The following is a 60,308-nucleotide window of genomic DNA, read 5'->3' as shown; positions in this document are numbered from 1 at the left end:
AATCCCAGCACTTGGGAGGCAGAGGCAGGTGAATCTCTGAGTTGGAGGCCAGCCTGGTCTACAGCGTGAGTTCCAGAACAGGATCCAAAGCTACAGAGAAACCCCACCTCGAAAAACAAAAACAAAATGAAAACAAAACACAAAAATAAAGTCAAGACTATTCCCTAGCCCCCTTCTCCATCTGGATGATGAGCAACAAGCAAGAGCATTTTCCTGCCCTATGGTGGTGGTGTTCGCCTTTAATCCCAGCACTCAGGAGTCAGAAGCTGACAGATCTCTGTGAGTTTGAGGTCAGGCTGGGCCTGGTCTACAAAGCAAGTTCCAGGACAGCCAGAGCTACACAGGGAAATCCTGTCCTAAAAAACAACAATAAAAAAAAAAAGCAAACAAAAAGAAAAGAAAAGAAAAGAAAAGAAAAGAAAAAGAGTAAGGTTACCAGAGTGAGGCTCTCGTTATGTCTTCCTGCCCCTGAGTCAGACATTGACAGCTCCTGTAGCTCCTTGGCTGCTCAGTCACCTGGGGCTCTGAAAGCACCTACCAGAGCCAAGATGATTTTGAGTCCTGGTCTCACAGTCTCGTGCAGGAGAGCGAAGTCAGATCTAAACCCGGCTGTGGCAATTCCATGTCACTCAGCAACGTGGGTCTCAGCTGGGGCTGGGACCTGGGCTCATCCTCGGTCCAGGCTGTCTTCTGATGCAGACTTATCCCCAGGTCCCTTCAGCCACCACTCCCCCTCCTCCTGCTAATCTGTTCCCCCCCCCCCCCCCCCCCGTTTCCTCCCTCCACCTCTGTCCATCTTCCTGGTTTATTCAGCCAACCAGCCAGACCTTTACAAGCAGGCAGGGCTGCCCTAAGTGTAGCCTCCCTGGAGAACTGCTGTGTGAACTGTGCTCATAAGCAAACAAATGTGTCTCCAGACCTCTCAGCAAAGCAACCTTCAGGCTACCATTAACCCATTTTACAGATGAGAGCATGGAGGTCAAGAAAGGCTATAAAACAGAAATGGGATTCAAAACCGCATCCTCAGTCCCTTCCCCCACCAGGCTCTGTTGTCCAGAAACCTTGTCCTGTGGCAATCGATCCATTACAATGGTCAACACTTCAGCAACCCCAAGCTGGAGTCACTGCATTCCTGTGGACCAGGAGAGCCTCTTGGAATTGCTTCCAGCAGAGACAAGTCCAGGCAAAAAGTTGAAGAGGCCAAAGCAAACCTAGTGAGTTAGGTATCTGGAAGGGTGACTGGGGACAGATCAGATAAAGCTTGGCTGAGTCAGGGAGGGGTCACCAAGGAAACCAGCAGCACAGTCCCACTAGGGACCTCAGTGGCAAAGCCATGTCCCCAGGGCCATCTAGTTCCACCCCAACTCCAGTCCCTGTCAATGAAAGAGACACCTCCCTTTCTCTCTCTGACCACGTAATTTGGCCTTTTACTGCCCCCAGATGTAAGAAACAGGAGAAAGGGCCCCAGAATGCCAGCAAGGACTTCTGGGCTATTCGTTCATCAAGGTGGGACATGGATGCAGAGAAGTGGTTTACCCACAGCTAACCAGCTAGTACAGTGGTTTACCCACAGCTAACCAGCTACTATAGTGGTTTACCCACAGCTAACCAGCTACTACAGCAGACAGGCAGACTCACAGCGGACAGCCAGCCTCTTCACCCACTGGTGCTGAGCCACAGGCTGAGATGGATAAGCGGGTGGTGGCTGGATCCTGGTATCATTGCTGGCATCATTCCTTCACTCACAGACCTTTGTTAGGCCCTAACCCCAACTCACTGTACTCCCAGCCTGAGGCCAGGCCACTGGACCAGCAGGATCCCCTGAACACAAGCTAATCCCAAGGCCCCAGACAGACATGTCAAGAGGCCGGGGATACACATACCCCTAAGGATTAGACCGCTTGCCTGCCATGCCAGTGGCCTGGGTCAGCTCTCAGGCAGTTAGAGTTTGGGTAGTGTCACAGACATGTACAAAAGGTGACCACCTCTGTGCTGGACAAGGGGCAGACTGCAACCTGAGGTAGAGTGGTCAGAGAGGCCTTCCAGATGGCACTGGGGTACCCTGCAGGGAAGTAGGCACCAGTTGGGGAGGCAAGTGGGACTGGCAGGTGCCAAGGCCTGGACACACAGAGAATGGCTTCCTTGGGAAACTAAAGGGGGCTTGGCATGGGGAGACCTGGGAACAGAGGAAGCATGGCCTCTGAGCCCAGACACTCGGGACAGGAGATGTTGGGCACTGAGCTGAGGACACTCTGCAGAGGAGGAAGATGAAGGTCAGGGAGTTTCCATGGTCCTTCCTGGACCAGACATCTAACAGCTGGCACATTCAGGCTCAGAGACAGGGCAGCTTCCTGATCCGGTGGTATGCGTGAGTGTCTCCGTATGCAGCCGGGCAGAGGCTGTCTGGAGTCGGAATATAGTGATGATGGCCGTGGGGCAACGAGCCCACTGTGAGCATAACAAGACCTTGCCATGCCTTCTGCAGTACACAGGGATGGCAAAGAGCCATTTAATTTGAGGCCAGGGTTTGTGGTCCCCTGACTGTCTGAAAAACGCTTCTGACCCGTCTCCCCCCATTTCTGAGCACATACATTGTGCATTCATCCAGTGTACCCAGAGTGCCCTGGGCTTGGGAGGGGGGTATAGCGAGCAACACGGCCAGGCAATGCATCTCGAGGAATTGTATACGCAACTGGGTGACTGACATCAGAGTCACTGAGGAAACGTGGTCAATGAAGAAGAGCGCGGTTTCCTGAGAACAGAGGATGTAGATCTGAGTGCTTCAAAGAGGCCTTCCTGGGAAGAAATGACCTCCAGGGTGAGCGGCAGGAAGAAAGGTTATACTCAGGCAGAAAAGAGCAGTCAGCAGCTGTACTTCCTCTGACTGCTCAGTCCTGAGCCTCAGTTTACCGTCTGCACAGGAGAACTTAGACTGAAGGGCTACGTTGACTCATACGTCCGCTGAGCCATGAAATCGGTCATCTTCCCTGCTGTCTCAGGATTCTCTGCTCCTCTGACCTCAAAGTCCCTGCCGTCACCTTGCAACCCTGCCCTCCCCCCGCGAATCTGCCTGGATTGCAAAAACCACTGCCCAGTTCCTGAAATGCCACCAACTTACTCAGGTTCCCCTAAGGCCGATGGCTGGCCCCTCTGCTCAGGAAATGTCAGCTAAGGGGCACACTGACCTGGGGTCAAGGCTTTCAGACAGTTTTCCACAGAAAAACTGGCTTTGGTGACATCAAGACTGGGCAACTGTCATCATCGCTACCCTGTCACATCGCAATTTTATCAGGCTTGGAAGTGTTTATCCTTCTAACGAAAGTGTGCAGAGTCACACACTGATCACAGGCCAAGCGGAGCTGTGAGCCCTAGGGTACCTCTGCCCTTGGGGTGCTTACATCCTGCCGAAACAAGGAGTGTGGGCAAATGACCAGGCAGGTGCTACCACACCTGCTCACACCTGCTCACACTTCAACAGCGAGAGGACTGAGGACAGAAGCTGGAGGAGGGCTGAAGAGATGGCTCAGTCAGCAAAGAACTTGCTGTGTGAGGGTGAGGGCCCGAGTTCGGGTCCCCAGCACTCCCATAAAAGCTGAGACTGGCAGTGTGTGTCTGCCATCTCGACTGGGAAGAGACAAGTTCACTGGCCAGCAAGCTGGCCTGATTCGGATACAGAAAGATTGGGGTATCTTTGAGAATGATGAGGCTTTCTCAGAAGCTAGGATCCCAGAAACTCTAAAGTTGCCCAAGCTGGCCTGAGCAAATGACTTTGGTGTTCTTGTATCAAGATTTGAAAAAAAAAAAAAAAAAAGTCAGGCGGTGGTGGTACACACCTTTAATCCCAGCTCTCGGGAGGCAGAGGCAGGCGAATCTCTGTGAGTTCAAGGCCAGCCTGGTATACAAGGGCTAGTTCCAGGACAGCCAGGACTGTTTCACAGAGGAAACCCTGTCTCGAAAAGCCAAAAAAAAAAAAAAAATTGAAAAATTGAAAAAAAAATCAGTGGGCCATAGAGAAGAAATTTTAGAGTGATATTTATTATAGATTCATAACTGGGAGCCTAAGAGAGAGGGACAGAACTCCTGGATAGCAGGAGGGATCTCAGGAAATAGGCTACCATTGTGTTGCTAGTTAGGGGCTTTTTAAAGGACATATCAGGAACTGGGGTGAGCTATGGGAGAGGTGCGCTGTCAACCCGCTGGCCCACCAAGTGTCCTCTGCCTCTCCTGTTTCAGTCACCTCATGGGGTGACTTTTCAACCAACCTCCAGGCAGGAGTGTTCATTTAGGAGCTGACACAACAGGAACCAGACCCTCCTGGTACTCTTGCTTTCAACAAGGACATTCTGGCAATGGCTGCTTCTGAGTCCTCACCTTACCGGACGGCTTTCAAAGGCCTGTTCATCAGTCCCGTGAGCTCAAGATTCAGAGAGAGGCCGTGCTTCAACATCAGCCTCTGGCCTCCATATGAGTATTCACGCGCCTACCCCAACACACAGGCGTGAAGTGAGAAAGTTACAGAAGACCTTCCTCAAGAGGCTACCAGAGGGCCTGGAGAGATGGTTCAGTGGTTAAGAGCACTGCCTGCTCTTCCAGAGGGACCTGGGTTCAACTCCCAGCAGCTCACAACTATAACTCCGGTTCCAAGTGATCTGATGGACACATGCACAGGCAAAACACCAATGCACATGAAATAAAAATAGATTATTTTAAATCAAAAACAAAATTTTAAATTAAAAACAAAATAATAATAGATTATTTTAAATTAAAAACAAAAAGGCGATCGGCGCTCCCTCAGCGGGTATCTCTTGCAGAGGACCCAGGTTCATCTCCCAGCACCCATATGGTGGAACACAACTCTCTGTAAACACAGTTCTAGGTGTCACCATGCCCTCTTCTGGTTTCCATGGGCACCAGGCACACACACACACATGTATAGCCAAACACTCAAATATATAAAATATGTAAATCTTAAAACGTTTAAAGAAAGAACCAAAGGAAACAAGAAAGCTGTGTGATCTGGGGAGCAGGCACCAAGCTTGGGGTGTGTGTGGGAATGTAAGCATAAAAGACTAAGGCAGGCAAGCACTGTGAGCTGTGAGTGTGTGTGTCTGTCTGTCTTGAGTTAAACAGGGTTGCATACCACAATGTATTCTTTGAGACTAAGGCTTCCTATGTAGCCCAGGCTATCCTCACAGCTGGGCCCCTCCTATCTCAGTCTCTTAAAGTCCTAGAATATGGGTATGTGCCACCATGCCCAAGGATATTTTTTGTTATGTATTCTATATGTGTGTGTGTGTGAGAGAGACAGACAGACGACAGAGACAGAGAGAGAGACTCAGAGAGAGACTCAGAGAGAGACTCAGAGAGAAGCACTATCCCCCTTTGCTTCCCTTACCTCCTTCCTGGCACCATCAAGATAAAGAGGGGGAAATCACAGATGATTAGAGGATTCTAAAGTGCAAGTAAAATAGCGCCTCAGCGAGCGCATTATGCAAATAAGTGAGCACATTATGCAAATCTATGCAATTAACATCACCAATGAGGTGAAGCCTGGGGCCAAGAACCTAACTTCTGGGGGGCAGGTTCAGTTCCACACTTGCTGGCCTCCCAGTGCCAGACGCTTCTCAGGATGGAAGAGACAGAGTGGACTGGGCTCCGGTGTGACTCAGACAGAGCTGTACATTTTATTATATGGAGAAGGGTTGGACATTGTTGCATTTTCTGGGCAAGCGTGGAAGCATTTGGCATGTGTGGTCCCTTTGTGCAGGGCTCTAGGCAGAACTCCCTCTCAATAAGAAGTCGAGTTTTGTTACCGAGTGTGGTACAGTGAGCTACAGAGGGAGGTGCATGGTCTGTCCTAAGTCAGGCCTGCAGTGACTGGTTTTCAGGGTCTGTGAGTCCTGGGTCTGATCTTCTACACGCGTATCCTGTGAAGGGCAGTTATTAGCACCTGTCTTTTACTTGTTCTGCACCCATGTTGTTTTTTTTTTTTGTTTTGTTTTGTTTTTAAAAAAAATTCTTGTTTATTATGTATACAATATTCTGTTTATGTGTATGTCTGCAGGCCAGAAGAGGGCTCCAGACCTCATTACAGATGGTTGTGAGCCACCATGTGGTTGCTGGGAATTGAACTCAGGACCTTTGGAAGAGCAGGCAATGCTCTTAACCACTGAGCCATCTCTCCAGCCCTGCACCCATGTTGTTAGCTGGGTGACTCAGTCATTGGATACAGGGCCCTCATCACCCGCAGGCATGGGCCAGAAACACTTCCCTGTGGCCCTCAGCGTGGCCTCTTTGTGTGGGGATTAGGTCAAGCTTCCTTATAGCTTGGTGGCCAGGCTCCAAGACAGTCAAACAGAAGGCATTTTTTATAGCCTAGCTTTGAAGTCACTAGTGTCACACTGTGGCAAAGCTCTTCTCAAAGCAGTCACGAAGGGAAGAGACACAGACCCCCACCTGCACAGCCACGGAGCCAGTGTCAAAAGGCTGCATGGAAAGAGAGGTGCCACAATCCTGGGCAGCTTGGGACAATGCCATCCACCTTACCTAGAGAGTGAGGACCCTGAAGTGGGGTCTGGGTCAGAGTCTTGCTTCTGAGACTCCAGGCCACATTAGTTCTGTCAGTGATTGCCCGAGATCCTCACAGGCCTGTGAGACCCTTTCGTGGGCCAAGTCTGTCCAGCACAACCCTGGACTTTCTTGCACAGTGAACTCAGAGCTGTGTGCCTTGGCCACTGGCCCTGAGGAGCCTTTCCTTGCAAACAATGGAGTAAAAGCCCCCGCCTACACATCTTCCTGTGACCCAGCAGCTGGCGCAGCCTTGGCGAAGGAAATTCGGAAACGGTGAGGCAGACAGCTAGGAAAGCCTCCCTGGCCACAGGGTGTGCCGGGCGATGAGGGTGAGAGGGTGGAGCAGGGACCTTTGGAGTACAACAAGGGAAACTAGACTTCAGGGAGATGCTGGGGCACACGGGTCATTGCTGAATCCTGAGATTCCGGCTGTCGGGCCTCCAGGAAAATGGGAACCCCTGCCTAGGCCCGTGGTAAGTGGGCTGGGGCTCCCTGTTGCAACCAGTTGCCGAACTCTGGCTGCAGAGGGCTTGCCGGAGCTTTCTAATGACCCTGGACTCGGGGGGGGGGGGGGGGCTTACCTGGAGGGCTGGGGGGTGGTGTGGGGGCAGGTGGGTGGAGAGGATGATATTGCCGGCCTGGGGGAATGAGACTGGCCTGGCAGTGTGCTGGCCTGGGGGAGTGGTGCTGGTCTGGTGGGCAGGGCTGACCTGGTAGGTGGGGCTGGCAGGGGAGGGGGTGCTGGCCTGGTGGGTGTGCCTAGGGCAGGACACAAACCCATTGTGCTGGTTCAGCAGAGGATATGGTTCCGGATTTTTTAGAAATGGCTCTGTCATGCTTCCTGCCTCTCCAAGCATCCTCCGCGCTGCCTTATCCAAGCCGCAAACCATGATTTATAGTCTCTGTTTTCAGTGGAAGAAGTGTGACTTACAGAGAGAAGGAAAAGTTGAGCTGGATGGGAACCCCGAAGTATGGCTGTCACACTCAGGGGCATGTTTGTGGGAGGCCCTCCCTCGGGGATACTGGAGCGATGGGATGTTCCCAAACTTTGTTTAGCATGCTGGAGTTTCCAGGCCACTGAACACTAGTGCTCCCAATAGACCCGCCTGGATGTGGCTTCCTCTGCGGGGCTTCTGGGACACTGTGAGTTGTACTGGCCCTCTACCTCCAGCCATCCTGGCCTGAGTAACTGCCCCTTTAACAGAAGGGTAAACCGAGGCTGACAGGAAATCAATTTTCCCTTAAGGATTGGGGGAAGCTGCAGCTGGGATGTGTTGACTTTCTGCCCACGCCTCCTTCTCCATAGTGGCTAGATGCGTGGGAATCACAGAAAGCCAGGCCAGTCAGCAGCTGTTCCTTGCAGATCAGCTGGTCAGTCTCTGACTCATCTTGCATCCCAGTGGCCCTGTCCTCATCACCCTACACAGCTTTGTTCCTCAGGCATGAGAATGGCACCAAGCCTGTCCCCCTGCTTCTCCCAAGAACCCAGGGAGACACTGTTCCCAGTCTACACACACCAGATGGGCTGGGCATCCATGCAATTTGCTGGCCAAATTGGAATACTTTAGGGAGTCACTGATAATTACATAGGGATTGGGCATGCAATAGTGTCTGCCACCCTGCCAGATAGTCATTGCTTAACTCACATATCAGAATTCGGGTCTTGGCCACAGAACAGAGCCAGAGAGCACAGGGGCAGAAGTGGACTTGAGAACCCCGCCTCCTGAGGGGAATCCAAGTCTATGAGAGACTGTGGAGGACTGTGTGAGATGAACCTGGTTCACAGCCTGCTTCTGCCACCTGTGGGCTGTGTGAGCTCAAGCATGTTATTTAACCTCTCTGACCCTTGCTTTCCCCATTCGTAAAATTACCACAGGACAGTAGTAGCTGCTATGAGATGGGATAATATAAATAAATTGACCACAGTCGCATGTACTAAGTAAATAAGAAGCCATTATTATTTTGTGAGAATTTAAGATTATTGATTGGTGTGTCCTAAGAAAATGGAACATTAAAATCTCAGCTACAGCCTTGACTTAGGTACAGAACCGTGGGAATGAAGGCCAGGTGAAGGAAGTTGGAGAGCTGGGCATAAAGGACAGAGGCTTACACACTACGGGTTCAGAGTGGACTTCCCCAGGGCAAGGACATCAGGGTGGGATTCCAGAAGAAGGCAGCCTCTGGGCAGGGACACAGTCAGGCCTCTTTGGAATGTTAAGCCATAAGTCAGGAGGGTCACCCATCATAATCCACAGAAGGAAAACCCGCTGCATTCTGCTTCTTGTTGAGACAAAGTCTTGCTCTGCAACCCAGGCTGGCTTTGAACTCCTGCCACAGCCTCCAGAGTGCTTGATTACTGGCCAGCACCACCATGCTCTGCTGAAGTTCTACTTTTTATCCCCATGTAAAACCTCAGTGCTGGGTCTGAAGAGATGGCTCAGCCGTTAAGAGTTCTTGGTGCTCTTGCAGAGAGAGTACCAGGGTTTGATCCCCAGAACCTACACAAGGGCTCACAACTGCCTGTAATTTCAGTTCCAGGGGTTATATTGCCCTCTTCTGGTCTCTCTGGTCATTGCATACACACAGGCACTTAACACCAGTGGCCTTGGCCTCAGCTCCCGACCTGCTTCATTCCTCAGGAATGAGAACGGCACCAGGCTATGCTGGCAAAACACTCATAATAAAATACAGACCAATAAATCTTAAAAGAAATGCTCTTTTTGAGATGTCACATGCCATTCTTCCCCCCATTAGTTTTTCTTGGGGTCCTTGGGATCATTTTTCATCTGCACCCTATTTAGTTCAGGTTTGAAAAGAATGGAGGGAGTTCAGAGCAGGGTGTGGATTGGCAGAGCCTGGGGGGGGGGTTCAGAGCAGGGTGTGGATTGGCAGAGCCTGGGGGGCGGTTCAGAGCAGGGTGTGGATTGGCAGAGCCTGGGGGGGAGGTTCAAAGCAGGGTGTGGATTGGCAGAGCCTGGGGGGGGGGGGTTCAAAGCAGGGTGGGGATTGGCAGAGCCTGGGAGCTTGGGGGGTCAGTATTCTGCCTCCAGGCCTCTCAAATCTACCTCTAAGCCTGTCAGGTTGTTTTTCTGTTTTGTTTTGTTTTTTTCTGGTTTTTTTTTTTTTTTTTTTTTTTTTCAAGACAGGGTTTCCCTGTGTAGTCCTGGCCAAACTGAAACTCACTCTGTAAACCAGGCTGGCCTCACACTCACAGAGATCCGCCTGCCTCTGCCTCCCGAGTGCTGGGATTAAAGGCGTGCGCCACCACCACCTGGCCTAGTCTGTCCGTCTGTCCGTTTTAGTCTCTCCTCAGTGAAGCCTGCTCTGGTTTCTATGAACACATGGCCCTCTGTATACATGCTTGGCTCAACAATCACTGAACATCTTTGACCAGTTAAAATCCTGAGAAAGGAGTCTTTCTGGCTGCTCGACCCCGCCCCCTCCTCTCTCTCTCTCTTCAGGTACCAATCTCTGATGAAGAGGTAGAGGCGTAGGCTAAGCAGAGGACTATGAAAAGAATTCAGTAAGAAAGAAGTCTATGATCAATTAGTGATGTCTGGCTTTGTATAGGAAACACATGTGTTGCAAAGCTGAGAACACAGAAGTAGATAGGGCCATGATGAATGGACCCAGTGGCAGATTCTATTGTGACATGAGACAGTGAGACTTCTGGAGGGCACAGCCTCAGCACAGGGTTAGAAGTGGGTATCAACCGGCCTCAGTGCACAGCATGCTGGGTGGCTCAGCCCTTCTGTGGCTGCTTCAAGGGCAGCTCCCTCAACCACATCCCTATCCCTGTCCCTGGTGTCACAGCCCCAGCCCGGGAAAGTCACAAGTCAATCTGCAGCTGAGCCCACACTCAAACTCTGTTTCCTTCTCCAGCCCAGCCCGTGTGCTATGGCAGAGGAGGGGGTAGAGGCAGGGGAGCAGGGAATGAAATCAAGAAATAACAGGCTTCATAGAAGGAGTAATGACATTTTAACTTGAAAATTGCAAGAAGACGGGGCTGTGGAAGCATATGCAAATTTCACACAAACGAGATGCAAATGAACCTGTCTCTGCCTGCCTCTTGCACCTGGATGTGGCTCAATGACAAACCCTAATGGGCACAGCGTGGCTGTGTGATTGATCAGCAAGGCCAGCTGGGATGACAACTGTGCTCTTTTTCTGGGAGCTGGGGGAGAGATGTAACTGCTCCTAGGAGGCCCTGAGCACTGTCTGGAAGGAGACCCCAAGTCACGGCCTTATCAAGCCCAAGGTTAGCGAATATAGGGCCCATCTACTACCTATATTCCTGCCAGCACCCATGGCAGGCATCATTAATCAATCAGAGTTCTTACTGAGCTCTGGGCAGCCCTAACTAACAGAAAAGAGTTGTTGTTAATTCATCTATTCATTCATGCACCTGACGGCCGTGAATTCCAAAGGTCACAGAACAGGTAGGCTCAGTTTTTGCTCTCACAAAACAGTCTAGGGCAGAACATTAGCATTAATAAAATATTGCAAAATGGCAATTTGGATACATGATCTCAGGGAAAATTTCAGGTTCATTGTGAGGGGTGTGAGCGTGTAAACGTGCACGTTATTTTAAGGATCGAATTCAGGTCCTCTCTCTGCTGCTGAGCTACACCCCCAGCCCTAAAAAAATTTTACACCTACAAGGTGTCCAGGAAAGGCTGACCCTGTCAATCAGAAGGCTAAGGAAGTCTTACTAGCTAAAAGGAGGCAGAAAGAAGTCTCTAAGTTCTGGGGGAAAAAAGAGCCTGTGTTGGATACTGTCAGTATTTATCTAGATTCCCATGGTCACTTTTTTTTTTTTGCTTTCATATTTTTGTTGTTGTTGATATTTTTTGTTCATTTGTTTGTTTCTGTTCTTCCCTCTGTTTTTTTTTGCTTCTGTCTGTCTGTGTTTTGTGCGTATGTTTTAAATAACTGTATAGAGCTAAGTCTCACATGCCACAAAATCCACCCACTTAAAGTATACAACACAGCGTCTTTTTAATATATTCACAGGTATATCCTGCTATTACCACAGTTAACTATAGAACGGTTTCATCTCAAGAAGAAGAAGAAGAAGATGATGATGATGATATCTGGTGTGTCGGAGAGATCGATCAGTAGTTAAGAGTGTTTGCTCTCGAGCAGAACCCAGGTTTGAATCCCAGCACCTATGGGGGTTCACAACCATCCATAACTGCAGTTCCAGGGGATCTGATGCCTCTTTCTGACCTCCACAGGCACCAAGCACTCAAATGGTGGGTGCACAGACATACAATCAGGCAAAATACTCACCCATAAAATAAATTTAACAAACGACTCACTGGTTGTGGGGGTGGGGCAAACGCTGGGTTCTGTAGGCATCACCACTAGGCCTGGTGCTTTCTCTGTGGTCTTAGGCACTACCAACTCTTCATTGTGTTCGGCATGAATGCAGTCACTGTAACCGCAGCCTCCTGTGACTAATTTCTTTCAAGTAGCATGAAGTCTGTAAGACCATCCATGTTGCTACATGAATCACTATTTCTCTCCAAAACTTTCGCTGTGGGAAAATGCACAGCATAGCACGGGCTGTTTAACAACTTTCAGATGCACGCTTCGCTGGTCGTCTCTGAAATGTGTGGGCACCAGCACTGTTTCCAAACATTTTTCATGTGTCCAAACCAAAATTCCCCCACCCACTAACAATTCCCATCCCCTCTGCCTCCCAGCCCCCAGACTCTTCACCCACTGTCGTCTCTGTGAACCTTTGGCCATTTCCCCTGATGGAACCGCAGACAGTGTCTGCCGAGTCCATTCCGTTTCGCCTAGCGTAAGGTTTGCCCCAGGTGCAGTGCAGCCTGCACCAGAACTTCGCTCCTCTTTGAGTGGAGTGCAGCTCAGTAGGTAGAATGTTGGTCTAGCCTGCACTTAGGAAGTTCTGGGTGTGGTGATGCACGCCTATAATTCCGGGGAGGCAAGGAGATCAGAAATGCAAAGTCATCCTTGGCCACACAGTAAGTTCAAGGCTAGCCTGGGATTCTTGAGATCCAGTTTCAAAACAAACAAGGACATAATTCCTTTCACTATAAATGGATGTGTGTGTGATTTATCCACTCATATTTTTTGGACATTTGTGTTGTTTTTGCCTTTAGCTATTGTGAATAATGCTGCCGAGCTTGTATACAATGTTTCTTTTGTTCCCATTTGTTTTCAGTTCCTGGGGTTTTTATCCAGGAATGTATCCCTTGGGCTAATGTAAGGCACAGCAGCTGCTCCATCATGTGTGTGAGGGTTCTGCTTTGTGACCTCCCACACCAGGAGTCTTCTGCACTGTTGTTGTCGGGGTGAGACCTCCCCACATCAGGAGTCTTCTGCACTGTTGCTGTCCGGGTGAGAGGTAGCTCACGGTGTTTTTCGTCTGGATTCCCCCATGGCAAAGGATGCATCTTTCCATGTGCTTCTCGGCTATGTATGTGTCCTCTCTAAAGATGCCTGTTCGGGTTCTGTGTGTGTGTGTGTGTGTATGTGTTGTGACACACATGAGTAGAAGTCAGAATATAGCTTCATAGAGTTGGTTCTCTCCTTCTACCTTTACATGAATTCCAGAAATTGAGCCTCGGCTGCCAGACTTGTGCACTAGGCACCTATCAGAGTGGGCCCCAGCTGAACGACATACCACATATGTGATCAAATATTGTTTCCTGTTCTACACGCTGTCTTTTCATTCTCCTTTATATTTTAGATCTTTTTAAACGTGCATGTGTTTTGTGGGCCCGTGTGTGTGTGTGTGTGTGCATCTGGTGCTCATGGAGAGCAGAAGTGGACATCAAATGGAGTTATTGATAGTAGTGAACCACCATGTGTGTGCTGGGAACTGAACCTGGGTCCTCTGCGAGGGCAATAGGTGTAGGTGCTCTTAACCTCCCAGCCATCTCTCCAATCCCCTTTTTACTTTCTTAATAAGTCCTTTGATGCACACAGTTTTGTGGTTTTTTTTTTTTTTTTGGTTTTTCGAGACAGGGTTTCTCTGTAGTTTTGGAGCCTGTCCTGGAACTAGCTCTTGTAGACCAGGCTGGTCTCGAACTCACAGAGATCCGCCTGCCTCTGCCTCCCGAGTGCTGGGATTAAAGGCATGTGCCACCACTGCCCGGCTGATTGCACACAGTTTTAAACTGGGGAGAAAGTGTCTCTTTTCACAGCCTAGGCTGACCTTGAATGTCCATGCCTCCTGCCTTCACTTTCTGACAGCTAGGATGGAGGTGTGTGTCACCACACCAGCCTACCAATTTTTAATTTTGGTAAAGTCTAACTTACATATTTTTGCATGTTTTTTTACTTGTGATGTAAGAGTCTGAGAATCCACTGTCAAATTCAAGCTCAGGCTTTCTTCTAAGGGTTTCTTAGGTTTATTTCTTTCCTTTAGGTCTGTGATCCATACCCTTCAGAACATGGAATGAAAGGGTCCGACTTCATTCTTTATGTGTGGAAACCAGGTAGTATCAGAGCCATTTGCTGAAGAGACAATTCTATTTTTAAACTTTTGTATTATTTAGTATTGTTATGTGTATATTATATATGCGCTTGGGTACACATGTGTCATAACAAGCTTGTGAAGGTCAGAGGACAACTTCACAGAGTCAGTTCTCTCCTGGGATAGAACTCAGGTCATTGGGCTTGAGCAGCAAGCCCCTTACCCGCTGAACCATTTGTTGGACCTGAAGAGACAACTCTTTTTTCTTTTTTCTTTTTTTTGGTTTTTCGAGACAGGGTTTCTCTGTAGCTTTTGGTGCCTGTCCTGGAACTAGCTCTTGTAGACCAGGCTGGCCTCGAACTCACAGAGATCCGCCTGCCTCTGCCTTCCGAGTGCTGGGATTAAAGGCGTGCGCCACCACCGCCCAGCCGAGACAACTCTTTTTTCGTTGATAGACTTGGCATCTTGGTCAAATCAGGTCATAGACACGTGATTTCCCTTCTGCCTTTCCACTCTGTTCCACATGTCTGTCCGTCTGGCAATACGGCACTGTTTTGGTCTTTATAGTAAGCCTTTAAATTTATAGTAAGATTTATAGTAAGCCTTTAAACTGGCAACTTGGAGTTCTCAGCTTTTTTTCCCCTAGGTTGTTTGCCTGTCTGTGGCTTTTTGAAGTTTGATGTAAATTTGAAGATTGGCTTTATTATTTGTGCAGTAAAGCCTGCAGGAGTTGTGCGAGGCTTACCCTGCATCTGCAGATTCCTTCTGTGAGGCCTATGCTCTTAGCAGTGTAGAGTGTTCCTGCTACCAGAGATTTCAGGCTCAAACTTGGGCCCTGGCAGCTCTACCAAGCTAGACTCAGCCACCCATCCTCAAGGGGCCAATTGAGGAGGCAAGTGAAAAGCTGAGAAGGGAGATTTATTCAATGTGGCCACATTGGGGAGAAAAGCAAACAAAGAACCAATGCCACCCAAGTCTATGGGGGGTTCTGATGGGAGGTGTTTGGGTTTAAGTGGAGGATGAGGGCCATGCGTAAGTAAGTAGTCCTGGTCCAGGTGTGGCTCTGCCTGTCAGTGACCCATCACTGTCTCTGTCCCAGTCTATCCCACAAGATGGCCTGGGGAAATTATCTGAACTGTGTGGAATCTCTTCCTGGGAGACAAGCTCCTCATCTCTGACTGCACCGGGCCTTTAATTCTTTGGGGCCCATGACTTCAGTATCTGGCACACGTGCAAGTGCCCTTTTAGGATACTGTCTCTCCCGCCAGGACCAATATAGCGCCTTTCTCTGTGTTTGTAGATTTCAGCCTTGAGGGACTTGGTGCGATATGCTGCAGCTGATATGAACATTTCTGAAACATGCCTGTGTCGGGAACAAACATCAGAAACAGACTACGAGCAGCCACCCAGGCTAGAAGACGTCAGTTAGTGTCAGCTCACCGTGGGTGAAAACGGTTCTCTTCCTCTCTGCTCTGTAACTAGGAAGGGCAGGCCCAGGTGGTTTCTGTTTGCTGCTGGTTCGAGACAAGGGTTTAAACAGCCGGCCTGCCCACGAGGTCAGCTTGTCATCCGAACAGCACTGATTTAATAATGGCAGAAACACCAGGAGAATTTCCTTGGCCATTTTATGTGTTAAAAATCCAGATGTAAAACATCGTATAAAAGAGAGCACTTACTGGTCATTTTGCGCACATCAGATTTACATGCTTTTAGCTTTGTAAGTTTTGTGTAACATAGAGAAAAAGGGCTGCCAACAGGCCTCAGAAATAAGGTACTTGCCGCCAAGCCTGATGACCAGACTTTGATTCCTGGAGCCCGCGTGGCAAAAGGAGAAGTGACCCCTGTAAGTTGTCATGTGACGTCCATACATGGGCTGTGGCATGTCACATGCACAAGACCACACGCGTGGACGAGCACACATAATAAACCAATGTCATAAAGTTTAGACACAGCGTTCCAAATGCATTTATAATCACCAGTTATACAAGAATAAATGAGCCAAAATCACTTTGAAATAGTTGCATATCAACTATTTCATTTTATGTGTTATTCAAAAGCAGTAATTCAAAAAAATTTTAACACAAATAGATACTTAAATGAACCTTGACTTTGTTGAGACTCCGTTTCCCAAGTGATGAAAAACCTGGCAAAATCAGCAGAAAACATGAGCAACCTTAACAAAACGTAAGATCTTGATGGTTTTATAGTGTACGCACACACTGAGTTAGATATTAAAATATCCAGTTTCATAACATTATTTATAACAAAATATATCATCTACTCACAACCAATTAATGCTGAGCAGCAACCTTATTATTCCAACTGCAAAATTAGCCCATATTTCAATACTAACAAAATATATGCCCGTTCCACACGGAACAAAACCCAGAAACCTTGCAGAAGCTGTCTCTAAATATGGGTCAATACAAAAATTTGTCTTTGAAATTTACAGTTTTAACTTTGCCTGGCAAAAACCAACTTGGAGAACTTCGAGCACTTAGCCGAAGCACACTTTAACACTTGAATCACCCTCAAATGCAAGACTTTAGCCTGGTAGGACTTAATAATAAGCCCCGTTTCCATCACCTTCAGGGTAAGCTTACCAATTCTGGAAAGCTACTGTTTGTAGGGACTGAATTCTCCTGGAAATTCCATTATGAAAAGATTTAACAGAAAAATATAGATATATATTTCCATATATATGTGATAACCTTAATAAAAACTTACACTGGATTTCTAGAGACTATCAATCACATATTAAGAATATCTAAGCCGGGCGGTGATGGTGCACACCTTTAATCCCAGCACTTGGGAGGCAGAGGCAGGTGGATATCTGTGAGTTCGAGGTCAGCCTGGTCTACAAGAGCTAGTTCCAGGACAGGCTCCAAAGAAACCCTGTCTCGAAAAACAAAAAAAAAAATAAAAAAAGTTATCTGGCAGATGCCCCCCTTGTCTGCCATGTGGTGGTGAGGGCGAGGGAAAGATGCCTTCTCCCCTTCATCCCTGCCATCTGTGGTATGGGAGGGAGCTGGCCCTCCCCCTTACCAGCTGCAGCACTCAGGAAAGTGGGCCCTGCACTTCACCCGGGCAGCAGAGTAGAGCTGACCCTGTTGACAGGGGCGCTGGTGAACCACTGGCCGGAAATGTGAGCTTGGGAGATCTGGCCCCGCCCCCATCTGCCATAGGATGGTACGGATGAGGAAGAAATACCTCTCCCCGCCCAAGCCCTCAGCCTGTGACAGTTGGGAGGAGAGTTGTCCCTGCCCCTCACCAGCTGCAGCACTCGGGAGAGTGGCCCTTGCGTCTTGCCTGGGCAACACAGTCCAGCTGGCCCTGATGAGGGTGTGAAAGCGGGAGAACTGGTCCCACCCCTTGCTCTTTGACACATAAGGCAAACTGGCTGGGGCAGTGCTGGAGAGCGCACCCTGGTGGTGAGGATGGGGAAGAGCTGGCGAGCTGACTAACCCTGCGACTACCCGGCCCAGACCCAGGCTTATGAGTTGGCCCACCCCAACATCCACCTCATCTATCAGCTGCTGAGCATGCAGGTCCAAAGCTGCAGGATCTCCACGACACAGGGCAACAACAGGATGTCCAAGAAGAGTCCCAGTGAGGGCCCAGGACCAAAGGTGTAGCAGAAACCAGAGGCCTCGAACAAGACCATTGGCTCTTTGCAATGAACACTTAAGGATATACTGTGTGACTAGCGGTGTCATACTGCTGCCTCCATGATGAGGTTTTTCTCTTCGCTTTTATTTTATCTTAAATTTTATTTTGAGGGGGAGGGTGCAAGGACGGAGGGCGGATATGAAGGGACAGAGATGAATGGGATTGAGCTACATGCTGTGAAAGACACAAAGAATAAATAAAAAGAAAGTTAAAAGAAATATCTGGGGGCTGGAGAGATGGCTCAGTGGTTAAGAGCATTGCCTGCTCTTCCAAAGGTCCTGAGTTCAATTCCCAGCAACCACATGGTGGCTCACAACCATCTGTAATGAGGTCTGGTGCCTTCTTCTGGCCTGCAGACATGCACACAGACAGAATATTGTATACATACATACATACATACATTAATTAATTAATTAAAAAAAAGAAGTATCTGGCCAGCAAGATGGCTTGGCGGGTAAACACCCACAAGTTTGATCCCGGGAATCCTCAGTGGAAGGAGAAGACCAACTCCCAAAAGTTGTCCTCTGACCACCACCTGGGCACGTGTGCACCCCGCGACTCACATCATACGCACACATATACAACAATAGTAAATTAAATTAATTAAAAAAGAACATTCCTGGAAACCCGTACAATAATGAAAGAAAAGGAGGGCTTTTCCAGCTTCGGTTTCAATTAATTAATTCAGAATTAACATTTGAAAAGTATATAGATCTAAACGATTCTACAGGTTAACAAGGGCAGTGGTTCTCAGCCTTCCCAATGCTGCGACCCTTTAATACAATTCCTCATGTTGTGGTGACTCCCGGCCATAAAATTATTTTCGTTGCTACTTCATAACTGTAATTTTGCTACCGTTAGGAATCATAATGTAGATATCTGATATGTGGGATATCTGATACGTAACCTCCCCCCGCCCAGAGGACCCTGACTTAAGGCACAGACACATACTATTTTACAGGTAAAATCAAAATTAAGCTTTCATTTGATAACATTTTGGTTAGGCCCGAGAGCAAGTCCTTATGCAACCAGATTTGCTTCAGTCTCGAACTATCCAGTGAACTGAAGAATCCATGTGTTTTAGTTATTTGGGAGGTGTGTGTCTGTGTGTCTGGACGGCTCTGGGTCGGGGTTTCAGAGAAAGCGCTTGTGTGACTTATTACAAAGCTGTGGGAAAGCTTCTGTTGGTGCTGAGAACAGGGTCAGGGTCTTGTGATTGGCAGCAGACTAAGTGTGCAGGGCACCGTGACATCCAGCACAGGGCTGGGAACTTCCTGTAGCACCAGGGACGGTCACTCTGGAGTCCCCTGAGTAGGACCTCTCAATGAGGGCTGTGCCATTGGCTCTGGGGGTGTCTAGGGGCGGGGTTGTCTTAAGTGTGTTAATTGAGGTAGAAGAATCACCCTGAACGTGGAAGGCACAAGATCCTAGAATGGGTCTTGGACTGAGTGGAGAGGAGAGGGAGCACTGGAAAATGTACATATATTCATTCTCTCTCTGCCCTCGACTGCTGACGTGACCAGCCGCACGCGGTTGTCCCTGACAACAAAGGCCTGCAACCTGAATTCCTGAACTAAAACACACCTTCCTTCCCAAAGTGCTTTGTCAAGAGGCTTCCCTCAGGGTATTGTATGGGCAGGGCAACAACAAGGGACGTTGCAGAAATGTTCCCATAGGCTGATCTTTGATGGTTGCTTCCCCAGCTGAGGGCACTATTTTAGAAGGTTCTGGAAAATGTGGAAGTAGCCGTAGCTGGAGGAAGAAAGTCACTGGGGTTGCATGCTTGGGGGCTATCATCCCCAGCCACTTTCACTCTTGTGGTTCTGTTTCCAGGCCCCTGAGATGTCAACGGCTTTGCTCCAACAAACCCTCCCTGCCACGATAGACTGACAACTCCAACTCCCCTGTGATTTGCTCCACAGGTGTTTTACGCACCCAAACCTAAGTGGCTGAAGCCAGGCTGAGGACGAGGCTCAGCGGGCCGAGTGCTTGCCTAGCGTGTACAAAACCCTGGATGTGATCCCCAGTCCTACACGACACAGGGCGTGGTGGTACACGCCTGTAATCATAGCACTCGGGATGCGGAAGCAGTTGGCTCAGAAGTGTCAGAGGCTGGGCTACATGAGGCCATGTCTGAACAACAACAGGAAACAAAAATCAAAATAATTAGTATGTGCACCTCCTGATTCGCACTGGAGTTTCTGGGTGCAGTGCGATGACCTGTCCCTGCAGCCTGCAGCCAGAAGCAGCCAGAAAGCCACACTGCGGCAGCTGGCTTGTGCCCAAGTCTCATTTCTGGATGGGTCGGTGCCATTTTTAAAAGGCTCTTTTGAGGTACCTTGTAAGTGTTGCTTTTATTTTTACAGTGTGTTTAGAGCTCTGGAGAGGTTCGAAGACATGTTGTTTCTCTCCTTGGTGCCAGGATGGGCTGTTGGTGTGTGGAGAGAGAGGCAGGATGGGGAGGGCAGACAGGAACTTCAGATGACAAACGCCCTGCTACCATCCTGTCATCCTGCCTCTCTACGCCCTAAGATCAGTCCCTCACCACAGGCCACTAATAAGATCTCTCTTTAAAACTAACACTGTGGGATTCTGCCACCAACCACCATTTCTCTGATGGTCCCTGGGTGGACACCCTTCATCAGGTCAGGGTGGCACTACCTCCCTGAGGACAAGCCAGATGGCACAGGTCACTGTCTTGGGCCCACAAGACTGCTCCTTGCTTTGGGTGCCCATCGCATTCCGTGAGCTGTGTTCTGTGTTTCTGAACAAAGAGCTCTAAGTCAGGAGCCCCCCATGCCTCCTCAGGCTCCATCACTTTGTTGTGACAGATCACAGAACTCGGGAACACATGTGCACATACAGGCTCACTGCAAAGATAGAGAGAAATGGCCTGACAGGAGTTATGGGCAAAGCAAGACAAATGGAAGGGGTAAAGTTTGTGCTCTGGCTGGGCTCTCCACCCTTCTCTATTTCCCAGCATCCAGCCTGCGGCAGCTCCCCGACCCAGGCCTTGGCTTTATATAGAGATCTTCTAAGGCAGCCATCACTGGCAAATCATGGCCATTGGTAGTTAGTGTGGCTTTTGGCCCCTCAGTCCTCTTTGGGTCCATAGATGAGATGTTGAGGCTCGGTAATGAGTCCTGTCCATCATTCACACTCCGAAGACCCTCCCACCCCTCTGGAGACTTGTTGGGGTTCAGCTGCTGTGGTCCAGAGGCCAGGTTTTGGGTCTATCACAGCACCACGCCCCTACTTCATGGATGGGGACAGTGAGGCCAGAGGAGATCAGTGTTCACCCTCCAGAACCCCAGGGGTGCTGCTGCCCTCAGAGTCCCTCCTCAGGGTCCTGCTGGCTCACATCTACTGTGCTATTTTTCAGCTGGGTAAGGGTGGGGTTCTGGGCTGGACAGTTTGTCCTGGGCAGAGAGCCAGCTTACAGCCCCTGGGAACAGCGCAGCCCTGTTTCTTCAGGGCAGACTGTGCCTTGACCCTGGCCAGCTGTCCCATCTACATCTGGAGTGAGTAGCTAGTGGGCACAGAGGGTGCGCTGCCTACCTCGGAGTGAAATGGTGCTGTCTGATAGAGGCTCCGTGCTGTCCCAGCTCCGTGCTGATGGGACAGGTCTGGATCTGAGCCCCCCCCACACCCCCCACCCTCTCGTCTCCATCCCTTTCCTTGCTGTGTGTCCTGGGCCAGGTTCCCATCTCCAGGTCTTCATCTGCTTGTGTTGGGAATGGAAGTGTCTCAGAGGGTGGCTGTGGCACTGTCTCAGGAGATGGCCGGATGGAGAGCCCCACGGAGGGCTTCGACTTTGGCCTCAGTCCTGCCTCTGCCCCCCCCATCCCCCGCCTCTGATTGACTCACTCTAAAAGCTTTGCCCCTTCACAAGACTAACATCCACAGAAAGGAAAGGCCTGGTGCTGTGCTTGGGGATCCAGACATCAATTTCCTGACCCATCAAATAGGTTGACAAGCCTGCTGGGCATCAGAGCCAGGAACCACTTGCTGGGGGGGGTCACCCCAACATCTCAGGCTGAATTCCTTCAACTGTTCTCAGCCTCCCATTTCTTCCGGTTGGTGGGGGGTGGCCCTGAGACAATGGGATAATTGGTCCCTTCCACACAGCAGGTCGCAAGCTTTTGCCTTATGTTCCATGGAGGGACACCACAGCGCCCATCTCTCAGAGCAGTCTCTGGGGGTGTGGCTTTGCTTTTCAAAGCTGTGGTTGCTGGGTAATCTCCCATGCATGATAGCTCCTTGCCTTGTTCCCACCTTGCCAACAAATTAGGTCCCTGTGGCCTTCAAGACACAACTGAGGATTCAGGAAACGTGGGAAGCCATATGATTTGGAGTGACAGAGTTTGGGAGTCAGTAGGGAACTTTGCTGGGGCTCTGAAGAGGTTTCTTCCTGGATATACTAGCTAACAAAAGCAGGCGCTGGCTGGTCTGGTGCCAAAGTCTGAGTCTTGATACTTCAGTCATTTAGTGAGCAGTTACTAAGTTCCAGTCATTTAGTGAGTAGTTACTATGTTCCAGTCATTTAGTGAGCAGTTACTATGTTCCAGTCATTTAGTGAGTAGTTACTATGTTCCAGTCATTTAGTGAGCAGTTACTATGTTCCAGTTATTTAGTGAGCAGTTTCTATATGTTCCATCACCTATCCGAGGAATTCCCACAGGCCAACTTAGGTAACACTTACAACCTCTGAGGTCTCGTGGTTTTCATCATATAGGTAAGGAAACCAAGAGACAGAGAGGTACTTCATTTGGCCAAGGACACACAGCTTGTGACTGATGCTGCCTAGGCAGTCAACTCCAGGTCCTTATCATGACCTAGTCTTTAGCTTTGCTCATGTTCTACCAAAGATCCAGGTGTAAGTGTCACCCACAGGACCAAGCCCAGACCACGTATGGCCCCCAGACACATGCCAATGGCCAGGAACAGCAGAAATACGAAGAACGCAAATCCACAATCACTGAGACCCAGTAGTTAGCCCCAACTTACCTACAGGTGGCCAAGGCAGCGGTGTCACATGCAAGGTCCACCTCAGTCACTTGCTGCATTGGACAAGACAGCCCAAGCCACTAGAAGTCTTGGCTTCCTCCTCAGGAAAAGGATGGGAAGTTAATACCAACTCCACGGGGCTGCTGGGATGCAGTCAGCAAGCCTTAGAGTTGTTGCTGTTGCTGTTTTTTAAGGATCTCAGCACAAATTTGGATGTGATGGAAACACCAGCTGACTCCTCATTATTTACGTTTTTGTGTGAATGTGTATGTGCATTTGGGAGCCATCGCCTGCACATGTGGAGGCCAGACGTGACAGCCACGGTTGTCCTCTCTACCTTGCTTTCTGATGAAGAATCTCACTGAACCTGGAGCTCGCCGATTCAGCTAGACTGGCTGAACCTCCTTGCTCCAAGGTACAGGCATGTGCTGCCACACCAAGTTTTTTACCCGGGGGCTGGGGATCTGATCTCACCTCCCCACACTGGCACAGTAAGCACTTCACCCCCTGAGCCATCTACCTAGCCCCTCCTCGTTTTTGAATGTGGTCATTTACCAGTATTCCATGTCTGCATCTTTCCTCGGTAGGAGCTGCCCTAAGCAGGTCAGTAGTTGGGGTACAATTCTTTTTGGAAACAGGAGGGTGTACAAGACCTTGCGGTCCCCTCCTCCCCAAAGTTCCTTGGTTCACTCATCCCTTCTTCCCCTCCTCATTCCCAGCAGTGGTTGTGGGTCTCGCTAAAGTCAGCTTTCATTCTTGCTCTTCAGGTTTCCTGCTCCTTGCCTGTGGTCTCCACTGGCTGGATGCTGTTTCTATAGCAACAACAGCTTAAGAGCCTTAGGCCCCCCTCTGAGGTGACAGGCTTGGATGGAGATGGCTGATCAAATTCCTCAAGCATCTTCAGCCTTCTGGATGCAAAGCCTAAGAGAGGAATACAAAGTCTGAGCTGCCTGCGACTTGGAGCCCCAAGAATACCCCAAGGGAACCACCCTAGGTTTCAAGTGTCCCCTAAAATTCACATGTTGGAAACTTGAGAGATGGAGGTAGCAAGGTCATAATGGTGCTTGCCGTCCTCCTGTGAAATTTATGTGGGAGCAGCCCTCTTTTAAGGCCCCTTCCCCCTCTTCCACACAAGCTCCATCTATAGAGGATGCTTGCAAAAAGGAAGTCCTCACCAGAGGCAGCCCCTGGACCTTGGACTCCCCAGACTCTGGAACTGTAAGTCTAGTAAACTCTTGTTGTTTGTAAGTCACATAGTCTGTGACAATCTGTGACAATCTGTGATGGTAGCAGAATGAACCGCAACAGCCTGGGAAACACCTGAGCAGGTGGCCCCAGTGCAGCCTCCCGCCTCCCCCAAGCCCAGAGCCTGGTTTTCCCTGGGCAGCCTTCCTCACAGTCACCTTCACTGGTGGCTCGGCAACAGACAGGCCTCAGGCTGTGCTTGGAGAAAGCCCAAGTCTCAGAGAAGATTCTTGAAGCTGTTTGGGGCTGAGACATCTCCTGTGGCACCTCATCCTCCCCTGACATACCCTCACTGGTGGGGGTGGGGCAGGTATTTCACCCTCCTCCTCGGGCAGGGCTGCCAGGAGGCAGTCTTGGTAGGGAGGACCGATTCAGAGTGTGCATAATTGCAACATGTCAGTGCTCAGAGATGACACTAGGGGGCGCTATACCAACCCTGTAAAAAACTAGGTGCTGTAGATCTAATAGTCCTCTTCCCATGGCACCCACCCCACCTGCCTTCAAAGACTACACCACCCCCCTCCACTGCTGCCCCTGGTGACACTGAATGTGGGATGTGGGGATGAAGTACTACTCCAAGGAAACTGGGGGTGTCTATGGAGTATTCTGTGTGCTTCCCTGAGTCTGAGCTGGGAAGCCCAGTTCCCTGGAAGAACTCCGTGCCAGGCAGTTTCTTCCTCTGCCATGCTCCTGCCCTCATCCTCCAGAGTCTGCTCCTGGGAGCAGGAGATGAGGGCTGCCTCCCCTCTCAGATGAGCATCTCAGAGGCCTACCGCTGTCCCCTGCCAGGAGACCCTGACAGACCTAGGCAGGACGGAGCTTGCTTGACAAATACCTTTTATTTCCTCTCCCTGCTTCCCATCCCCCTCCCAGTGGCTCCTGGGGGTCACCACCAAATGCAAAGTCGCTGTCTCAGGGTCTGCTACCCTGGGGCTCAAGACCAGAGGCTCCTCCCACTACTTTGTTACCCATGTGAACCTCAAGTCACAGTTTGGGCAAGATTTTAAAAGGTGGCCCCAGACAGCCTTGCCATATGAGACTCTGCATTCCCAGACCAATGTCCTCTGATTGAGTCTGGACTCTAACTCCCATGGGCACTGTTCTGCGTGGGTAACAACCCATCATCTTGGAGTTTTCTGGAGCCAGAAGGTGGTCCTGCTAACACTGCTTCCTGCGTCTGATAGGGTGGCATGGGGTCAACAGATGCCCTCTAGTGATCCTATCTCGGTCCCCAGACCCGGTGTGATGATCAGATCCTATTAGAGGGACGCAGGAGGGCTTGTGTGGGGTGAGTCCTCCAAGGATGTCTGTGAGTCCGTCCCCTCAGAGGAAAAGCTGCCCCCAGTGGAGTGGGAGGCCTTGCTCTGCCTGGGAAGGTGATGCCAGGAAAAGAGAGAGGTGAGGAGCCGCTCCAGCGAGGGCTCAGGGAGCTTGGGGGCACCTCTGCCTTCCTCAGGGTCCACAGTCTGGCCGGCTTCCTGGGGTGGCAGGCCTGTCCACATGTTTCTGCTCTGCTCCCCTTGGAAGACACGGGGAGACCAGTTTGATCTTGATACATCCACAGCCAGACAGTCCTGTAGGGACCTGCCCCATTTGGAAGCCACTTCTCTAGGCAGACCCTGGCCCTTGGTTGCTGGCCCACTTCCATTTCCGTGTGCCGAGTGGGCAGCGGTGACCGGGCACGGGCAGTAGGCCAGTGCCTTCCTCAGCAAGCCCTGGATCTCCCGGTGTCGCTCCTGGGCCTCTTCCCACAATTCCTGGCCCAGGCCAGCCCAGCTCAGGGAGGCCACCTGGAGCTGCATGGCCAGGAGCTTTTCCGTCTGGAACTCAGATGCCAGGCGCTTCAGATAACAGTGGAGGCGGAGGTGGAGCTGGTCCCCGGGGCTGGCCCTCGGAGTCTTGGCCAGCCTGAGCTGGGTCAGCAGGTCCTGACAGTCCACGTGGAACAGGGACATCTAAGGACAGAAAGAGGGAGGGAGGTGGGGGTTCCATGAAGACAAGATGCGTCTGTAAGTGGGAGACACCGTGGCTGACAAAAGTACAGGGTGCACAGCCTGGTGTGCACAGCCAGGTGACAATGATCTCTGGTGAATGTGATGACCGTTATCCCCTTTCTTTTCACATCTATGCCCCTGCCACCTGTAGATAGCCTCTAGCACCCTTGGGCTCTTCGGGCCCCTTCTAACAGCCCCACAGGCAGCAGGGCATGCATAAAACAAGAGCTAAGGGAATGACCTGGAAACCCTCTTCAGAACTGAGAGCCGGGATGGGGAGAGGACTCTGGGGATAAAGGGCTTGCAGCACAAACATGAGGACCTGAGTTTGGGTCCCCAGCACCCACAAAAAGCTGTGGGGGGGAGCTTACAACTGTGGTCCCAGTGCTCCGGGTGTGGAATGGGAAGCCGAAACAAGGCCATCTTCACAAGCTCTCCGGCCAGCTATCCTGCCATGCTCAGTGACAAATGACAGGAGGCTGTTTCAAAGAAGGTAGAAGTGAGAACTGATACCTGAGGTTGTCCTCTGACCTCCACAGGCATGTGTGTGGCACACATACACACACACAGACTGAGCGTATGTAGCTAGGCCTGTTGGTGTAAAGCCGTCATTCTGGCCACTCCAAAAGTCAATGCATTCAAAGCCTTCCTGGGCTACAGAGTGAGCTCCAATCTAGCCTGGGCAATTTCAAGGAGACCCTGTCTCAAAATAAAGTCAAAAGGCTAGGGATATGGCTTGGTGGTAGAGCATTTACCTACCAGGCTTGAGGTGTTAGGTTTAATTTCCAGCCGGGGATGTTGGGTACTGTGGACCCCCAGACCCTGAATTTCCTGTGACACCCCTGCCTGCCGGAGTAAACAACTTGTTTTGCAGCTGCTCTGGGCACGAGACCCTCAGGAGGTCCTGATGGCAGTGGAGTGGTTTCTGGTGGGTTTGCAGCTGAGAGTTAGGGCGTGGCCATTAGTCAAGGAGACCCTATAGAAGCTGCCCTGGATCACAATAAAGGGGTCATTCTTGGCCTCCCCCCTTCCCCCCCCTCTTTCAATCTCCAGGCCCTTGCCTGACTCACAAACAGTACTGTACCGTAGAGTAGTTGTTGCGTTACACTGGGGTGGGGCGATGGGGTTGCGGAGCTGAGACACAGAGAGGAGTGTCGCTAATGCATCCCCGAGTGTTCTTTGTTTGCCTGGTTCCATGAGTGTCCCAGGTCACTACTCTGAGCTGGATTAGTAGCCCATTTCGCAAAGGGAGAAACTGAGGACAGAGCAATGGAATGACTTATCCCAAGTCACACAGTGAGGTAAGTGGGGACTGGACTCCCACCTCAGAGCCCAAAGAAAAGCTGGCTCAGGTAGGAGTGGGCAGTCAGTCCAGCAGGCCCCACAGTCCATACACCAGCTGGGCCTCTGCCCATCATGTGACTCTGCCTGTCCCTGGCACACACCCCCTCCCCACTGTACGCTACAGCCGCTGATGCAAAGGATAATCTCTCTCTCCATTAATTTAGGGCCGAGAGCAAACCACTGGCTGGGGACAGCAGAGCCATTGGCTGTGAGGAGGCATCTTCCTGTGGATGAGAGGAGCTTGTCTTTAGATAAATGGCTTCATATTCACGGCAGCACTTAGAACTCCCGGCACCGTAAATCTCCCTTAGCAGCCAATGAGTTAGGGTTATTTAGAGCAGAAGGTACAGCACTCGGGCGCCCCACCTCGGTAGAGTCCTGTCTGAGTCCCTATCTTCCCAGCCAAGTCTGACACCATCTCCAACTCCTCCTCGTATAGAGCGATGGTCATGGCAGCACTGGCCAGCCCTGATCAAACTCTCAGAGGTGGCCAAGGGGACAACGGTCAGGCCTGCCCCCTTCATGGTGCTCTTCTTCTTAGGAGAAATGCCACCTTCTCCCAGGCCCAGCCTGCCCTCTTCTCTGTCTCCTTTCTTTTTCCCAACCTCAGGTCAGGATACCAAGTCTGCTATGCCACCTCGGGAAGTTCATAACCCAGAGAGCACATCAGATTCAAGCTGGTGACAAGCAGCGAATCCCGGGGGCGCTGTGACACTGTGGCACTAGGTGTAGTGATTGGAACAGGCCTCCGCTTCTCTGGCCAAAGAACAACTTTCCAGGCCGTGGGAAAAGCAGGGGCAAGGGCTGCAGTGTTAGGAGTTGAGTTGATTTTAGGAAGACGGCAGGGAGGGTGTGGGCAGCAATGCCTGGGCAAACAGAAACTTCCAGACGGCCTTGACACTAGGTGCAATGCTCTGTGTGTGGGGGGGTACTCATATTTAATCTGCTTTCCTATTTTATTTTCCATACATGAGGGTTTCGCCTGCATGTATGCCTGGCGCCCGGGGAAGCCAGAAGTGTGTGCTGGATTCCCTGGAAGGGAAGTTAGGGCCTGTTGGGAGCCACTGTGCGGGTGTTAGGAATCAAACCCGGGTCCTCTGGCAGAGCAGCCAGTGCTCGTAACCACGGGGCCATCTCTGCAGCTGGAATCTGCCTCTCCTACCACCTGACTGGGAGTCCATTCAAGCCAAAGGACTGGGCTTGGTTGCACACGGCCATCTGGCAGCTCTGTGACTTTGTTCTCAGCACGGGGCTGGCGTGACGGCGAAAGGGTTAGAACAGAGCCCTGGCACTGGGGACCCTACACTAGCGCGAGCCACATTTATTATCAACAGAGGCTGAGGTTGACAGAAGGGAGGGCAGCTTTTGAGGTCGCACAGGCCACATGGGCACATGCGGCCCATGTCTCTGAATCCCGGACTCTGCCTGCCTGTGCTCTCTATGGTGAGGAAGGGGCAGGCTGTCCCTTCACTGCCACTGTTGACCTCTGCCTGCCTTGTCCCTGACCCAAGGAGACAGAGAAGCCCTGTCCTCCGTGTCCCCAGGCATTTGTGAGTTGTCTGGGTCCCTCCCACTGCCCTCTGGAGCATCCCATGTCCCCAGCTGTCTCTTCCATACTGGGCCGCCCAACAGCTGGGTGTGGGGTCAAGCTCCGCCCATGCTCTGTCCCTCATGGAAAGTCCAAGGGGCAGCTGAGGGCACAGGGCAGTCATGTGACTTCCTGTCCAGCTGGGACCCAGCTCTTCTTTCTTTCTTGTCCATAGGCCTCAGTTTTTCCATTAGAAAAATGGGAGGCTGGGCTATGTGAATTTAGGAGGTGAAGCCTTGATGTCAAATCCTACTCAATGACTACCTAATCCTACCTGAGTAGCTTACTTTTTCTGGCCCTCGGTTTTCTCCTCTGTAAAATGGGAATGATGCCGGTGGCCCCGACTCACCCAGAAGGTGAATACGAAGCATTCACTGGCAGGGTCTGTACTCAGGCCGGCTTCTCTCTTAGCTAGCTTGACCACTTCCGCCTCATCTTCACCCTGCCTACTTGGCCACAGTTGCCTCTCAGCCAGTTCCTCTCCCACGTGAGGCACCTCCTGGACCCCACATCACCCCGGCGGGAGGATGCTGGTTTGTTCTGGTGGGCCCTGAGTTCCTCTCACCTTCTTTCTGAAGCGGTGAAGGTGGAGCAGGGTCTCCAGGTCAGTGCGCTGCCTCTCTGCTGCCATGTAGAAGTGTGTCAGCTTGGCTTGGAAGGCCTGCTGGGTGGAGGTGAAGGCTGCCAGGTCCAGGAGCTCTGTCTCACCAGCCCCTTCCTCTGCAGCCCCCAACTGCGCAGCCTGCTTGGACAGTTCCAGGCCTTGACGGTACTGGGCCTGAGGAGGAGAAAGAGATCCACTCAAGTTCCTACCTAAGGATCCTCCCTCAGTCAGGAGCTGCCATGGTCTTATGAGCCCCCTATCTACAAATCTCAGCCCGCAGACAAAGGTTAATGCATCCAATAGTCCAGGCCTTTGCCTTGGAAGTTCACTTCTTCTGGAAGGTTCTGTGACTTGGAAGCTTAAGTCGCAGACTTTGATCTTCCATAGTCCTCTATGCTGTGTTCATGCCAGTTCCATCCTCTACTGTCTGGGAGTCCCTGAGGGCTGTGACAGCCAAAGCCTCCTGTCTATCACAAATATGGCATCCCTGACTGACCCAATAGGCCAAGGTCGGGGCCCTGGGACACACATTTTAAGAAACCCACGAGGGTTCTGACTTCTCTGTAGCAGTCTTGGAGGACTTCCTCGAGGAGGCAGAACCTCACTGTCCTGGGAAGTTCCCTTGCACTTTCCCACCCCTGCATCCGGGACCTAGCAGACCCCACCTCAGCCCTCTTGGCCACTTGGGCCCTGGAACATACCGCAACCTGCAGGAAGAAATCCTCAAACTCGGCATGGACTTTCTCAACAGTCTCTGCACACAGATCGACAGGGGCAAGGGCCTGCAGACACTGCCTTCCTTCCTGCTCCATCCAGTCACTGACCTGGGCAGAAGAAGGGGGTCCAGTCGTGATGGGTGACTAAGGAGCCATTCTGGGCCGACTGTCTACTTCCTTGTGTGTGTCCACATGCATGGGCATGTGCAAGCTTGCATATGTGTGCAGGTGTGTGTGAGAGAGTGTACTTGTGTGTGGGGACCGGAGGTCAGCTTGGGTAGGTATTGCTCCTAAGGATCTGCCCACCTTGGTTTGCTATTGCTGTTGTTGTTGTTGTTTGTTTGATACAGCGTCTCTCACTGGGATCTTGGGCTCACCAATAAGGCAAGGCCTGCCTGGCCTCCTGACTCTGTCTCCTCAGGGCTGAGGTTACAGTGTACACCACCATACACACTGTTTTATGGAGGTTTTGTGGATCAAACTCAGGTCCATGTACTTGTGAGGTATAAACACTTCACCGATTGAGCCGCCTCCGTAGCCCCTCAACTTCTTGAGGGACCAAAGCCTTCTCGACCTCAGTCAGTCGCGGGCCTGGATGGATAGAAACCCTGGACAGGAGATACTGGGCAGGAGAATTGGGGAGGGGGAACACGTGGTTGCATTCTGCAAAGGTCAGAGGGCAATGCCTCCCTCAGCTCAACCCAAAGGGCATGTGGCACTGTGAGCAGCCCGTACCAGGGAGACCCTTGATGTGTATGGTCATGGGGTGAAGCCAAGGTGGCTTGAGGTTCCAGGAAGGCAAGACTTACGTCAGTCTGGCCACTGAGAGTCACCTGGTCATAAAAGGTTGGTCTCAGGGGACGAGCTCCCTGTCTTAGGGGCATGTAACTGGGGCTGGAGGGACCCCTGCCAGTGACGAAGATCTACCAAAAACTTACTGTGGATATGCCTGACCCTTGCTTCAGTTTATGGCTGATATAGATGGTAAGAAGTGCCTCTGACCCTGTGGTAGTTTGGATGTAATTGGCCTCCTAATCTCAGGGAGTGGCACTATTAGGAGGTGTGGCTTTGTTGGAGTGGGTATGGTGTTGGAGGAAGTGTGTCACTGTGGGGCGGGCTTTGAGGTTTCCTATGCTCAGGATACCATCTAGTGTGTCAGTTGACTTCCTGTTGCCTGCAAGATGTACCAGTCTCAGCCAGGCGGTGTGGTGCACACCTTTAATCCTGGCACTCGGGAGGCAGGGACAGGCAGATCTCTGTGAGTTTGAGGCCAGCCTGGTCTACAGAGCAAGTTCTAGGGCAGGCGCCAAAGCTACACAGAGAAACCCTGTCTTGAAAAACCAAAACTAAACCAAACCAAAACAAAAAAGACATAGTACTCTCAACTCCAACATCACGTATGCCTGCACGCCATGCTCCCTGTCATGATAATGGACTGAACCTTTGAAACTGTAAGTGAGCCACTCCAATTAAATGTTTTCTTTATAAGAGTTGCCGTGGTCGTGGTATCTCTTCACAGGATTAAAAACCCTAACTAAGACAGACCCTATGAAGGTTAGTGCTAATTCTGAACTTGACAGAATGCAGGATCACCTAGGAGACTAGCCTCTGGGGGCTTATCTTGGTTTTATTATTTGCAGTGGGAGACCAGCCTACTGTGGGTGGAACCATTCCTTGACTGGGATCCTGGATGCATATTCCTGATTGTGGGTATATCATGATCCTTTTACTTTGACACCCCCCCACTGTGATGGAGTGCACTCTTGAACTGTGGGTGAGTCAGGACACTTCCACCTTGACCCCCCCACTATGATGGACTGCACTCTGAGCTGTGGGTGCCCCATGACTTTTCACCGTGACCCCCCGACACTGTGATGGACTGCACTCATGACTGTTCACTCTTGAACTGTGAGCCAGCACAAACTTCCCCAGATAGCTTCTGTCACAGCCCCAGGGAGAGAAAACAAGGCATTCTTGCTCTGGGGACACCAACAAAGATAATTTGTCTTCACAAAACTCAAGGCTAGACATGCAGGCGCAGAGGCTTGAGCAGTCGGTGGCCCGAGGGTCAAGGCTAAGTCCCCAGCAGGGATGACCCAGCAGGGCAGACAGGGCTATGTTGGCTTTAAGTACTGAAGCCAGGTGAAGGGGCACCAATAGCTCCAGGCTCAGACTCCAGATGTGCAACCACAGTGGATGACATCTACCTGGCCTCAGTTTCCCCATGTGCGGTGGGGAATCCCAAAAGCTCCCATGTCACTGGTAAGCGACCACACTGGAAGACAAGCATATTCACAGACACTCTAGTCCAGGGGACGCACACAGACGGTGCTAATAAGTGCAGCCCTTATATTCAACATTTAATCTGTGAAGCACTGATTGGATGGAATGTTTTCTGCCTTTGCCCCAACACCAAGGGCTGATATTTTAACTCCAGAACAAAGTGACCCCTATAAAGCACCGTGTCCCCCAGTAGCAGCCCCCTCACCTGGTGGATGGCAGCTTCCAGGTGGCCCAGGCGGACACGGAGCTCCAGTCTTCGGAGGAGGTGGTTGGACACAGTGACCAGGACGTGAAGCTGGTCATCCACCAGGTTGTACAGGGCTGCAGCTTCAGCCAGATGGCTCCTGGGAGGGACAGGAGGATGAGAAGATGCAGAAGCGGTCCCTCCCCTCACCTGCCTCCTTGTGCTCTCGCTGGTCATGGACCTGCCCTCCTAATCTGTGGCCCCAGCTGGACTGCCAGTCACTGACCTGATGTGTGACCTGAAACAGAGCCTCAGCCACAAACCTGAGGATGCAGCAGGAACGGAAATGATTCTGCGCTTCTTGGCAGAGTATGAAGCCAGCTGGGTAGATCCGAGTCTGAATCCCAGTCCTGCTACCTGATAGTGTGGGTCCTTGTGCAGCATCACCTCCTGGAGGGGCTCTGGTTCCCGTCTTTAAAATGGGAAGTGATCGAAGCAGGGGCTTCCAGAAGTGCAGATCCCATGTTCCACCCCGGGCTTCTGCAGGAGGCCCCAGTTGTAGAACTTTCTAGTGCTGCCTAGGGGGTTCTGGGAAGCCAGGGACCTTCCTTCCTTCATGAGAAACTCTCACTGGAGTGCCGGGCTCTAGGGGTCGTCTGCCATCCACATGTTCGCAACACCCTATCTTCCCAGCCTCCATTCAATAGGACACGGGTACAGAGAGGCAGCTGTAACCCATGACGGTCTTTTGTCTCTGGTAGAGAGTCTTAGTGTCCCAAACTGGCTTCAAACTCCTACATGACCAAGAATGGCCTTGAATCCGGGGCCCACATACCCTGCAAAGCATTTTTAAAGTGGACAAAGTCAGAGGATCTAAAACAGGTTTGTAATGGAACTTCTCGCGTGGCGATGCTCGGTGAAAGGAGAAACCTGGAGTCTCCCCCACAACTTCCCTAGGGAGCCTGTTTTCAGACAAAGACGAAAGAAGGAAAGGTTGCCTTTTCGAGGGACGCCCGTCACGGGTCTTACATCAGAAGAAAGCCCCAAAACGCCTGAAGGAGAAGCGAGCACAGAGGGCTGCAGGGACCGGCGCTGTACAGGAAAGGGCTGCGGCGAGCGTGTGCCCACAGCGCCCCCTGGTGGACTCTAGCTCAAAGGTCTGGAGGGACCTCAGGAAGCCAGGAGGGGTAGGGTGTAGCAGGTGAGGCAGGAGCATGGAGACAAACAATGACAAGGCATTCTGAGGGGCAGGAGGTGGCCCACATTAGGCACCAGAACCCCCCCCACCCCCCGCTGTTTCGGCTCCACCTGCATGAACCTGCCCCTGGCGTCTAGGGGTGCATCTCAGGGTGATGTGTTCTGCCAGCTCCTATCTGTTTCCTGGCCCCACCACATTCCAGATGTGAGACCCTAGGATACTCAGTTAACCTCTCAGAGTCTCGGGTTCCTCTACTGTAACAAGAGGAGACAACTGGGCTCCACCTCAAAAGTGGGAATTAAATGAATTAACATTTTCATTCTTTAGAACAAAGCACACACACACACACACACACACACACACACATCAAATGTTGGTTCAGTGCACAAGCTGTTCCTAAGTGCGTGCATAAATTTTGCATTTGGCTCTTGAATATACATACCTATGTTTTACTGGAGCAAATATTTCTAATTACTGACCAATTCGGTTACATGCTCAGTATCCCTTGGCCCAAAAGCATATCAGATTTTGGAATCTTTCCAATTTTAGGCTATTTGGATACGTATAATGAGGCATGTGGGCAATGGGACTTCAACCTAGACAAGAAGTCCATTTGCATTTCAGACACACCTTTACATACGGTCTGAAAGTAATTTTGCACAATCATTTCAATAACTCTGTGTCTGAAGCAAGGCTCTGGGTGTAATTGCTGCCCTGTGCCCAGACTGTCTGAGTTTAGAACAGTCATGACGTCTGATCTGAGATTGAGCAGGTTCCACTTCAAGCAGTCAAGGAAGCTGGTGCTGTCCAGTCAGGTCTGCCGCCCACCTGTGGTCCTGAGGTCCCTCCCCTAGGCTGAGCATGGGAAAGTCAGGCCTGTACGTTAGCCGCCCAGCTGTCGCAGCCTTGGGTTCCTATGGGCCACCCTGTTTGTTCCCTGTGGTCAGTCTCAACGTCTTCCTGCTAATAAGAGTGGCATGGACAGCACCAGGCCCTTGCCAGGAACACATGAGACGGGTCTGGAAGGGCTTGGGCCAGAGCCTGGGATGGAAAGGGGAGAGGAAACGAGGACAAAACGCCTGTCCACGGCTGAAGATGAAGGAGGAGGCGGAAAGTGATCCCCAAGGCTCAGAGGGTGGGGAACCTGTGACCCAGCTGCTCCCCTAGACCCACCCTATGCGTTCTCAGGGTGACCTCACCTCTGAGCGCTGATGGGGCATGAAGGCGGGGATATTAAATGTGTGTACCTGACATCAGGGTTGGCATTCAGCTTGCTGGCCTCCTGCTGCAGCCTCGCCAGAGTAGCTCCACCTTCCCTCTGGAGAGCCAGGAGGCCCGGGTCCCTCAGCACAGCCTCCATCAGATCCTTGGACTTGCTCAGGCACCTGGTGGCTTCCTGCCAACATGGCAGGGGGGGGGTCCTTAGGCCCAATCTCCACACCCCTCTGTAGCCTTCCAGGGCTACCCACGCTGATATCCCAACTGGGTGCCTCAAGAAAGTCTGCCCTTTAATCTCTAGCATAGTTCCTGAAGCTATGACCCTATAATCACCATGGTAACCTCACTGGTCCTGGCTTCATCCTCTCTTGGAAATACCTATCCCAGACTCTTGGTTGAGCTCTCTGAAGCCCCCTGGCTTCCCCTGCAGCAAGAAAAAGGGACATCAAAGGGCATACCTCATGACCCCTGCTTCAGACTCTCCAGGGCCCCTCTGCCCAGCTCCTGGGCCCAGATACTTCCTCTGTACTCCACAGATTCCCAGCTACACCCTGCCTCAGGGCCTTTGTGCATGCTTGCCCTCTGCCTGGAGTTCATTTCCCCTCAAAGACACATTCTTTCAGCCCTCAGTTAAACACCATCTCTTCAAAGACCGCCCGCCTTCCTCACTCTTACCACTTTCACGGCATTTGACACAATTTGTAACTCCCCCACCCCTTTTTGCTTCAGCTTGGGGTCTCTTGCATCCCTGGCCAGTGTTCTACCACTGATCAGCATCCCCAGTCCCCATAGCTACCTTTTAAATAGCCACTCTGCCGCTGCACCATGACCCTCACCCAAGCAGAGGCCAGCCACATCCTCAGGCTGGGACCCCAGTGCAGAGCACAAGGTGGATGCCCTAGAACTATTTATTATCTGAGGGACAAAGTGAAAGGCAGAGTGACCGCCCTTAGTGTCCCCTTCCCAGTGCTCTCAGTACCCTGGAGGCTTCCCTACCGCGTGATCCAAGCTTACCTGCACCCCACCGGGGGGGTCACCCTTCTCAAACTCTTGAATGGAAGCCTGCAGCAGGGATGAAGCCTGACGAAGGTCAGCGAGGAACGGGTCCAGCTTCTGCAAGGACAGGAGCCAGAGCACAGGACTCAGCCTGGGAGACCAAGAGCAGAGATCTCTTTCCCCAGGAGGATGTGGGGAGGCACCGTGTGGGGCTTCTAGAACTCATACTACAGCAGAACCATCAGGAGGGTGGCTGAAAGTGGAGCTTGATAAGCCCCACCTCCACCCATACCCCAACCTTTCTCCCACCTCTAGCTCAACCCACCGCACAGCTGAGCCAGACCCTGCTCTGGGGCAGAGTCTGAGAATGGCTACCAAGTCTCCAAGCCACAGTGCCACTGCTTCACGGTCCAGTGTGGGAACAAAAGCCAGAGGAGCGAGAAGATGGGTCTGAGCTCTTCACAGACCCTAGGGCTTCCTCATAGAAGGGGCAGGAGGGGGGTGACAGGCTGGGCTGGAGAAGCACCCTTGGCCCAGCTCAGCTATCAGCTTACTGTGAGACCACAGGTAAGTTATTTAACATCTCTGGGCTTCACGTCTGAGAGGTGGAACCCATGGTTTTAGAACGTGCTCTACAGCGGGGTAAGGGTTTGATGGATTAATTTGTGCATGGGATTTAGAATAGAGCCCGGAACGTGCCAGACTCATGATCACTGTAAGTTTTATGCTCTGGATCACCTAGTAAAATGTTACTTAAAGGAATAGCCTGGAAGACAAAGTTCAAAGGTCACTGGGTTAGTGTGAGGCCTCTGGAGAGGAAACCAGGAGCCTGGGAGCAGGACATGCCTGAAATGTGAGTACACGCTATCCCTCCACATCTTCAGGTGAGTGATTCTAGGAACCCCACTACCACCCAGGACACCAAGACCAGGAGGCCAAGCCCTTTCTGCTAAGTGTCCTATAGAACCATGCACATCTCCTGGGGACTAGAAACTGCTTGAAAATGACTCAGATAATTGATGCCAGGTAGTTGTCAACTGCCTCGAAAGTTGTCCTGGTTTGTGTCCAAACAAGCAAGTCTGTAGGTGGTCCACTGGCATGCAATGCCTCCCTCACCCCCCTCTCCTTTCCCTCCGTTCCCTCCTTCTCCCATCCATTTATTATTATTATTATTATTATTATTATTATTATTATTATTATATTTTTGAGACAGGTTTCTCTGTGTAGCCCTGGCTGTCCTGGACTCACTCTGTAGACCCAACTGGCCTCGAACTCGTAGAGATCCACCTACCTCTGCCTCCCAAGTGCTGGGATTAGAGGTGCGAACCCAGCTCTTTTGTCTGTTTTTTTTTTTTTTTAACTTTTTTATTGGGAGAAAGATGAGCATGCCATGGCATGTGCAGGAGAGAGGTGTGTACACCATTGTGTGTGTGTGGAAGTCAGAGGGTGTTCATGGAGTTGATTCTCTCCTCCCACCTTCACGTGGGTCCCACAGATGGAACTCAGGTCACCAGGCTTGCACGACAGGTGCCTTCACCCACTGATCCATCTCGCTGGCACTTTCTCTGGGTCTATTTGTTTGTTTTAGTTTCTTGCGACAGGATCTCTTTGTAGCCCAGGATGGCCTTGAACTGGCTATATAGCCAAGGATGACCTTAAGCTCCTGATCCTCATGTCTCAGGTGCTGGGATGGCAAGCCTGAATACTTTCAGCCCAACATTGGTTAATTCCACAGTTACACCTGCACTCAACACCAGACATCAGCAGGACATGGGGACGCAGGCCTGTGGCCTGTTACCCCAGTACTTGGGATGCAGGAGGCAGGAGGCTCTTGAGTTGAAGACTACCTGGACTTCAAAGGAAGTCGAAAATATATAGCTATGTGACCTGAGCCGTGCGTGCAGACCCTGGCTCGGAAAAACAAGGGCCAAGCCTGGAGGCTCAGGTACCCTACCTGCCCTTCTCACACAGGGCCCTGGGTTCCGTGTCTCAGAGTCACCAGGAGGACAAAGGAAAAACAAGCAAAACAATTCACAGAGGTCTCCCACAAGGAACAGCAGATAATAACTGATCACGCTATCAGTAGAGACAGGATTTCTCCATGGAGGGGTGACTTTCACCCCCACCCTGGCTGGAAGCAGTCATACTTTGTGGGGAGTGGCCCTTGGGCCCTGGCTGGGGCTGGGCAGCTGGGTAGGTATTAGGCACCTTCAAAATAGATGATTCCATAAGCTACCCTACTCTTGTGGCCTTCTAGTTAACCTGGGCACAGAATGCCCGCTTGTGGGGCAGTGGGACATGGGATGGAGCCAGGGGCAGTTCCCTTCCCTGCCCTATAGGAAGCAATGCACGCTAACTCACCATGTGTCCATGGCTCCATGGAGCGGATGTTGAAAACAGTCAAAGTTGTCTAAGTGTGCCAGAGAGACCTTACTAACTCTAACCCGATCCTCACAAAAATCCCACAAAAAAGCAATTTCATTGCCCTCCGCATCCTCCCCTTTGCTGGTGAGGAAAGCAAGGTTCAGAGAAGGTGGGTCACTTACCCAAAGTCACAGAGCAGAGCTAGACTAGAACCCAGAAAGCTGGCCCCAGAGCCTGAGGTCTTACTGGGGGCTACTCTGGACCTTTATTGTGTTTGTTGAATGATGGTTTTTGACAGGGCTGAGAGACCCAAGGGGCAGGGCAGTGAAGGGAAGAGAAGTCGGAGACTGAAGGCCATAAGGATAGACACCTGGAAGAGATGCACCCACTCGCTGTGGTAGTAGTGGAAGGGGCCCTCCAGAGCCTCGGGCAGCTGGCTAGGGTCCACGTGGCTCCTGAGGGCCTTCAGCGAGGTCAGTACCTCCACCTGTGGATGAAAGAAGCAGTCAGAAGGCGCAGAGAATCCTCCCCAGAGACCGACGGAGAAGGTCCTGCTCAGATCCCTGTCCAGCACCACATCTCCCCCTGGGAAGGTCTGGAGTGGTTTTCTGATCAGTGAGTCTTCTCTGGAAGCTTTGATCAATCATTTGAACTGGACCCTGATTATGAAATGGCACACACAGGGGCACACATACTGCTACTGCCAAGTCGGCATTCAAGGCAGGCGTCATCAATCAACTGCAGAACTTGGCTCTCTCTTCATGTCGCCACCCAGGCCTCTGCTCACCTGGACAGGTAGTGCAGGTAGCTGGAAAATGGATGCCTTCTCTCCCAGGAAGAGCACTTTGCTGATGGTGGCCGGAGCCAGATCCTGTGAGGAGAGAAGCTCTTCAGGGCTGCTCTGTCCCCTCTTCCCCTTGCCACCTCCTCCTTCTCCCTGAGGGACATGCATAGGCATGGTGTGGTCGCCTGGGGCGGCGGCGGCCGGGCACTTTGTGTGGCATGTTTAGAGTGAACCAAAGCAAACCCAAGCTGTACTGCAAGCCTTCCTTGGGGCCTCAGTTTCCCCATCTATAAGACAAGGGGTCAGATTGTACACAATGGCTAGTCAAGAGTCTTCTCTATCAGGGGTTTATGTGGCCCACGGCTAAACCAATCAGAGCCCTGTATTCCCCAGAACGTGGGGCTTAGTCGATACCAGTCAATCAGCACACACATACACAAACACACACGTTCTTTCTTTCTCTCATCCTCACTTAATGAACCTCTTCTCTGGGTTTTAAAGGAGGCGGAGGCCCCCCCCTTCTCTTTAAGGTCCTGCTGTGCCCGTCTCTCCCACCATGCACCAGTTCTCTATAAAGTTTCACCTCTCACCTCAAGGCTCCATCATGCCCTGCGCCCCTCTAGCCTAATTCAATGCATTTTCTGAAGGGAACCATTCATCAACTTCCCTTCCAGCACCTGCAGCTACTGCTTCTAAACCTCTTTATCACACTGAACCAGCCGACACCCTTAGTCTGGAAGCCTGGCTGCAGGGTTCCCTTAGTTGCCACTAAAAGTCTCTGCCCAGGTTTTGCGACACCAACCTTAAACCCACCAGACTCTGGGCATGCCACATTCCCCGGAGAGTCCCAAGACCAGCTAGACTAAGGCCCCCTGCCTGGCACTCACCTGTGTGCGTTGCAGGGCACTGAACAGAGCAGGACTCGGAGTTCCTTTCCTGGCATCAATCACCATCAGCAGCCCCTTGGCTGCACTGTCCAGTCTGTGGGTGGAAGACAGAAATCAGGTTCTGCAAGGCAGCCTGGGCTCAGGAGGACCTGATGGAAAGGTGAGGGAAACAGGCTGGCAGGAGTCCTCATTCTGAAAGACCAATGCCTCCTCCACGAAGCACCGTGATTCCTCCTGCAGAATCCACAGCCTCCGCTTCACCTCACAGCCCCCAGGTTCATCACTGTGGTCACTGTGTGCCTGCATCACCACCCCTTTGAGGTCTGGGACGTGGCTCAGAGGTTGTGTGTGAGCCTAACCTTCCGCCTATTTCTTTGCGTAGGCAAGACCCCCCAGTTTGTTCAGGGTTCACCAGCCCCCCCACCTGTTGCTTCTGAACTGGAGAGACCACACTAGTGGCCCAACTTCCCCAGCCAATCACTGGACTAGGTGGTGCCACATGACCTATCTTTTCCCAATGAGGTGAGAAAGGCTAACTGAATGGCTTCAGAAAAATCTGTTTTCTCCTTTAAGGAATTCTTCAAAGGAGGGAGGAAGGTGTTGGGAAGGGACTGAGGGAGGTAACCAGTCGAGTGAGACAGAGCTATAAGGAAATTTCCTATTTTGTATAATTGCTATAACTCATACAGTGTTGCAGAGAAATGAATTCTGGCCTCAAGGCAGACACCCAAAGGCTGCTCTGAACTTGAATGTACACCTCGTGCACCCAGAATGCCCCCTGCTCTTATCACCAGAGTGGGCAGGATGGATGGTAACTGCTTCCCAGGTCCCAGGCTGGCCTAATTACAGGTCTAGGTCAAACAGAAGTCTTCCCCCAGACCTAGCCAGGGCCCTCAGATTTTGAGCAGTGGGGGTAGAGGGTGGGCTTGGTAGGCAAGGTCCTGGAGGCTGGTGGGCTGTAAGTGCCCTCAGCCAGTCTGCTGGCCAAGGGGTCTGAATGATGCCCCCGGCTGTCTTTGAACCTTGCACCACCAGCTCACGAACACAGCCCTCATGGTCCCACGTTGTTTTGTGTCCCTCTCACTTGGCAAGACTGTATGAGAACTGATGGATTCGTATGTATAACATACCCACTGCCTGCCCTGAGCGAGGGGGGCACAAAGGCTTGCTCTGGCCACCCGAGGTGGGGAACTGACTCACAGCAGCCAGGCAGTAGACTGTGAGAGGAACCGACACCGCCTACTTCCCTCATCCCAGTTGCCTGTGGCCCTACCCGGGCTCCCTGGTCATTTGAGGGCTCAGGGTGCATCACAGAGGGGGAAAGTCATTCCCACAAGGTCACAGAGCAGAGTGGGTGGGGAGATGTTCCAGGGTTCTGTCTACCACAGAGCTGTTTCTCAGAGCCGGTGGCCATTTTCCACCTGCCGAAAATCTGGTGTCCAGTGGCCTGCAGGGGACAGGGGGCTCTGGGGAGAAGGTGGCAAAGAAGGTTCCAAGGAATTTCAAGGCTTCCTAACCTCCCCTCAGATGCTGAACCTCCAGTTGGCTGGGTTTTACACTACAGGGTAGGGTAATGTCACCTTTGCATGTCCTGGTGGGAGCCTATGGCTCAGAAGCCAAGCTTCTCCCCAGCCATGAAGTCTGAACCATGGGCTGAGAGGGTAGGAGGGGGAGAGATGGGGACTGGAGATCAGCCCAGGCCATGCATCACTTGTACTTAGTCTTGTGTGTTTGTGTGCGTGTGTGTGTGTGTGTATGTATGTGTATGTGTGTTTATATGTGTGTGTGTACGCAGGTGCTTGCATGTAGGGGTGCCAAGGCCAGAGGACAACCTCAGGTGTCCTCAGGTGTACCTTTTTCATTGAAACAGGCTCTCTCATTGGTTGGAACATGCCGGTTAGGCTAGGCTAGGCTGGCCGATCTCTGTATCTACAAATGTGCCCCATCGCGCATGCCCTTTTGTACGTGGGTTCTGGAGTTACAGCTCAGGTGACCTTGCTTACAAGGCAATGGCCCCAACCCTGGCTCTTTATTCCCTCATTCGCCGCTCACGCATTCATTTTCCCTGTCTTTTATTTACCCGACAGCATTTATATCTCTGATGCCACCTCCCCGGAGATCCAGCCACAGCCATGTCGCTGGTAGCCTTACAGGAATGCAGACTCTCAGGCCTGCCGCATGTGCAGTGCTGAGGACAAGCCGAGTGATCCACGCCAACAGCTCACCTAGCCAACCTACGACTCCGGTACACTCCCAGGTAAGAGCTGTGGGTTCCTGCTGTGTGTCTGTGGAGGGTTCCATGCACACCTCTCCTTTCTCCCACCGGCCTGAGATGGCCCTGGCTGAAGAGACAGAGCCCATCTGCCACCCAGCACCTAGCCTGTGAACACGCGGTGGATGGAAGGACCTGGGGCCTCTCCACTACACACCTGGCAGAGGGGTGACGGTATGGTAGTGTCCCCTTACCTAGGCACACTGCACAAGTAGGTCAGCAACACTGTGACCTCCAAGGCGGTACACCATGGTGCCTCCCAGGCCTCCTCCGTGGTTGACACCAGAAGTAGAGGCCGCCCCAGCCGATCCCTACCACCTGAAGGAGAGAAGACACATGAGCAATGACAATTCTGGGGGACCCTCCATGGGAGCTGCCTCTGTGACTCTCCAGGTCTTTGCCTACACTGATCTTTCTGCCTGGACTGTCCTTTCTTCTCTTCCTTCTGTGACCCCCAAACTCCTGTTCATCCTCCAAAGACCCATCTTTAAAGCCACTTACTTCCTGAGAATAATCTCCCCAAACTCTTCTTCACCACAGAGTCGGCTCACTATCCTTGGGGCTGTCTTTGTATAATGCATGTATCCAATTATAGTGCATGCACCCCAGGAAACAAGCTGATGCAGTGAGCTCTGAGGCCACGCAGACTAGTTCACATCCTGATTTGCTGTGTGTCCCTGGGTAAGTCTGTGCATCACTGAGCTTTAACTTTAATCTATCTGATGAGACAAATTCAGTCCAAGTAGATGAGGTTTCTTTGGGGATTAGGGGAGCCTGAGTGTGTCCAGCACTCAGCTAGGAGCAGAGAGTGCATCTGTGGTACCTGGGCGCCATCTTTGTCACCATCTCATTCAGACCACAACAGGCTGAGCTTGTGAGTTCTCCAGCCGTGCATTCTTCACAGCTGTTTTCTCTTCTAGAAACGGGGGCTGTGTGTCTCACTGTCCCCCCGGGACTCAAGGCCCAGGACGTCAGCCTAGCTGGCAGGACCTTCCTTCATCCAGCTCTGTTTGTCTGGTGTGCTCCACCCGTCCTTTGCTATTGAAAACCTCTCTGGCCCCTGGTCTGGCCAAGACACCACTTCCATATCCCCAACCCGGGTCCTGCAGGAAGCTGCCCCGACAACTCCACTGCCTCCTGGGATTGGCTCAGGACAGCATCAGAGCAGGGATGCCTGAGGAGTTGGCCAGCACATGGAGGTTAGAACAGCGCAACCCAAACTCTGTAAGTCTGGGAACTTGCAGAGTGCAGACGGATCCAGCAGCCCAGCTTGCCTCCTCTCCCTGGCTCCCAAGGGGTACAGATGGAGTCAGTCCCCGGGAACAACTTGGAGTAGCAAGAGGGTCAGACGCTGGGTGTTCTAGGACACGGTAACCATGTGACCAGAGCCTGGCTCTGCCTGCCTGACCACCAAATGCTGCCTGGGTCAGGGACAGGGCAACAGACAGCACCCCACACAGGAGGCATCCTTGTTCACATGATTTGCTTTTCACTGGACCAAGGAGCTCTCTGTGCTCCAAACACTGCCCTTGCCTCGTGGATGGAACCAAAATACCACCTCTAGCCCCAGAAAACCTTTCTGCTATGAGCATGCTGGGTGACCAATGTCACATGGAAATAGGAACGGCAGGTAGGAGTCAGGAGGTTCTCATAGCCACTGAAAAATTCAATAAAGCTTCAACAGATGACTGGGGTACCAGCAGGTGGCTCCTCTGGGATCTGCAGGGAGATGGGGCCAGGGAAATCAGGAGTAGCAATGTGGCAGGAGAGTTGGTTCCCAAAGGCACAGGGTCCTTCCTGCTCCTGACCTTAACATGTACTGTTCCCTGTTTCTGAAATGCTGTTCCCAACATTTACATGGCTAACTCCTAAGCTTTCCTGGCCTCTCCTGCTGGAAGCCTGGGCCGGGAGCATTTATTATCTGCTTTCCCAGTTCCTAGACATTTTCTTTATGTTGGATTAAAATTTCTCTAATGCTAGAACGAAAGTTGTGTGGGTGCAGGGGCCACAGAGGCTCATCTCACACCACAGTGCTGAGTCTAGGGCTCGGGAAACAGTGATCGAATAGCTACGAAGCAGAAGTAAAACTCCTGAGGCATGGAAGCTGTGAATGCCTGGTCCAAAGCCCGTTGGTGGCAGAGCCCTTGTTCAGTCACCAGAGGCCGGAGGAACTATTAACAGAGGCTCATAAATGCTTCCTTCCTTGAAGAACTGCCCTTAGCCGGGCTAGCATATTGACTTGTCCTGCATCCCATTTCAGGATCAGTCTGCAGTTAATGACTGACACACCCAGAGTAGCCTGCAGTTAATGTCTAGCGTACCCTGATATTAATTCTGACCCCTTGCCTTAGGCGGACAACTGGTATAACCCACACTTCGGAGCCTTCCCTGGGTCTGGCATCACCTTGCTTGTCCCTTCCTCTGCCTGCCTGCCTTAGTTTGTTCCGTCCCATTTTCATGGGGGCCTTCCCAAGAATCTTTGTCTCAAACTCAGCTTCTAGGGAGTCTGACCCACACCTTGGCTTCCTCGCTGAAGTCTGGAGAAATGGGTGGATGGATGTTTGGGTGGATGGACAAGTGGACAGATAGGTGGATGGACCTAGAAACGACTTTCCTCTAATCCATGCCTTTCGCTGGAAACTTTCAGCCTCCTGGGCCTTCCCCTCTTCACCCACCAGCATCTGAGAAGGCTCTGCCCCTTCCACTCCACCCCACCCCCGAACCCCAGAACCTGGCAGGCAGACTATCCCGGAGTGGAGAAGCTTGTCTCCCAGAGTTCCAATCCTGGGCTCAGGCCTGCGACACTCCTCCAGGCTAAGTCCTCCTCCTAAGGGATCTGAAGAATCTTTCTGGAAGCCAGACAGCTCCCCAGACAGTGGGGTTGAGCCAGATGTTCTGGGGAGAGCTGTTCCATCTGGGGAAGGAGAACAACAAAGCAGGGGCTGTCACACAAGAGACGCGCTTTCCAAGGGACAGGGTTTGTCTTCTACCCAAACGATGATGCGGCTTATAGCATGACCTGCTCTCTGCCAGATAAAGCTAAATCCCTTCCTTCTGGTATATCTTTGAACCCTCAGAGCAAACAACTCTGTGATGTAAAAGGGGCCCCACCCCTTAGCAGAGAAGGAGACTTGAACTCAGAGAGGTTAAGTGTCTGGCCAGCGTCACACAGCATGAGGTAAAGCTGGAACGTGAACCCAAACAGACTAATGAATGGACTTGCTCAGCTCTCTTTAACCCTTTGAGACTGGGACAGTTTTGTGGTTCCTGTCCCTCACAGCCAGAGCCTCCTGCACCAGCTAAGCCTGGCTCTTGCCCTGCTGAGTGTGAGCTCTTACCTTCCTCCGGGGCCTTGGTGCCGCAAGGCTGCAGAGAGTCAAGGGGGCTCAGGGCTTTCTCAGGGGGCAATAGGAGTGCCCTCTGCACTTTCAAGAAAGAGAACTGGAGCCCAGGAGCTGGGGACCCACGGGCGGAGGCGTTCTTACTGAGAAAGGCCTCAAGCTTGGATGCTCTGCCGTGTCCTGGTGTGGTCTCCTCTGTCTTTGTTTGGGAAGCTAGGGCTGCAGGAGCAGCTGAGGACAGGAGGGGAGAGAATATTTGCCTTGGCCCAGGCCTGAGCTGGACCATGGCTGCTGTCATTCCCAAAGGCCTTCGCATATTATAGGATGCTGGCTCTTCTTCAATGTCTTCTAACAGATCAGAGGTACAGTCCAGTGGCTTCTCCGGGACACCGTCGTGGGGCTGCTGGGGCTGTCTCTCTGCAGTGTGGGCAGATGGTTTGTGCCTGGCCTTTCTTCTTAAGCTCCCGCTGCAGGGCTTCTCTCCTGAGCCTGCTGGCTTCGCACATGCCAGTCTTCCCAAGGGAGGTCCCTCATCATGTCCTGGGAGAGGTAGGACCCTCCCAAGCACAGGCGCCCCCTTAGTTTTGGATGTCTCCTCCTGTAGTCCTTGAGTGTCCACACTGAGTGTCACTACCTCCCTGTCTAAAGACCCCCTTCTACACTGTTGGGGAAAGTCCAGGAGAGCCACATATTCCCCCTCCAGGCCCTGGTTGACCTCACTGTCCGTCCGGAAGGACATCTGCCCTCGCCTTGCTGGCTCCACCTTGATGAGCCCAGGATATTTGTCCCTAGACAACTTCCCTTTATCCTTAGCCCAGCTCTGGACCACAGACACCTCACTGCCCAAGGAGCTGGCCTGGCCTGGCTCCTGGGGGCTGCTCAGATGAAGTGGACAGGAATCCCCATCTGAGGAAGGGACGTTCATTACTGGGGGTCTGTCATCTATAAACTCTGGGCTGGTAATCCTGGTCCAAGGCACAGGTGTGATCCCATTTTCTGAAGCCACGAGACAGTTGTGTAAGGGACGTCCCTCAAAGTCACTGTTGATGGCTTCCAGCCATTCTTGGGTGAAAATTAGAGAGTAGGAGGTCTCGGGAATAGGCTTCTTGTCCACCTCTCGGAGGTCTGAGGAGAGACACTTGAGCGTCATGTGGACAGACTGCTCCTCCCAAGACTCTACTTGAAGGTAGAAGTCGCCCTGACGCAGCAGGAGCGGGTTGAGTGGCGCCAGGTGGACCACGACCTCATCCCGCAGACACAGCGGCCAGCCCTCATGCAGGAAGAGGCAATGGGTGTATAGGGCCTGCCGAGAGAAGGGGGCATCAGAGAGACAGGCTCCAGGGCTCCTCGGTTTTGGTCAGTTTCCTTCCCTCTCCCACATGGACCTCAAATAGCCATGGAATAGACAAAGACAAGATAGATGCCTAGAACCAGGCACTGAAGGGGCCATTGCTGTCAGGGCACAATGGGGTCACCTGCTCCTACCCTTGGCATTGGCCTTGAAGATGCTTGCTAGCTTTTTGGCCTGAAGGGAAGGCCCATGCTCCAGGTACATTAATCAGCAAGTATCTTCCATGGCAACCCTGCCTGCATCATAACCCTCTTCTCCCCGTTTACCTACAACTTCTCCCAACCCAGCTGGAGCCTTAGCCCCCGCCCCCCCACACACACACTTTAAAGTCAGAAAGGAATGGATCAGAGGTCTAAATGGGTTGTTTGCTCTGAGATCTGATTTTTTTTATCTACAAATTGGAGTTAAGTAAAACGCAGCAATATTCCTGGACTGGCATGAGACAGATTGAGTATGGACGCAAAGAAGCCAACACAACGCTTAGAGAGTGTTCAGAGAACATGACTTCACTCCCTTCTGAAAAAGTGTGTGAGGATGTGTGTGCATAACAGGGCAGTGCCCATGTGGAGGTCAGAGAAAAACTCAGTGTCCCGGATTCTCTCCTTCCATGTTTACGTGGCTTGTGTGGCAACTGAGTTATCTCCCCAGCCCCAAGTTAAAATGGCACAGAAACAGTTTTGAATGAGAAGCCAGGAGACTTGACCCCACCACTGTCCTGCTGGCTGACCTTGCAAAGGCCACCACCATTTTTACATTCTGCCATTGTAGTCTCTGTCTTACCCATGGGAGTTGGGGTGGTGACACTGAGCCTCAAAGAGGTAACATGGACCCCCCATGTTCCCGGTGACTGAGTCTTGATTTGAAACAGAGAGCCTGACCTCAAAGGACTTACGTGAGTCCCTCTCTGCTCCTGTCTATTCTGAGGTGACATGAATTTATCCATGACAGCCAAATCAGATGTGCCTATATTTAAAAATAAAAGTTGTGAATTTGCCGCGGAGAAAGGAGGGGACAGAGCAAGTGGTTTTGACTTTTTTTTTCTTTTCTTTTAAGACAGGGTCTCGTGTAGCCCATGTTGGCTTAGAGCTCAACTCTCAACATGTAGCTGAAGATGACCTTGAATGTATGATCCTCCTGCTCTACCTGCTGAGTGCTGGCATCACAGAAAGCATCGTCATGCATTTACAGAAACGAATTCAAACCCAGGGCTTGCACATGCTAGACCAGCACTCTACCAACTGCACTGTGTCCAGCCCTGCAAATGTGTTTTGAACAGACGAACAAAGTGACAGTTGTGTGGCTTGTCAGGGAGAGGAAAAGGGAGGTGGGGAGGAGGATCTTCTTGAAACGTTGTCAGGGGGTCATGGAGAGGCCACCAGCAAAGGCTTCTGGGGGATACTGCATTCCACTATTCCCATTCAGGAGCAGTTGCCATGGAGGTTTTCTTCCAAGTGCTGTGGGTCCTAAGATTGGCTCTGTGGCTCTTGATGCTGGGTGGCAGCGGACTCAGGGTAACTAATAGCTTAAGGGCATTGGTAAATCTCTGAGGCAGGGAGGAGAGCAGAGGGAATCGGAACTTTGATTCCTTGGTGATCTCCTCACTATTTTCCTAGAACAGTCTCCTCCTGGGGGGGTGGCGGGGGTGGTGGTGTGTGGATCTTAAAACCCAAATTTCTCTGGTCAACAGTGATTGGTCCAGCCATTGACACGTGATCACAGTCTGGCCAATCAAGATCCTCCCTAGAGCTTGTTGTGGCTGCTGGCCAACAGGGAGAAGTAGGAAGCAGAATGTGTCTTCCCGTGGATTAATGGGGTAAACTCCTTGCCTGAGTAGGAACTAAGTTGTTTTCTTCTATTGCCTAAAACACTTGTCTCAGAGACTGGAGAGATGGCTCAGAGGAGAGGAGCACTTCCTGCTCTTCCAGAGGTCCTGAGTTCAGTTCCCACCATGATAGCTCTCACATGATAGCTCTCAAAAACATCTATAATGAGACCTGATGCCCTTTTCTGGCATGGAGGCATACATGCAGACAGACCACTGTATACATAATACATAAATAAATATTTAAAAAACAAAACAAAAAACCACTTGTCTCTCCACCTCGACCCAGGAGTTGCCATTCCCCTCTGGATGATCAGTAGCTCTTAGGAACCCTCCCCTTAGACACCATATTCCTTGCTGGGGAGAGACACGCCTTGCCCACCTCCCTCCCTCCTCAATTCCAGCCCTCTGGGCTTCTGACAGAGCTTGCTATGGCAGCCACACGATGTCCCCAACTTACGCAGGCTGCCTCCCTCACTCGCTCACACAGGCGCTTGGCAGGGATGAGGAAATCCAGGAGGAAGCTCAGCCCGTCTCCCCCGAAATCAGAGTCCAGTAGCCGGAACACCTGACCCAGAACAGTAGGGGCGGTGGCTTCAAACGGCGGGTAAAGCCCTGCCAGGGCCTGCTGGATGGCCACGTCGAGGGCGGAAGCATCCTGCTGGGGACAACAGGGACGAAGAGCGGTTACAGAAGCAGTGAGAGGAGCAGCGACCACTCCTGTGCCCTTCAGGACCCCTGTGAGTGCTACCTTGCTGACTCCATTGGCCAGGGACAGCCTTTCACTTCACTTAGCCTAACTCAGGAACTCAAGCCTGTATCTTCCTGCCTCTGCCCAGTGACAGCCCCACAGCCCAACCAGACTCATAGCGGTATGTCTCCTGCAGCTGCCTTCTTGATTCCCCCACCCCCAGCAGCCCTCGGGCACGTCACGCTCAATGGTCCCTCCCTTTCTAGCTCACCCACCTGTGACTCCTGCCCTGCCCAGCTCTGTCACCGATCTCACACAACCACCTTCTCTGCCTCCCCAGTCTCTGGTCTTCTGTACTCTAGTCTTCCTCAACATCCCTCAAGGGCTCCCCTGGCTTCAGGATGTATCCAGCAACCCGGGTCTAACCACTGTGCTTGCCGTGCTTGACGCCAGCCTCCCTCAACCCTGCTGTCTCTGTCTGTGCCTCCATCATGGCGGGGGAGGCTCACCGCCAGCCTTTGCCAGTCTTGTCCCTTCTCTCAGAACACCTATCTGCCTCGTTCTCTCTCACCTCACCTGGCAACTCCTTCTTTTTTTTTTAACCTCAAGACTCAGGCCAGCTCTTGCCTGTTCTGGAAGGTACTCTATGACTTCACACCTGCCTCCATCCAGTCAAGTGTCCTCTCCTCTTGTGCCTTATCAGAGAAGTTCCCACACTGACTTTTGGCCCCCAAAGGGTGAGTGGGGCAGAAAGGATGGCCCTAAAGGTGCCCGCATCCAAATGTCCACAGTCTGTGAACACAGGCAGAGGGGACTGAAGTCAGTAAAACAAACTCTGAGGCAGGGGAGAAGCCATGACTCCCACTCGACCAGATTCCAAAGCCAGGGGTGTGAGACAGAGGCTCCATCCTTCCTGTCTGTAATTCATCCAGAGCAGGCCACCTCCATGTTGGCAGAATAAGTGAAGGAGTAAAAGAATTCATGCCTACAGCTGACCTCTGAAGGACAGTGGGTTGGGTCAGATGCTGGCATGCTGCCGAGCTGTGGGGTGGGAATGGGAGGTCACTCTCTAGAGCTGGAGGAGGGATCCTTTGTGTGGAAGAACAGGAAGGGGTTTACTGTTGGTCTCCCTAGTCCCCCCAGCCTCACCCACCTGCCAACCCCTGTTTCCATCGACATAGTCTAGATGAGAATGGTCCCACAGGCTCATATGTTTGAATACTTGGTCCCCAGTTGGTGGAACTCTTTGGAAAGGATTAGGAGGTGTGGCCTTGTTGGAGGGGGTGTGTCACTTGGGATGGAATTTGAGGTTTCAACAGTTAGAGCCACTCCCAGTTAGCACTCTCTGCCTTGTACGTGTAGATAAGACACAAACTCTCAGCTTCTATTCCAGCATTACTGCCTGTAGCCTCACTCCCCACCATGATGGCGTATACTCTAACCCTCCCGAACTGTAATTCTCAAAGAAACCCTTTCTCCTATACATTGCCTTCATCATGGTGTTCTTATAGCACTATAAATGTGGCTAAGACACCCACCAACCTGGAGACAGGGAGAGAAAGAGATCACAAATGCCATCCCAGGACACAAATACAGTAAGTCTGCTGGGCCTGCATCCCTTTGTGCATGTGCCCCACTGCACTGTGCCCAGGCTGGGACACCAGCGCACCTGACTTCTGCCTCCTTGTGTGGCCTTGACTAGGGACCTGCTCTCTCTGGGCCTCATCCCTAGCTGTGCTGTTTGCTTTGTTTCTGGAAATGTCATTACTTGTGATATTTAGCATCTGTACTACGAAAACTGTTGGTTTTATTTGTTTTATCACATATACCCACTCTGCAGAAAGGTACTGTCTTAGTTAGGGTTACTGTTGCTGTGAAGAGATACCATGACCATGGCAACTCTTTGATGGAGGTGGGTCTTGTATTTATCTGTTGCTTTCATTGGTTAATTAATAAAGAAACTGCCTAGGCCCATTTGATAGGCCAACCCTTAGGTGGGTGGAGTAAACAGAACAGAATGCTGGGAGAAAGAAGCCCAGTCAGTGAGTCGCCATGATTCTCTCACTCCAGACAGACGCAGGTTAAGATCTTTCCTGGTAAGCCAGCTCGTGGTGCTACACAGAATATTAGAAATGGGTTAGATCAGTATGTAAGAGCTAGCCAATAAGAGGCTGGAACTAATGGGCCAGGTAGTGTTTAAAAGAATATAGTTTCTTGTAATTAATTCGGGTAAAGCCATGCGGGCGGCCGGGCACCAGGAACGCAGCCCACTGCTCCTATTACTACAACTCTTTTTTTTTTTTTAATGATTTTTAAAAATTTTTTAAAATTTCATTTTACATTCCAGCCACAGCTCTCCCTCCCACCTCTCCTCCTGCTCCCCTCACTCCCCCCCCACAACCCACTCCCATCCACTCCTCCCAAAGGGTAAGTGCTCCCATGGGGAGTCAACAAAACCTGGCTCATTAAGTTGAGGGAGAACCAAGCCTCTCCTCCCTGCATTAAGGCTGAGCATGGCATTTCACCATAGGGAGTGGGCTCCAACAAGCTAACTCAGCACCAGGGAAAGATCCTGGTCCCACTACCAGGGGCCCCTCATACAGACCAAGGCAACTCTTATAAAGGAAAACATTTAATTGGGGCTGACTTATAGTGCAGAGGTTTAGTCTATTATCATCATGGCAGGACATAGTGGTTATACAGGCAGACATGGTGTTGGAGAAGGAGCAGAGGCTTCTACATCTTGATCCAGAAATAGCAGGAAGAGACTGCCATGCTGGGTGTGGCTTGAGCATATGAGACCTCAAAGTCCTCCTCCACAGTAACACACTTCCTCCAACCAGGCTGTATGTGCTTCAGACAAGGCCACACCTCCTAATAGTGCCACTCCCTATGGGCCAAGCATTCAAACACATGAGTCTCTGGGGGCCATATCTATTCAAACCACCAAATCTATCTTAAAAGTAAGTGGGGAGAGAGACAGAGAGAGGGAGAGACATAGAAAGAGAGAAAGAGAGAGATCCTACACTCATGGTCTCTTGTTCAATGTGACATACAATGATACTACTGCTAAGCCTGGGCACTCCATCTTCCTGGTAAAGAGTCAGAGCCAACCTTGCCCAGGGTCTTAGGGAGAAAGAGACAGAGTGTGAATCCAGTCCAGACCCAAGGCAACAAAGACAGCTCACTCTCCCCTTCCCCTACTCACGCTGTCCCCCGCCTCTGACTTCCCGCTTAGTCTGGGATCCACTCCTTTCAGGGTGGTCTGTCCTGGATTCTAGTGGTGCCTAAGGAAACCACAAGAAGGAAGGCAAGGCTTGCCCGCTGAGCCAGCCTTGGCTTGCACAGGCTGCCGATGCTTGCCACACACTTTAGCCATCTTCAGAGGTGGCTGAACGGTGGGAAATTGCAACAAGTGGGCAGGCTACACTCTTGACTCACTTCCTACCAGAGACTCAGAACTGTCCAAGAATTCAGGAAGAACATGGTAGAAAGGCCCCAGAGGCTTTGAGAAGGAATGTTGGCTCCTTGCCTTCACAAACGAGCTGAGCAGCCCAGCCCTGGACCACAGGAGTCCAAGTGCTGCTGCCAGACTCTAAGTGATTGCTGTGAAACTTGATAGACACGCTTCCATTCCTTCCCAGTAAGGCAGCCATGACTCCTCGCAGGAGCCAGTCTCAGATGGGTGCCGAAAAGGAAGGAGGCAGGACCAGCTCTCTTTGCAACAGGGGCCAGGGAAAGAGCCCAGTACACCAGTCAGGGGTGAACATATGAAATGGGGTTTTCTTTTTGAAGAGCTGGGTTGGAACCCAGGGTCTGTGCATGCAAGGTGAGGTGTAGCCCCTGACCTTCCCCGCTGAGCCGTGCCTCCAGCCTTTGGTCTTTTGAGACAGGTTCTCACCAGAAGCTAAGGCTAACCTCGAACTTATTATGCAGCCCAGGCTGGCCTCCAATTCCTACCTCTGCCTCGGAAGCACAGGGACTACAGGTATGCATGCTGCTATGGGCTGTACGCTTCTACCTGAGGCTCTTCGCAGTGAACTTTCGTCATCCTACAGGTGAATTTTGTCAAGAAAAATCAGCAAACACACTGCACAAATGAATGCATTTTTGCCTATACACCAATCCTTGCAGCCATTACCCAGCTCAGTATACAAGAGTTCTATCACCCCACAAAGTTGTCTCTCTCCTAGCCAACTGCCCCCCTTCTAAAACTGGGCTTCTATTACAATGTACAATGTTTTTAAAGAAAATTTTCCACAGTATGGCCCACAGAATGTGAGCAGGTCCAGACAAAGCCCAAATAGGCATTAAGCAAAGTTGCCCTGAGGGCAGCAAGGGGCAGGGGCCTCACATGGCAGCCTTTTAATTTTCTTCTGAGCTTGCTACATTTTCCAAACATTCTGGAAACAGTGAGTGTAGCTTTTATAACCAGGGGGAAAACATCAAAGTGTGATCGTGTGCTTTTAAGGCTGGCTCCTTTTTCAAATGGTCTCTCCAGATGTCGTTAGCTGGGCCTTCTGAGATGTGGGCTGGGCTGCCTCGAAGGTCCAGATCTTTCCACTGACTCCGCAGGGCCAAGATTCTAGTCTCATTTGGCTGGGCTGCTTCCCTCTCCTCCTGGGCAGGCAGAGGAGTAGGAAGGGCTGGTGTGGGCAGGGTCCTAGAGCCACCTGCAGCTTCCCTTCCATCTTGTCAGTGGGAAGGCAGAGTTGCGGCTTGGGGTGGGGAGCACTCGCCTACTGTGTACAGGCCTGGGTTCCATCCCCCACCACAGATGAAGAAGGAAAAGGCTAAGAAAGGTGAGACACTGACTATGCCAGGTGACTTTGACCATAGTTTCCCCACCTGTCAAAGGGAGGCACAGGAGCGCTGGTACCTCCTCAGAGAATTTTCTTGGCGCAATTGACTATGCGGTTAAGGCAGAAACTCGGAACTGCTAGAAGGGCAGAGAACCATTGTCTGCTGTATGTTCAGGCACACACCGGCATCTACATCACACCTGCTCCCCAAGGCTCAAACCATCATGAAAGATGAGGCAGAAAGATTTTAAGAGTCATGGGTCTGAGATGACCAGCTGGCTTTAGAGTCTCAGCCTAGCAAGTTCCAGAGCATCCTCAGAACTGCTGGGGAGGACCGAATCTCCTGGACAGGACAGGGTATCAGCACTCATGAACTCCCAGCAGCCGTGGTCACCCGCACAAGACCCGCACAAGATCAAGCCTGCCACATTGCATCATGGAGCAGGAGAGGCCCATGAGCCTTCCCTCCCCCTGCTGAAGAGGAGCTATTGACAGGTGATGGCTTTGGCAAGGGGCAGAGTCCATTCCCTTGAGGAGGTAGCCCCTGAGAGAGTGACCAATCTCCAGTGGACGGCCCCACACCCGTGAGTATATGGGTAGCACAAATTGGACTCCATGGGTTATTAGAAGAAAAGCAACATAGGATACAGAGTTGGGAGGAAGTGTGACATGGATGATAGACCTGGAAAGAGTTGGGGAGAAAGTGAAGGTGAATATATATATATATATATATATACATATATATATGTATATACATATATATATATGTATATATATATATATTCAAAATATATTGTATATGTTCATGAAATTCTCAAAGAATTAATAGAAGTGTTTTGGATTTTGGTTTGGTTTTTTCTTTTTATTTTATTTAATTAATTAATTTATTTTAAAGCACTGGGCGTATCTATTCTAGGGCTGTTCTAGGATTCGCCATGTAACTTTGTTCCGGGAGGTGTGGAGTAAGGGTGTGGTTTCTGAGTAGTCTAGTGGTCGGGTGCTGGGAAGTTTCAAAGGCCAGGCCCCGTCCCATGCCCTGCTACTGCCCGGGAGAGTTTAATGAGAGGGTTTGTTGGTGATACAGACACAGAAGCAGGTGAATGAGAGGAGGAACACCCACAGACCCTCACTGAAGATCCCCCAACCATCCACCTCAGAGGAACAATGGGCCTGGGTGGACACCGAGTGGAGGGAGTGTCCCTGAGGCCCCGCCTTGCCTGATCTACTGAGAATTCAGCCAGTCCCTGTGTTTTGAAGGTTGGCCAAGGCAAGCACAGCTGTGGGCCAGCTGCTGCCCAGCAGGTGTCAGGCTGTGACCTCCAGTTCCTGGGACTCTCCTCTTGAACTTGTCTAGGCTGAGGTCCCAAAGTCAGCGTCGTGGCTGCCCGGAAAGTTCCTGCTCACATCCAACTCAAATTGCTTGCGCTTTTTGTCTGTGTGGGTGGATGGAGGCTGGAGTGAGACTCCGGCTCTTTCTTTCTAAACAAACTTTCAAAGCTGGAAGAACAGTCCAGATACAGTGAACCAGGACAGGAGTGGGTGTCAAAAGAGCTACATTCAGCTCCAGCTCAGTCATGTGGCATCCAGGAAATTGTTTCTGCTTCTCAGAGCCCTCCCTAGTCTTATGTGTGTCCCTGTCTCTCTCTTGTGCCTCTGTCCTGGGGCACAACTTCTCACTAAGTCATAAGATAACACAGTTGGTCCCTAGGACTGCCTCTGAGTTGCCCAGAGCAAGCCTTCAGGGTGTAGCCTATGCTAAATCCATTCTAAGCGTGATTTGTGTGGTCGATCTGATAATTCTGTGGGTGGGGTATCATATCCCCATTTTACAAGTTAATGCGGTCCTAGTCAGTGAACATCTCCTGAGGCTGCCTGTAGACTGTACACAGAGCTCCAGCTGTGGCCCCCAACAGCATCAGGTGACTCCTTATTGCTTCAGCAGCTGGACAGCCTAGAGCATAGGACTTCCCTTCTACCTTCCCTGCTTCCTAAACAAACCCTGCCCCATCAGGGCTCCCCTTCATTCAAATACCCCATGTACAAGGTTTTCTTGTTATGTTCATGCACCTGGATTTGTTATTCATTTAATATTTATTCTTCATTATTTAATGTTTGATTTTTCTTCCCATCCATTTTTAGAGTAAACCTTATTTATTGTCATGTGTTTGTGCCATTGAAATCATTTCCATAAAAACTTCCTGTAAGTGCTGCCTCATTTAGCCTATGGCATCCCTTCCTGAGCACCTGCTGTCTCTGCTTGCCCTGAACCCTCTCTGCTCACACTGTTCCCTCTCTGCTCACACTGCGTCCTCTCTGATCACACTGCATTCTCTCTGCTCACACTGCATCCTCTCTGCTCACACTGTGTCCTCTCTGCTCACACTGCGTCCTCTCTGCTCACATTGTACTCTCTCTGCTCACACTGTACAGCTCCTACCCCAACTCTTGCCAGAGGGGCATCTCTTCTCCCGGTTTCTATGGTACCTGTGCTTCCAGGCAAAAAATACAGACTCCACTTGGGCTCACCTACTTCCTCTCTAAGTATGAGAAGGAGTTGCAGGTTGAAGGCCAGCCCAGGCAACTTAGTGAGATCCTTTCTCAAAACAAAATAACTGAGAGCTGGAGATGTGGCTCAGTGGTAGAGCAATTACTTAGCATGCATGAAGCCCCAGGTTCAATCACTTTCAAAAATCATAGCATTAAATCTCCTCCAGGGCCAGCAAAAATGGCTCAGCAAGTAAAGGCACTTGTTACCAAGGCTGGTAATGAGTTTGATCCCCAGAACCCACACTGTAGAAGGAGAGAATCCACTCCTGCCAGTTGTCCTCTTTCCTCCACATGCCTGCTATGGCACAATACTTCCACATGCATACAGATACACACACAAAATAAATAAATAAAGATGTAATACTTTAAAAAGCCATTTCCTACAGGGACTTGAACACAGCTCAGACAGTAAAGTGCTTGCTGAATGAGCACTCAGTAACGACCTGAGTCATGTGAGGTGGTGTGGGCCTATCATCTAGAGACAGTATCTCTCTGGAGATCCATGGAGTTGGCCTTGCCAAAGCAGATTCAGTGAGAGACACCATCTCAAAGGGGGAGGGGCAGAGAGTGGCAGACAAAGACATCCAGCATTGACTTCTGCCTCCATATGTATGTGCACACTTTTACACTCACCCGAACACACACACGTATACACACATGAACATTTACATGAACATTGCACACACTCATTTCCTTCCATTCTCTCCCCCTCCTGCTGACACTGAGGAAAAATTTTTAGACTGGGCTCAGTCATCCTTACTCCTAGCAAGACAGAATAGCCCCGGATGGGGGCGCTCCTCAGCCAGCCCCCCACAGCCAGAACCCACTAACCTGCCTTATGGAGAACTCTTGTGACTTTCTTTATGTGGTAACAGATACTGACTGATTACAGTCAGGATATAAAACCTCACACCCAAATATATTTATTTAAATAGGAAGTTCATTTCCTTTTTGTTGTTGTTGTTTTGTTTTGTTTTTCAAGACAGGGTTCATTTCTTAAAACACCACACAAATAAGTCCATCTTGATTTCTTATAGTATGTTCTCTAGTAAATTGTATTTGGGGGTGTGGGGTAGATAGCCCTGAACCCCTTTGTTATAAGATTCCCCTGAAAAGCCATTCTTCAAACTGTCACTCCAAAAAAGACACTTGAGATGGGTGTCATGATGAAGACTTGCTAGAGTGGTGCGGCACGCTTTGATGAGAGGGGGCAGATCGTGAGAGACTGTACCTTGGTAGTGATGTTTGGGTTGAGGTTTATAGGACAAAGAGGAATTTCCCAGGGGCTGGAGGTTCTGAAAAAAGGCCAGAGTGCTCAGGGCACGATGTTAAGATCAGAGAAGTGGGTGAGTGATGGCATTAACTATTTAAAGAGAGATCCCAGTGCCCACATAGCAACCTGGCTGTGGTCTCACATGTCCTTTAACTCCAGCACTGACAGACAAGGGAGCCTGGCTTTGCTCTGTCTGCATGCACGGGTGTTGGTTCCTATTTCAGCATGAACAGGCAGGTACGCAGGCGTCTGTATCCAGTGTGGGGAAAGGGATTTGTGCACACATTCATGCTGTGAACACACCTCTCTATAGAATTCTGGGTGTAGATCTGCACAGGAAGGGAAACCCACCCAAGCCAGCACGGTGAATTCAGGGGTGAGCACCCTGGCCTGTCTCCCAACTCCGTCTAAATCCCTCGAGATTTGCGAAATTGTTCCTGTGAATCCTGCCCAACCCCGAGTCTGTCTGGAACCGAACTAGGAGTCTCTGGAACAGACTTCATTGTGATTCCTTCTTCCCAGACGCAGGCACAAAAGGCACACACAACTCTCCCTGAGGTCCCCTTCCTAGGGTGCAGGTCCAGGAAACACAGGCACAGAGGTTCTGCGCCCTGCTCCGCCTCCTTCCCCACCCCACCCCCGGCCTTCTCCCCAGCTGCCTCTACACCTCATGAACATGGGAGCACTCCATGGTCTAACATGTACATGTTTAACTTGCCAAACGCAGGCGTCTGAACTATAGCAAGCGCACCCAAGATTTGGTGAGCAATTTCCTCTTATCCGCTCTGCTGCCCTCAAGGTCCGCCCTTTCCCAGAACTTCTGTGCGGTGCTGGGAGGGGACTTTGGTTCCCACCTCATTCCAGCCCCCCTACAGGACACAGCGCTATCAATCAGTATAAAGTTTGAAGTGCTAAAAACACCCCAAGTTTTCCGTATGGCCCAAGGTCCAGAATTCCAGTTAAGATTTGCATTCTGGTTTGGAGCAAGATAAAAGAGTGCATCCCTGCAGAGAGGCCCAGACAGGACGCGGCCCAGGGGTGTCTCTGAGTCCCTCTCTTGTCCTAACCCTGCTGGGGCTGCGCAGTTAAGCACCGAACCAGACCAGGAACTTGAGGGTCACTGAGTGCACCCACACCCACCCAGGGCTGTGCCGGGAGAAAACCCAGCTGAGTGCGGTGGTCCAGGCCCAGGAGGGCGTTACCATGGTGATGCTCCTCGGGTCCCCGCGTCGGTCGGCAGTTTCTGTCCCGCAGCGCAGCTCTGGCTCTCCTAGCCCCGGAGCTAGTGCGGCGGGTGGACGGGGGACTCCCAAACCGGCCTCATCCCGAGGGGCAGCCTACCCGGGACAGGGAAGAGGGAGAGGAGACCCAGACTGAGAAGGCGAAAGACGGAATGGGGGGTGGGGGGGAGGCGGGCCACCCGCGGGGGGCGGGGCGGTGGCGGGACAGCGGCCCTTTGTGCGACGCCTTGCCCTGCGCCCGCCCTGCAGCTGGCGCGGGTGATGGGAGCCCAGCGTTCCGCCCACCTCGCAACCCCTGCTGGGGCCACCGGAGCCTTCTGGAGGGTGTTTGGCTCAGCCCGGTTCTCCCGTCAGAGTCTCTATCCAAGACTGCGGAGTCAGAGCTGGTTTCTTGTCCCTATCTGCAAGTCATTTTGTTACCTGAGCCTCAGTTTTCTACCTGTAAAATGGGAAGATGGTGGAGGCGACGCTGGTGAGGATAGCATCCCCTCCTGGAATTGGGGAGCGGTGGTCAACATCGGTCCTGATGGTACAATCCCAGGCTTAGAGTGTGGCTAACACACCCAGCCTTCAAGAACTTGAAGCCCCCATGACAGAGACCGGATTGCTGTGAGTTCTGCACAGAACGCCCCAGACACTCAGCCTGCTGGTGCCTTGACCTCGGACTCCCAGTCTCTGGAACCGAATATGAAGGGAGAAGGTGTGTTGTTTTAAAGCTGCTCTGTACTCGGTTTCCGGTGGGATGACTCTGGAGTTGTCCGTTTATTATCAAATACTGTGCCAAGTGCCGAGCCAGAAGAAGGCAGAGACACCCTGTTCCGGTGCGGGGGACGGGGGGTGTCTTCTACCAGGAACTGGGACAAGAAA

The 60,308-nt window shown here is 51.5% G+C and overlaps 1 protein-coding gene across 2 annotated transcripts; it reads right to left on the bottom strand.

Moving 5' to 3' along the window:
- Positions 1-24,819: 24,819 nt before the first annotated feature.
- Kiaa1755 (KIAA1755 ortholog) lies at positions 24,820-59,572 on the bottom strand. Of its 2 annotated transcripts, none has more exons than XM_057780864.1 (14): positions 59,403-59,572; positions 49,348-49,548; positions 45,712-47,017; positions 45,105-45,287; positions 42,568-42,691; positions 40,102-40,195; positions 39,218-39,301; positions 38,801-38,917; positions 36,085-36,183; positions 35,100-35,248; positions 32,676-32,814; positions 30,173-30,295; positions 29,433-29,645; positions 24,820-25,896 (listed from the first exon to the last, which is right to left on the bottom strand). In XM_057780864.1, exons 1-14 carry the CDS (start codon positions 59,403-59,405, stop codon positions 25,201-25,203), a joined length of 3,531 nt encoding a protein of 1,176 aa, XP_057636847.1. In that variant the 5' UTR covers positions 59,406-59,572; the 3' UTR covers positions 24,820-25,200. The 2 variants fall into 2 exon arrangements, with proteins under 2 accessions (XP_057636847.1, XP_057636848.1); XM_057780865.1 differs by having other exon boundaries at positions 49,348-49,545.
- Positions 59,573-60,308: the final 736 nt, after the last annotated feature.

This window comes from Chionomys nivalis, chromosome 9 (genome assembly GCF_950005125.1).
Source record: "Chionomys nivalis chromosome 9, mChiNiv1.1, whole genome shotgun sequence".
In the NCBI taxonomy this organism is placed as follows: domain Eukaryota; kingdom Metazoa; phylum Chordata; class Mammalia; order Rodentia; family Cricetidae; genus Chionomys; species Chionomys nivalis.
This window is presented reverse-complemented; position numbering and strand designations above follow the sequence as displayed.

Excerpts from the sequence above, each read along its gene's own strand:
- Kiaa1755 (XM_057780864.1), bottom strand. Across the intron at positions 42,692-45,104 it reads CGGGATAGTCTGCCTGCCAG|GTGGTAGGGATCGGCTGGGG; the intron begins GTTCTGGGGTTC and ends TCTCTCCTTCAG. Across the intron at positions 35,249-36,084 it reads ACCCCCCCGGTGGGGTGCAG|GAAGCCACCAGGTGCCTGAG; the intron begins GTAAGCTTGGAT and ends CCATGTTGGCAG.